General features: G+C 39.5%; 1 protein-coding gene and 1 pseudogene across 2 annotated transcripts; both read left to right on the top strand.

Annotated features, from left to right (window-relative positions):
- Positions 1 to 17,898: 17,898 nt before the first annotated feature.
- On the top strand, positions 17,899 to 23,878 carry LOC309823631 (cyclin-dependent kinase inhibitor 2A-like; the record flags this gene model as incomplete). The annotated part of the gene is made up of 3 exons (XM_082656089.1): positions 17,899 to 18,027; positions 21,282 to 21,588; positions 23,853 to 23,878. Exons 1-3 carry the CDS (start codon positions 17,902 to 17,904, stop codon positions 23,876 to 23,878), a joined length of 459 nt encoding a protein of 152 aa, XP_082512215.1. The 5' UTR covers positions 17,899 to 17,901.
- A 15,049-nt stretch (positions 23,879 to 38,927) lies between these two features.
- On the top strand, positions 38,928 to 43,482 carry LOC309824160 (LLGL scribble cell polarity complex component 2-like; annotated as a pseudogene). The gene is made up of 2 exons: positions 38,928 to 38,978; positions 41,096 to 43,482. The product of its transcript is annotated as an LLGL scribble cell polarity complex component 2-like (transcript).
- Positions 43,483 to 72,089: the final 28,607 nt, after the last annotated feature.

The following is a 72,089-nucleotide window of genomic DNA, read 5'->3' as shown; positions in this document are numbered from 1 at the left end:
TGCTGATGCTAGTGAGGAGCCAGCGCAGAGCGCAGCAACCGCATCCTAGACCAGGTAGGAAAGGCCTCGAAAATCCCGGGCGCAGTCGGCCCTTGGGTGATTTTGTTTGATGTAAGCTAATACACAGATAAATCATCTCCAGACGAGGTTGGAGGAGGTTGTTTCGGCGTGGGTGGAGGCTCCTTCCACTTTCTCTCCATACGGGTTACAGTTACTTAGAGGTGCTGTTCTCCCAGTATCTGAAGCCCGGAGCCGCCTTCACACACCTCCTTAATCCCTTGAAACTCTGGGGGAAACCGGGAGATTCTAAACCCACTTTAGAAGTCAGTCACTCCTGAATTTCCTGAGTGGGAATCAGTAAACACACACACACACACACACACACACACACACACACACAAGGTGTATTTCTAAGGCACTTTATTGCGCCCTGGAGGAAAGTATCACTAACGGTCTTAGTTTTCTGGAGGCCGCCTTTTTCCTCCCCAGTCTTCCTGCCTCGTCAACCCTCCCTCCTTCCAGTAGTGGAGGACGTTTGAGGGTGCGGGCTCGCACAGAGTTTAACTTCCCGAAATAGTAACATTGATCTTGATCGAAGGATCAGTAACTGCTAAGAGGAGCAATCACTTGCTTGTGCAGTCAGTGGAGAGTCAAACTTTCGCAGTGAGATGGAGGTTTCTTCTTTAGCGGCCTGGTATATCTAAGTACTTGGGACAATGCCCGTATGTTTAGCAGAAGGCAGAACTACAGTGGGGAGTCTAAGGATCGCACCGATCATATTTTAGTCATCTCAGGCCCCAATTAACAGGCCCCAAATGAGGCCTACTTCTTGAAAGACAGAATTCTAGGTAGTTTTGTCCTCACATAAGATAAATCTTTACATAGTCGATGTAATTTCCTATGACGAGGATAGTTGAAATATATATATATAGCTACAATATATAGAGTCCTAATTAGAACTTGGATAATGAATCCAAAAACAATTTAATGGGGCTTCATTTTTGTGACCTTCCTTGTGGCATTATTTCCCCATGAATATGTGTTTTGAAAAAGCAAAGGTCAGCAGAGGGGGAATTATTTTTTATTGTAACGTTAATAGACTTTTTGACATGTAAATGTAAAACTGTTAACACTATCAGTGTTTAATCAGGTGCCTCAATTTCTATTGGCAAAAATCTACAAACAATTTATAGGAAAAATACACATTTTCTTTTTCATATTATTATTAAAGTTCAGGGGGTTTTTTGGAATTAGTAGAAGGAGCTTGTAAAGAATTTCAAGGCATGTTGCTGGTCTTGATTTCAGTTCATTTTAAAACATTAACAGGATCCTATTTTTTAAAACGATGCTTTATCCGTACCAGCAAGCATTTAGCCACTATGATGTGTTTTTGAATATCTTAGTTTTTTAATATTATTCTCTATATAAAGTTATTTTATTTAAATTATTAAGTTGCATCCAAAACTCTATAGTAACAAAGTAGAAAAATTTAATCTATGTAAATACTGTAATTATGTGTTTTCTATTTTAGGAATACATAATATAATATTGTGATTATTTTAAGTTAGAGAAATATTCATTTTATAATATATTTATTGTATAAGTGTTAAAAATATAAAAATGATAGATTCATTGAGAATAGCCATTCATTTCTTGTTATTTAGGTATAAATCAATTTTCAGGAATGAAAGTTATTTTTAAATGCATTGACTATATGAAAAGCCCAATTTTCAGCAAATATCTGAAGACAGAACACATGACGTAGATAGAATAGAATATGTTTTGAAAATATGTGCAATTCTCCAACTTCATATATAAAATTTTACACATATACAAACATCTAGAAGTATTAATTATAAGTGACATGTAATTATATATTTCACATTAATATATATTATGTCTATGGTTATACTGATTTAAGAATATATATGGGTGGTAATTATGTTGGGACTCATACAATTCCTTGAGAGCAATAGCGCTAAAAACTAACTTGTATGAATTATTTAATACTAATGCAGACCTGTAAGGTGTTATTATTTTAACATATTTTTAGAGTTTTGCAAACATGTTCATTATGACTTTTCTTATATAACTGGAAACTGTATATAATAAAATTCCACGTTACTAGTTTCTTATCCACACGTGCCTGATGAATTACGCTAATTGGCTCGTTACTTCTACCGTGGTGTGTTTACAAACTAGTCATATTTTTCTGAAATTAAATATTTATTTGTTTACTGTTATGTGGGAACTCTTAGGGTTTTTCCCCTCCTTTAACAGCATAGTGTCCTCTCAAGGTAAGCACTATACGGTTAGCATAAACCATTATTCCCAATGTGTACATGATCCCTAGCTTGTATTATGTTCTAAATGAACAATACTTCTTTCAGACATCAAGATTTAATATTCACTTACTTCTTTGGGGACTCTTGAATTTTAAAAAGTCCATTCTCATCCTAAGGTAACAACAACACAGCCTATTGCTGTCTATATCCAACAGTAGTTTACAGGTCTGCTAATTACATGTTAGTTCATCACAAGTAACTAACACGGTAGGGTTAAGCTAAACCATTTTCCCAACATGTGAATGACACCTGATAGTAAAGTGATCTACATCATCTCAAAAATACCTTCTTAAAGGAAGGCTGAACATTTGGCCCAGTGTTTTTGCTCTTTTAAAACCTTTAGTACTTTTTGAGAAGCATGACAATCTCACTTGCCCCAGTCCATCCTAAAACACCCTAGGCCAGAGAATCCTTCTCTCTGCTACAAAATCCAACCTCATAAAGAGTTTTTATGGTGCTTTATTTCTACAGTTTAAATAATGTAAACAATGGGTATAGTTTCATTTCCTAAACATAAAATTATAATATTGAATAGCTTTAAAAAAAACTACAGTTTTCTAAATTCTGATTTTCACATACCTGATGACTAATATTGTGTCTGTTTATTGACTGAAGATTAATGCACTTTCCTAAACACCTCACTGGCAAGAACATTTTTACATTATGTATCAAGAACTTGTAAAATATCCATATACTTTTATTCAGTTTTTCTATATGTAGGCATTATTTTAAGGAAAGAAAGATTCTGACAAAGAGCAATACAAACAGATAAATAGTAGCAGGAAATTGAAAATTGCCTAAAATTCTAGCAATCACATTGTTAAATTATGTTCAATTATACCTATACTCTGGAATTATGGTCTGAAATATTTCAGCTGGAATGTAACAGACAATCATCATGTTTTTGGAGAATATTTAATAGAATGTAAAATTATTACATTATAAAGGTAGGTGATTTCCTTTTTTTAAAAAAAAAAGTAAGATTTAAAGCAATAAACAATTCTTATTCTTGCTTTTCCTCTCCGTCTCTCTCTGTTTCTCTCGTTCTTTCTCTACACATACACATACATACGCACACACACACAGCAATGTATCAGAATATCTATAGTGGCTTCCTCAGGATGGTTGGTGATCTTTATTTCTTCATTACACTTTTGTGTCTTCCAAAGTGCTATGACCATCACCAGTTTAAAAAAAAAAGTTATTTTCATACAGTACAGATGAACTAAGAGCTTACTTAGCGTTAGTTGGGGAAGGAGTGAGAAAGGGTGAGGAAAATAAGTTGTACGCGTATCCTATATAAGAAGGTGGCTTTAAGGTCTGGAGAAAGCCTGAGAGGGTTCTGACTTCAGACTTTAGGGCACGCTGTGCCTATTCACAACGTAGTTCGTTTTTAAATAAATGATAAATGCGTGGCTATACCTGTTTCCAAGGCGCCTGGGTGTTAGGCCTCTCTGGTCCCAGCACTTGCCCCTCCTCGGGATCCCCTTCTCCCAAGTCCTCCCTGGACGACTTCAGGGTGGGGCTCTCCACTTCCCAGAGCTGGGCTGGGGTCGCAGCGGGTGTCCCCAGGACCCCAGAGTAGGAAGTGAGACTCGAAGTTGCTCGGACCTCGCCTCCTTCACCTCTCAACTCCAACCACCCTCCTTGACTCATCCCTCACCCTCTCAATTCTTAGAGATGCTTCGGATGCCGGAGATTTTATTGGCCGCTGGGGTAGGACACAGGCCCACTTATCACCTAACGACGCGAACGCACCCAGCCCTTCTATTTTTAGCCTCCTCTGGGCCTCGCCCCTCACCCCAACTATTTCCGCAGGTAATATTTCATTAGAGTAACAGAGCAGAGCAGGAGTTAAACGCAGAGCAGGATGGGGGCTGCCCTGGGTGAGGAAGGGGTGGGGACAGGCGGAGTCTGAGTGGGCTTCGTGGCTTCCAGAGGGGTGCAAGGTATGACAGGGGACATCTCTGTGTCACCTCCCCCAGCGTGAAACTGACTAGGCCTTTTTTTCTGGAAGGGAGGAAGCGGGATGGGACAGGTTCACTCCGAGGCACGGAACGGAACGAGAGATGGTGAGGTGCACTTCCAAGACTAGGCGGCTATTCCATTACCTTCCAGGCTAGGTGGTGACCAGAGTATTGAAAGGCCTCGTTTTCTTTGTTTCTCTGTCTGGGGTGCAAGGTGGTATAAAGAATGGCCCGTCGTATTTTTCTAGTGATGATGTCTCTCAATAGTTTTCTTCTTATACTGAAGCTTTCCTCATGTTTGTAAACTTTCTCCTTTAGTCAAGACATTCAAATAAAATCATTTATTAGAATGAAAAAACATGAGTCAGTATTAAAATAAGGTCAACTTCTATGTCAGTAAGCCAACCGATGGAGAAAACCTTAGGAATAAATAAAGGCTTTGTTCATAGGAGAAGGAAGGTCCTTTTAAAGACTGCTCCATCTTAGAAAATGCCCACCAATCTGAGGTCTCCGCAGAGTCACCATATCCTAATTCATGGTATTTCACTGTGTGTTCAGCAATCCCATGTGTATTGACAATTGTTGAATTTACTAAATGTCAATAACATTTGTTTTTTAAAGAAAGAAGGATTGAAGAAAATCTCTGCCTGTCAGTGCAGTTTTCTATTTCATAAACCCTGGAATGATTGTTGCAGTTGGGTAGAACTACATAATCAGAAAGAAGTAATAAAGGAGAAAAAACTAAAATGTCAACTACAAGATTTAAAATTACAGTGCCTCAGAGGTCCTTTGAAAAAGAATAAGTTGATTTTTAGTTTTTATCACAAATGACTTTTTAATTCATCTTCAACTAGCTCTCAATTTTCCCTTTTACCTTCAAAAAGAAAATCTCAGAATTTATTTACATGGTTGCGAAGCCAGTAGGAGTTTTTCCTCAGGGAAAAAAAGTTTTGTAGATTGTAGAGGTTCAGAACTATATGAACAAAGACATATAATCTCTTAAACAAATTGCAACTAATAAAATTGTGCAATCAGAGTGGTGTTAATATATATGCCCTTACTTTCTTAATTTAAGCTTGAGAATAATGTGACGTCAAAGAAGTAAGGCAAAGGTTATCAGCAGCATCCTTACCTGGGCTGCTGTTTAAAATACATATTTCTGGAGCTCATCCTCAGAATATGTGATTCAGCAGATTTGCTATGTGTCCCAAGAATCTGCATTTTAAAGCATTTAAGGGGGATTCTGTTAGGAGGTGGCTCCTTGGGACAAATATGGCCAACATTGCTTTTTTAAACCTTATTTTTGCTCATTTATTTTTGAATCGAGGTTCAGCCTTTTAGATAAGATTTAAAATTTTAGAATCACACTTTGGGTGCCAGGAAGGACACTGAGAATCTGAATAAATCATTGGAGGAGCTATTTTACCAAATGAAGGATACCCTTTATTATTATTATGTGATCCTTCATCTGAATTGGAAAAAACTATCTCTTAGATGCCAGATCTCTACAATCAGAACACATTTTGGGGCGAAGAATGTAACAGAATACACTTGTGCATTAAAGCTTGTAGCACCAGCCAGAAAATTTCCACAAAAGACATCACCTTTTTGAAACACTACATACACTTACTGTTGTTTACATAGGATGGATGGTCCTCGATAGATAGATAGATAGAGTAATAAGTAATAAGGGATTTCTTTTATTTTACTTTTTCTTCCAAACCAGAAACCAGGCAGTAAACATAACAACATAAAATTATGTAAGAGAAGAAAAAGAAAACATAAAAGTATTCCACAGATTTAAATTATATTTATTTATGAGCAAGGCAAAATTGCAGTAGAACGTAGCCATAACAGAATAAAGCACTTATAGATAAAATGAGCAGTCTTTGTGTCTATAAAAGCACATTGATGAGGGAGAAATATGTAGAATAATGTAAGCTAAAGAATAATTTGCCATTATAAGTAAAACTAAAATATTATGCCTTCCAACTTATAATCATAATTTTTCTGCTTTTCAACTACATTTTTTTAATGTTACACCTGTTACTTTGCTGATGTATCGGGGGAAAGCTTACGTTTTACTTTCTTTTTTTGAGTGCCACCATTTTCTTGCTCTGAATCTCTCAGGCTGCCAGACCATCTGACTCAGCAATTGTACAACTCTTTCACCCAATTTAAAGAAACAGCAGCTATCCAAACACAATGAATCCCCCCAGTTGCAAATCTTTCCCAACCTGTAGAACTAGCAGTATATTTTAATTCTGAAATAATTGTTAAATATACATACAACATGGGACACTTTGAATTTTACTCCATTCAATTTACATGCTGAATAATTGAAACTGAATATATTTTATGTAACACAATTTTTGAAAGAAGCTTATTGAAACTTTCTTCTAAAAGCATATGGTCAAGTTTGTTTTCTCTTTTCCCTCAAAATAATTATGAGGAGCTTAACAGTAATAGAGCACGTCAACTTACATTATCTTATTTAATTGTCACATTATCCTTATGTTTTAGGGATTTTATTGTCTCATTTCATGGACTGGAGACTGAGGCTCTGATAGGTTGCATGGTCTGTCAAAAGTCATTGACTAGTAACTCGTGCCAATTTGAACTAGGCGTGCTTCTTGCCCCAAATGCCCTAACTTAGCCCTTTATAACTGCCTCTTGAGTGAATACATGTTATATATATATATATATATATATATATATATATATATATATATATACATGCACATATATATACCTATATGTGTGTATATATGTATATGGTTTCAGTTCCATCTCTTATAGTTAGTTGTTGTTTTGTAAATTGCTTAACTCCCTTGGATCTCTGTTTTACTCAGCATCAGCCACATATGTTCTAGCAAATATATATTTAATGAGGTGAATGAAAAGTTCTGAAAAATAGGGCAGTTTAATAACTGAAGTCCTAAAAGTCATTGAATCTCATAATAAAACAAGAAAATTAACTTCTTTCAGAAATTCATTTCTTGCCCAGAATAAAACTAATTCAAAACTCCCTTATAAATTAAGTATAAATTACTCACACTTCAATTTAAGAGCAGTAAATAGGAAACCTATGCACCAGCATAGGAATCACTTGAAGCACGAAGTAGAAATGTCACTTTCTTGGAATATATGATCTGTGATTAGATTCCATTTCCTTTACTTACTAGCTGTGTGGTATTAGGACTAAGTACTTAAAGCTCTCAATGCTTCCACTTTCTTATCTGTAAACCTAAGGTGGTACCCTATAGTACTCATCCATTAAGAACTAGATAAAATAGTATATGCAAAGAGATGTTTGCATATACTATCACATACATTTGATATGTATGATACATACATATCAAATGTATGTATCACATACATTTGTCAATTATTGTTAAAGTGCCTAATTAAACTAATCCTTAAAAGTACATTAGTTTACTTTTACAGTAAATGCCTTCTTAACTATAATTTAATTATTTAGAGTAGCTAGAAATTCCTCAACTCCATTTTAAAGAACATGCATATCATAATAAAAATATATTTATTCAAATCCCTGGCATATTCCAAGGTGTCAGGTAAATTTGTACAAAAAATCATTGTAAACTTGTACAGAAGCCCAATATGATGGTCTTTACAGTGTGATTCTAAACTTTTCTAGTGTTCGTAATTACTAAATAGCTATTAAACGATAGTCATGAACTTGTTTTCTAAGATAAGAAATTAAATTAGTTTTAGAAAACTGAAAAAAGTTATTAACTTGCCTTCAATTTATCAAAAAATTCAATAACCCCAAATAATAATTTCTGGAGGGAACACTGAGATAATGGGCTCTCAATTCCTTCAGAACAGTTGCTGCAGTCTGAATATCTGAATCAATAGCTTCGGCACAGAATTTTCTAAAAACTCTTTAGTGTGAAGAGTGTGCGTGTGTGTGTGTGTGTGTGTGTGTGTGTGTGTGTGTGTGTGGTGGAAGGAAAGAGGGGAAGAAGCATTAAAGTCATCCTCAAAACCTCCAAAATGTCTGCTTTGGAAGGTGGCCTGCAGCTATTATTCACATTTAGTAGGATATCAAAGAGACAAAATATGTTAAATATACTTCCTTAGGCAAAATTGACTTAGGTATATAAAATTAGTGCAGAGAAACATAAAGTATGCTCTGTTATCATTGCCTTTAAAAAATGAAGTCTGGGAGTTATCATCTTAACCATAAGAAAGAGAAATATAAAACTATACCCTCAACCCTGAGACTCAAAGGAAAACATCAGTGGGAATGTTAAATCTGTAAGTGAAAGGTGCTAAAACATGAATAGGAAGCATTTTCTGATTTATTCAGGATTGATGTATATCATCATGAAGTTGATTCCTTCCAGAGGAGTTTAATCCCATATTGGGTGAAGAATGTGACTCCAGGAAGAGTGATCCAACACAGAAAATTTTCTTATGATCTTTTACAATATCAGAGGATAGTTTGGCTTCAGAATTTTCAGAAGTCCAGGAAAGGCAAAAAAAAAAAGAAAAAAAAAAAAGATAACAGTTAGACTCTAGAGCTCCAAGAAGGCAGGCTACTCTTAAGGGATAGTTGTGGGGAGGGTGGTAACTAGGTCTCCCTTTGAAGAGGAAAGCTTCAATATAGATGTTTCCCCGAAATCAGAGTATCCTAAATCATCGTTAAACCCAGTCAATCAACCATGAACACTCAACTTCCACCAAGAGTGAAAACTGAACACAATATTACTGCTCTGTGAGTTTCACTTTCTCAAGGCAATAATAGCACATACAAGCATCAGCAGGATAGGCAGAAATGGAATACTCTATGTGTTCAAGGTTAACAATGAAGAGAGCAACACGTGTTTGAAAGGAGAAAATCTGTGCAATCAGGGAGGAAGACGAGGGAGGTTGGGAATAGAGGTTTAGAGAAGGTAAACTTTATAATTTCTCCTATAATTTTGCCTATAGCTTCCCCATTGTACTTTCTACTTGAACTGCACTCCAAGGACTGGCTGTGGGTAGCAATGAACGCAGAGGAAACATTGAACACAGTGACACACTCCATCATCACTTCCCATGATTTCATGAAAGTTTTTGTGGAAGTACTTTTATTATAACACAGCCAACTTTATTACAAAGAAGCTCTGTTTTCATGGGGTTAGAATCAAAGAAGACAGAGTTAATCACACTTTCTGGAAGGGAGTTTGCTTGTTCAAACCACAGATACCTGCCAGAATGTATAGTAATGAGAAAAAAATACCCAAGAGGAAATTGACTTTGATGGCCTAAATGAATAAGAAGATAGTAAATGTCATATCCTTAAAAAAAAAAATAAGTTCCATTTATTGAGAGCCCACTGTGTGCCTAGATTTTTCTATATCTGACATTCTTTATTCCTTATAATAACCCTATGAACTATGTTTTATTCCCCACTTTGAGAGGTGAGGAAATGGAGGATCAGAAAGTTTATGTAATTTATTCAAGTTGGCAGAACTGGTAAATGAGGGATGAGGGCTACCTGAGTATGCAGACTGAGATTTTCCCATTACCTATGCTGCATTTGTGTCTTCTCCAAGATTATTATTTAAGGCTGTGGTTGGCATCCTCACCAACCACATTTGTCGCAGTCAGTGTAAGTAGCTGTGGCCACAGAAAGAACATGAAGAGAGGACTGGGTTTAAGACCTGCAGGAAACACTTATTTGCTGGGTAACCATGGCAATGCACACCCCTCCATTTCCTTATCTATAAATCATAGGGGTAGCTTTATGAAAAACAATTTTTCAATATGTGTCACAAGACTTAGATTCTTTGAAAACCTGCAGTACTATTTGTTGTAGCAATTAGAAACACCTTAAATATATGACAACAGGAGCATCAGTAGGTAAACTGGAGCTTTTTTTCCCCAGTGGAGTATGTTGTAGCTATTAAAAGTAGTGTTTATAAAGCAATTTTGGAGAATTTGGGAAAATGCTCTAATGATGAGTGAAAGGAAAAACTCATTTCAAAATTGTATTATATCCACAAGCACTGAGCAAGGATAAAAGACAGGAAGGAAATATTTCAAAATGTTATTGTTTCCGTGTAGTATAATTTTTCATTTTCTTTATGAAGCTCATTTCTTACATTTTTTTACATATGTGAACTATAATCAGGAAAAAATCATTCAAAAATGAGAGGACTGGATTAAGTCACTTTGAGGGACTTCAAGATCCAAATTTCTATCACTATGTGTATGATTATCCAAGAATAATCACACAGAAGCACAGTAATTCCCGAAGGTGGAAATCCTGTCACCTTGGGTCCAGAATTTACAACCTGCCTGATGGCACAGTTCTCAAAGAAAAGAAAGCATTGCTGAGTTGTCCACCATGTCCTGTACAAATCAATCAGCAGGGAAACATAGTGGGGAGAGTGTGCACCTCTCAGACAGAACTGGGAACCTTGAGCTTGGACTCCATCTCCTTGTACCTTATGACTTAAGCACTCTGGGCTTCTTTTCTAATTAATGAAGAAAGGATACTACTCTGTATTCCACAGGACAGTCATGGGAAATGACATATGTAAAGCTGCTTAATGCTTATCACATAGTTGGGGTTCAATAAATGGTAGCCATTATGATTTTGCTGGCAACTTTGAATGCATTTTCTATTGTTTCTGTTTCTGTCTGTCTGTCTCTCTCCTGTAATTATATGCTTTACTTATTTTTTCCCTCAGGATGAGGCTAATTCTAATTCTCCATATCTGTGCATGTAAACAAATTATGCACATATGCACACAAATACATACTGTATCTATTGATATATATATATATATATATATATATACACATACCATATATACATAAAGAGAGAGAGAGAGAGAGAGACACACACACACACACACACACACACACACACACACACACACACAGTGCTAGTCTTTTAGTTTTTTTCAACTGGCCAAGTAGCCACAAATAGGCATAAGTAATTCAACAAAAGAAACTTCTCAACAAACAAAAACAGACATTTACAAAACAATTGAGTTAGGGAGTGATTGTTTTCATGAGCTTCAAAGGTTCCTCATTTCACAAGACTCCACTCTAGAGATATTTTTAAGAGTAAACTCCTTACATAGATTTAAAATTACATTTGTTTTGCACACAATTTAGAAAAGACATCTGCTATATAACAAGTTATCCTCAAAATGATCTTGGGAAGATGATGATAGATACTACAGATTCTATACCCAGTTAATACTTTGGAAAATAAGACTGAAAAATTAGGACTTACCTATAATTATGTATCAGGTTTATAATAAGTTAAAGGGATTTTGAGTTTTGTGCTCTTTGCCCAAATCCTGTTTGAGCAGGAAGATAAATTTTACAATAACTGAGTGAAAGTGAAAAGAGCTATCATAGAGTACCTAAAAGAGTGCCTTATTCGTAGCAGATACTCAATAATTGTGCTGTATTAAATTTAGAGAATAGTAAAAAGGTAAAGAAAATATCCTCCATCTTGAATTTTCCAAAGATCTAATCCCTGGGGGCACATTCCTGTGTCTTAACTAACCTGTGACAGAGGTCTGCTCTTTTTCTCAGAGGTCTCCCTTTTTGTTAAAGTTACCTTTTATCCTTGTGGAAAAATAAATAATTAAAGGAAAACCTTGCATTTGTTGCCATTTTTCACCCAAGAAAGTCCTTCCTTCCCATTTAAAATACCCAGATCGGACACTGAGCCCTTAGAATTCTTACCCAGGGGCACTTTGAGGGGCACTTTTCTTAGCTGAACAACTATCTCTTGAGGTACAGTTGTTATTATGCCCACTTTGTAGATGCAGATATCAAAGCCAGAATAAAGTATTACTTTCTCAAGGTAATAAAGTCGGTGGTGGAGCTAGGCCTGTGGTCTTTACTTTGGCAACTCTTTCTATATTAAAAGGGGTACATGAAATTATTCTTCCGTTGCTTTAGTCTTCAAATAATCCTCTACCGCACCCAGCATTCCACCCTAGAGCCCATCTATTCAGGCTTAACCCAGCTATGTCCAGAAGCTCCATTAACAGAGCATACCTGCTCTGATAAGCTATTTCCTAAGGAGGTCTTGTTAATTATTGGATCCTCTCCAGACCCTGAAATGCAACATCTTTTTCCTGGTAACACAGGTCTGAATTGTCAGTTGTCAGAGTGCATCCTCCTTCTCCTATACTGTTAATGTAGGCTCCCCTAAAGCGTGCATTCCAATTCCGGACCAACTTCCTCCTCCAGAGAATCAAACATGTCGATGGTTGCTACCAATTTACCCTCTTGACTAAGGACCCTTCTTTTTTTGTATACACAACTTAAAGCCAAGTGCCTGACATATAGTATGAATTCAGTTACTCTTTGTCAAATAAGGTTATGAATGATGGTTTTCAGAAAAGCAATGCTCAATGCTTATTTGTCTAATAAAATGTATTATGTTTACTTAATTAATTATATGGCTAATATATGCATATAGTACAAAATCCAAACAATACAAGTTGTAGAGTGTGACAAGAAAATCACATGCCCATCCCAGTTCCCCATTTCTTCTCCCCACAGTTAACAGACTTTTCTATATCTGTCCAGAGGTATTCTATATATATTTTATTTTTAACCTCAAACTATATTTTGAACAATTCTTTTATAACAATACTAATATTAAATATGGTAAACAGATGTATGCTTTTGTGTGTATTGCCTCACTTGATATAATAACCTCATGAGATATAAAGGTAGAGCAAGATAGAGTCCATTTTAAGGATATTGACGTTGAAGCTAAGAATAGCCTCAAAGGATTTCACAATCAAAAAGCATGTTGATAGTCAAATCAGGACTGTCACTTGGTCGCAGTTCAGAGCTGTTTATCCAATACCCTTTATTTTCCTCATAAAATGATGTTAGTTTACATATGATGTATTTGTATATTATGCATATCATACCTTGCCAATCCTGCAGTGCCTTGTAAGAACCAGAACCTAATTTCAGAATACTACCTTCTCAAATGTCTTTCTTTCTCTTTCTGGTGATGTGTTGAATTAATGTTCACATCTAGAATACTATTCTTGGATTTGTAGGGTCACAGGAGCACCATCATTGCAAGGCTTCCTTTAATTTAAAGAGTCAGGTGCCCCTCTAGTGTCACCGACCCTCAGCTGGGTTCTCCAGGCTGATGAAAAGCCTTCTAAGTCCGACTTAGCCCATCTCTCTTTCCTCATAACATATCCTAAACCTTCAGCACTCTCACTTCCTAGCCCACCATCTTATCATCACTGAAAACAAGCCAGCCTCTTTGTTCATGGAAGGAAGTGTTTCAACTTCCTCCCTGCCCTGACCTTTTCTCCCTTCTCAAATCTAGCTGAATCTCCTGCATCCAAATTTGTGATGACTCCCTGTGCCTTATATTCCTTTGCTTCCTTACTTTTTAGATGGCTCAGGTCCTCAGAAATACCCTATCTTGCCTATGTCCTCAGTTTCTCTTTTTTTTCTCTCTCCTAACTGTTCTTCCTGTCACCTGGCACTTTTCCTTTAGGGTATGTGTGTGCTCAGGCCTCTTGCACCTTCCCTCTGCCTCCCCTCACCACTCACTGCCTTGAGCTATCACAGCTAACCTGTGAAAGAGTAGCCTGCACAGAGCGTCCCCACTTCCTCGGCATCCCATTCACTCCTGGTTTTCCTCCTGACACTCTGAGCAGCACTTAGCAGACGCCTTTGCAGGCTTTTCTTCCAGAAGTTTATTTTTCCGGTTTCTCACCATGCATTCCAGTAAATTACTTTCAGTTTTCCCAAACTTCTTTGCTCTCACTTCTGCCTGGAACATCTTTCTTCTTCTTTTCCATCTTTATACTCCTACACTTTTCAAGACTAAGGTGAGCTTCCAGCATCCATGAAGACTTTGCCTAAGCCACCAGAATGAGTTTGGTTCCATTTGCATTTTCTTGTGTCATCTTCTGTTTCCCTTTGCTCTTCTACACACATTACACATTTGTGTGTACACATTACACACATTATTTAATCCCTACAACAACTCTTTGAGGCGAGTACTATTATCCCAGTTATACAAATGAAAAAACTGAGGTCCAGGTACATTAAGTTACTTTGTTATAGAGCAATTAAGTGAAAAGTCTAGATCTGAACCCAGGCATTCCAACTCAAGCCCATATGTTTAACATCTTCTACCCACCCCCTGCACTCTACCTTTAACCTGTGAGCTTGTTGAATGAACATTCATTTTTTTTAAATGAATAATCTTAAAAAACTGATCAGAATTGAGACAGGTTTTTATTTCATAGTATAGATTTTCAAAACTGCCAACACAGCACAAACCTAAATAAGGCCATGACATCCTCAGGGAAGAAGAGAAGAAAGAAAGTTTGAGGAGGGTAATGGAAATAACCTACAAACTTTAGAATTTTGGAAGCTTTTTGACATACATCGTCTTATTTTATCATTCCATGAAATATATTATGACTCCATTTTACACATGGGGAATCTGAGACTGGGATAACCAGCACCAGGATCCTGGGCTTTATATTTTATTTCTTCTGAGGGTTTTCCCCTCAGGTCTGAGCTGATATACATGAGTAAATTGGGAGTTTGGTAGTTCTTTAAAAGAAAAACTAGGAAAGCTTTCATACTATTATTAACTACTTATTTACACAAGATTTCCAGTGGAGTATGGGATCAACTTCCAGAACAAAGGGGCCATACTCAAGGATACCATAATCTTTGGGGAACTCAACTGTAAGTGCTGGAGCTAATGCATACATGTCTAAAACCTGCTCTTGAAGAAAGTCAATCTCCATGTCTGTATATAATGCATCCAAGGGATGTTTTTATATGGTTTTATCACCCATTTCCTCCAGTAACCGTCCAATATATTGTATGAGAGTTTAAAGAGTTCCTGATGTAGGAATCTATAGTTGAGTTTTAGAAGAATTTCTGAATTCCCTAAAAGTTATATGTGCCAGTGAACACACTTTTTAAATAAAATTGCATACTTTATTTTTTGAGGAGAGGATATATAGCTTTCAACAGGTTCTCCAAAGGGCCTACTCTCCCTGCCCTAAGATTAGGAACCATCATTTTAGTGATGAGAACTAATTTTGATATTAGTCCAAAAAGCCGGACATATTACAAGGGAAATCTGTTCCCTCTATCCCATCACCACAACGGCTATTTTCCCCTCCCCCATGATACAATACCTTAAGCTACATTAAAAGAATTTTATGTTCTCTACCACAGTTTGAATTTTCCACACCATTGTTGCCCTAATGATTGAGAGGCGCCTGGAGGAAAATATAAATGGCACAGTGATGGATTTTTATAATGGATTTGATACCCCATAAGTGTTTTAATTGGCATCACTTAAAACTTCATGTGTTGCCTAATCTAACAGCAACTGAAAGTACAGTCAGGTATTCTGGGTCTTCAGGAGGAGTCAAGTCTGTCATACGGAGTGAAGTAAGTCAGAAAGAGAAAAACGAATACCGTATGCTAACGCATATATATGGGATCTTAAAAAAAGGTTCTGAAGAACCTAGGGGCAGGAAAGGAATAAAGACGCAGACGTAGAGAATGGACTTGAGGACACGGGGAGGGGGAAGGGTAAGCTGGGACGAAGTAAGAGAGTGGCATGGACATATATACACTACCAAATGGAAAATAGATAGCTAGTGGGAAGCAGCCGCATAGCACAGGGAGATCAGCTCGGTGCTTTGTAACCACCTAGAGGGGCGGGATAGGGAGGGTGGGAGGGAGAAGCAAGAGGGAGGAGGTATGGGGATATATGTATATGTATAGCTGATTCACTTTGTTATAAAGCAGAAACTAACACACCATTGTAAGGCAATTATATTCCAATAAAGATGTTAAAAAAAAAAAAAGAGGAGTCAAGCAGGTACTGAAACATAACTTTTAAAATAGAGCTGGGTTATGTAGTAGACAGATGAAGCATGTGATTAAGGCATCTGCAAAGCCTGAGCAACCCAGTCTTTTAAAAAAGTATATATATGTGTGTGTGTGGTGTGTGTGTATATATATGTGTGTGTGTGTGTGTGTGTGTGTGTGTGTGTGTGTGTGTGTGTAATAACCACAGGATAAATTAGAAACTTGGATTTTCTTTTGCTTATTATCCTCTTCATTCTTTTAAACTTTTCATTAAATATGTCGGCTTTTGGAGGATGTCTATCATTGTTTCGGTGATTAAGGTCTTCTTGCCTTCCCTTTTATATAATATGGATAATTCTACCCAAAGCATTTTCTTCTTTGTGTCTCATAACAGGATTGCAAAAGAATCCTCAAAATGGATAATTTAAGAGCTAACAGGCATTAGCTTAGGATGTGTGACACTGTTCTAAATACTTATGGGTATATCAATTCATTTAAAACTCAGAACAGTCCTATGAAGTAGGGACGACTCTTATCCCCCCCACCCCGCATTTTATAACTAAGAAAATTTTAAGGTTTTTCCAGTAGGAAGGAGAGGTGTAGGGAGCGGGACAGAAGCGGCGCCAGGACAGTGTGTGAGCCTGGTCTCTGAATCAACTCTGAATGCAACTCTGCCCCTAGAGCGCTGAGCACTTTTTCTGGTCTAGGAGGAATTATTTATTAAGAACGGAGCCTATCAGCCCAGTGACTCCCTTGCCACTTTCCTATCTGCGTATAGGCAGAAATCTCCACCATCCCTGTTAAATAGACCTCATTTTCTCGGAGCCAGCCCGTATACTAGGCACTAGTACCAGGCATTGTGTAAGCCTCGGAAACGCTCTCTCCCGACATCCGTTTTCATGTGTGTGGAGGGAGGGAGGCACAGGCTGGCGGGTGAGCCCACTCTCCAAAATGAACGTTTGAGCTAGAATTTCTGGCATAGCAGAGCCAGCGCGCGATATCCAAGTGCTGAGTGTTGGAGGGGGAGTGTGTCGTCTGAAAGAAGGGAAGGCTCATGGTGGCATGGGTGATATCGATCCTCGGCTCTTACCGCGAGGACAGGCTGGCCGTTTCTTCTGATTAAAAGAGGAAGCAATACTTTGCCTAGGACACCAAACACATTGGTTCGAACTTGGCAGTTAGGAATCCCGTGCAGCTCTCTAATGCCAGGCAGGGCGTACACGCAAGGAATTTCGCTTTGGTGGAACGAACTCGCTCAGAGCTGCGCGTGCGCCTCTGCTGGGGGTGGGGGCGCAGCGCTGGGAGGAGGGCGCGGGGGACGCGGGGAGGGGGGCAGGTGGGAGGGCCCTGGGTGCCCTCCAGCCGGGGCTCCGCCGCGCTCCAGGGGCGGACCGCTTCCGGCCGGTGCCCCCAGGCGGGCGGGCGGAGGACTCGTGACTGCGGAGGCATGAAGTGGGGCCCGTTCAGCGGTGTCTCATTTGCAGCGCGTTGGGAGCAAAAGGCGCCTCCTGGAAGAACGCGTGGAGGGCGCTCTCCGGGGTGGAAAGAGTCCGCGGGAGGAGTCGAGGAGCGGAGTCTGGGGGCCGCTTCCGCGGGCCCTGGAGGAGGGAAAAGGAGGGGCGGGCTGCTCCCGGGCGGCCGGGGCGGGCCGCCTGCACTCCAAGGAGGCGGGAGAGGGAGAGTGAGGGAGCGAGGGGCGAGCGTTGGGGAGCAGCATGGAGACCTCGGCTGACTGGCTGGCCACCGCCGCCGCCCGGGGCCGGGCTGACGAGGTGCGAGCGCTGCTCGAGGCGGGGGCGCCGGCCCACGCGCCGAACCGTTACGGTCGGAGCCCGATTCAGGTAGGTCGGCAGGCCTGCCGCGGGAAGGTGGAGGCGGAGCGGGGCGGGGGGATGGCGGGCGACTTAGAAGGACGAGGTTGGCCGGTGGATCGGAACCAGGTAAGCGTTTCTTGGTAAAGGGGAGACTTCCTGGGAAGTTTTCAGACGGAGGTCGGAGTCGGAGACCTCCTCTCGGCGACGCCCAGGGGGCTCAGGAAGCCACCGGAGGACTGAAAGGCACATGGGGTTCAGATCTCTAGACTGGTATGAAGATCTAGAGGGGAGAGCCTATTTGTGTTCATATAAACCGAGGTATGTTCTTCATCAGATGCGAAATTGACGAACATTTGGGGTAAGAGTTTAAAGAAATGGAAGATTTGGTGGACCACTTAACACCGAACTCACTGAATGGGGAATGGAGCTGATCATCTTCTTTGTTGGGAGTGGGGGGAGGGATTTCAGTGGAAATCTCCTGCTGTGTATGTTGGAATAAAGGTCGATTGAAATTTTTCAGAAGTAACTACACATCGTGTTTGTTTTTTTTAACCGAGTAAGGAAAATATATGCTTGTTAGGAAATAGACATATCTGAAGAAAAACGTTAATGTAACCTTGCCTGAAATAATGCTGTCAATTTAGTTAACCACTTGGGGAGTATCTCCTATCATTTTGGGTATTTTAAACTTACCTGATATAGGTTAATTTATTTGAGAGTTTTCAATTCCTCAGAGTTTAAAAATGTCATTTCTCCCCTCCCCACTCTAGTTTTGTGTGTGTGAGGGTGTGTTGAGTTCGTTTTTCTGTTGTTTTTCGCCTTCACTAACTTCCTAAATCTGAGGCTAAAGACACATTCTTCTTGGCAGTCACTACCCTTGTTTTACGCCCAGTTTTGACAATGATTTCTGATTCTGAAAAACAAAATTTATATAAAGCAAATGCACATTGCAAAAACTCCAGCCTAACAAGACAAAGGAAAAGTAACTCCACTTGGAACTTAACAGATTTCACAAGTGAATCTTCCTTTCCTGAAACTATGCTACACAGGATAAATTTTACACACTTTTAGATACAGATATAAAAATAAAACTAAAATGCCTTCAAATTTGAGATTATTTGGGATTTGAAATATGGAGAGATTTGGGGAGAGAAAGGTTGAATGGTTGTAGAAGAGAAGCATTGAGTCCTTTTTAAAAAATGCATGCCTGAGTCATAATTAGATATCTCTAAAATTTTGCCAGCACCTTGCAGACTGGGCGTTCAGCCTTCGAGTTCTAGAAGGTGTTAGATGAGACCTTATTGTTTAAATACAAAAAGAAAGTTGGATAATTAATTTTAAATCATTTTTAAAATAGGATAAAAGCATAAACAAAAGGGGGTATGATTTTAGTTTTGAACCCTAACCAAATTTGTGTTTAATAGAAAAATACTTAGTTTATAGAAAAATTTTAATTACTAAATTAAATTTAGGTCATCAAGTTAACTTAGGCACCCTATAAATATTAGTTTGTTTGATTAAGTTTCTTTTTGCTTTGGATTGCTATTGTTTAAGTATTTAAATGTTATGTTACTGTGGCATATAATAAAACATTTAAAACCAATTTTATGACTAAGATGAAGGACTTTATTTATCCAACCCAACTAATATATTTTCACTTGCATTATATACAGGAATGGAAGTGTACAGACATGTACTAGCTCTGGCACTTGCAGTAGAGCTTCCAAAACATTATGACATCATCCTTGGGTGTGGCCCCTTTGTTTTGGAAATTAACCCATAATCTATTAGAAATCTAATAGTGTAAATAAGTAGTTAATAATATTGTGACAGTTTCACCAGTTTTTCTTTTAAAACAATTCTTTCTTCTAATGCACTGCATTAGTTTTTCTTTCTTTTTGTAGCTGTAAGTTGGTTCACTTATATTTTCTCTCTGTCTTTTTGAAAATTAAATCAGTTTCACTTTCTCCAGGACAGGAATCAACAAACATACTGTAACTTGGTATGATTCTGTTACGATTGGTTTGGACAGATTAATTTGTGTTTAATACAGAATGTAACTAAAAATAAGTAATTCCTCTTTATACAGTCACTATGGTCTAGCTAATATAACCAAATAATGGTTACCCTAAAAAGAATAGTCTACCACCACCACGCACCGTGTAACACTCAAACTGTAAGGTTGCCGTGATTGTGAACACCATTTCAAAATTCCTCTTTAGTAATGGCTTTGTATCAAAGATTATTTAGGAGCCAAATGAGGTGAGCACCCCCCTACTTAGTGAACTCTCAGAGTGTAATCTTGGAAGGTGTCTGAGTTTCCTATTTCTGCTATAACAAATTACCACAAATTTAGTATCAACATAAATTTACTATTTTATGTTCTGGAAGTCAGAAGTCTAAAATGGATCCACGGGGTTGCACTCCTGTTGGGAGTTCTAAGGAAGAATCCATTTCCTTGTCTTTTCTAACGTCTAGTGACAGTCAACTTTCCTTGGCTCTTGGCCCCTGCATCTTCTCTCTGACCTCTGCTTCCATTCTTATATCTTCTCTCTGACTGTGTCCTTTTTATAAGGAAACATGTAATTAAGTTGAGCCCACCCTGACAATACAAGTTAATCTCCCTCAAAATCCTTAATTTAACCACATCTGCAAAGTCCCCTTTGCCATATAAGGTAATATATTCACAGCTTTTGAGTGTTAGGAAGTGGACATCTTTGGGGGGCATTATTTAGTTTACCAGAAGAAGGAATTTTAGGGCTGGTTAGACAAACTTTCTCATTTTATTCTTAAAGAAATTGAAGTTTAACGTTCAGGGAAACCAAGGGTAGCTTAAAGTTTTGCAAGAATTAAGTTTTTGTCATTTTTTTTCATTTTTGCTTTTAAACAATTACCACGTTCTGGGCTTGGATATACAGCAGTGAGCCATAGAAAATCTCCGAGCCTTACATAATTTCATATCAAAATGAGGAAGAAAATAGAGGAGGTTAGGCTGTAGTAAAAGCCAGCTTGTTCCTCACCCTTTTGCTGTTGTCTGTGACTCTGGCAGTTTTCTGTGCGTGGCTGGAACCCTGCAGAACGTTGGAGAATATAACAGAATGTGTACAGGAAAATGGAATAGGTAGGAGAACTGGCTAAGCGAGCTGGTAACTGAAAGAAAGTAGTAACTAGACACCTGTGGCTTGTAAGGGCGTCTGCACGGGCTGGGGGCTCCGCAAATAGTTTCTTTAATCCTGCCCTTGTCCCCACCCCGGTCCTGACCGCTCTGCTCTCTCCGGCAGGTCATGATGATGGGCAGCGCCCGCGTGGCCGAGCTGCTGCTGCTCCACGGTGCGGACCCCAACTGCGCGGACCCCGCCACCCTCACCCGACCCGTGCACGACGCCGCCCGGGAGGGCTTCCTGGACACGTTGGTGGCGCTGCACCGAGCCGGGGCGCGGCTGGACGTGCGCGACGCCTGGGGCCGCCTGCCCGTGGACCTGGCTGAGGAGCGGGGCCACCGCGACGTCGCCCGCTACCTGCGCGCGGCTGCAGCGGGCACCGAAGGCGGGAGCCACGCCCGCGCAGACTCCGCGGAAGGTCCCGCAGGTGAGGTGGCTGATCCACGAGTTTGAACTCAGCTTCCGCAGCCCAGCGCACTCACTTTTCGGAAGAGAAAGTTGGGCCCAGGAGACTAGGGTATTTGGTCCTACCTCAGCTCACCCTGCCAACCCGTGGGACAACTCCAGTCTCCCGATCGCGCTGCCTCGTTAGGACTGCAGACGGGAAATAGCCCAAGATGGACTGTCGCACGTTAAAGCCCATCCCATAAACCGTGCCTCCCATCCCCTAAACACTTGAGAAGCAGACGGTGGAAAATTGAGCACTCCGGAGGCTAGAGGTCTAGTGGCCCCTCTTCCTGCAAATTAGCTGGCTAGCTGCATCCTTTCAACGGCCCCCAGTTTCCCCACTAGTTTAACAAGGTCGCTGAACCAACCCTGGAATTTCCAAAGCCAACTGCGCGTGGCATCACCTGGCAGAGATCTATCATTCCCGGCTCTATTGCAAAACTCTGCTAAATCCGACCTTCCGCTCTATGCGGTGGAGTTTTTCAGAGCTCCCCCAGTGGGTTCTGAGGGCGACTGGGATGGAGACCTCGCCAACTCTCGCAGTCTGCACACTGGGATTCGCTGCACTCTCTGAGAAACAGAGACTCTCTTAAGCTTTTCCCTCTCTTAAGCATTCTGTTATGATGGATATGTGGACCTCCTTCCCTTTTCCTACGACCACGAGGACTTCTTTTCCCTTGGCCCATTTCCCCCACCTCACTCCTACCTGCTTAAAGTACCAACTTTACTCTGACTTTTTTCTGAAGGGGGAATCATTTTATCTACCTATCTATCTATCTACCTACCTACCTACCTACCTATCTATCTATAGCAATATACGAAATTACGCGAAAATTTAAGGTAAACCCTGACTTCGAAGAGACTGAAATCTATCGTATTTTGGCTCAGAACTGGGGCACTAGGCTCCCTGTGTCTTAGGCGAGCCTAGGAGGACAGAGTAGAAAGGCTTGCTCTGGACCTTTGGGAGATGTCTTGAGTGCTAGGCCTTGGGTGTGAGAGGCACCCATATCTCCTTTAGCCTGCCACCCTCTCTCTCCTCCAGCTGAAGCTTCCGTATGGAATGCGGCATAGGACTAGGGGCCAATCACAGGGCTGTTGGGCGGAGCAAGAACTGGGAAGAGCTGAAGAGAAGGATTTAGATGATCGAGTTGGGCCACAGGCAAATGAATAATCAAACCTAAGATATTTAACCCAGGTACACACGATCCCTCCCTCCTTCCCTTCCTCCCTCCCTTCCTTCCTTCCTATTTTTTAAGTTCCTACTTGCGTGATCAGCCCCGTTCTAGATCAGACACAAAAGTGAATAGGACAAAATGGGAATCCTGCCCTCATAGAGCTTACATTCTGGGAAGTAGATTTTTAAGCAATATAACTGTATTTCGAAGAGTGAGTTTGTAAAACCGATGTGGTGGATAAGAGTGAAGTGTGAATAGGCGAGGAGACTATCTTAAGAGTGGTCAGAGAACCTGAGTCATGAGAAGAGATTAGCCACGGGAGGCAGAGAAACTCGAGTGCAAAAACTTACATGAAAAAGAGCGTGGCAGTTTAAGAGGACCCAAAGGCCATCTGGAGCGAGTACACAACGAGATCAAAGAGGAGGGCAGAGGCCAGATAACGTAGTAGTGACCCTGTAAGTCAAAAAAAAAAGGATGTTAGGTAAAAACATGGATTTTGTGCTAGAAACGTTAGGAAGCCATTAGCAGGTTTGGGAGATAGGGTCTGGGAAAGAAGATACGACTGGAACGAAAGGTTCTCACACTGCGGAGCGCCCCTGAGACTGAGGTGCTCTCTGGTTATGCGAGTTCGCCGAATCGCTGTGCGTCAGGTGCAAGAGATACCTGGGGACGTTCGAAGGGCAAGGCGACCCCTTCACCTCCAGTCGCCTGGCATTTTGTGTGGCAAAGAACTTGGCACTCGTTATAGACCTGCTTGGTTCTCGCAACCCCGCAGGTTGCGCGGCTGCTCTCTCCCTGCCCTCGTCGGGCGGGTCCCGAGAGCGGGAGCGTCCTGGCGAGCCCGGAGCAGCCCGGCGGGTCAAGCGGACGCGCTGCGAGATCGGGAAGGCTCGAGAGTGCGGCGGCGGCTGGGAGGGTCCAGACTCCCTAGACAGACGCTGGGCTGAGGGTTGGTGGATGTTAAGAAGCTGTGTCTGCATAGCCAGTGGGGGGCTGCGAGAGAGGAGGGAGGGGTCGCACGTCTTTGACTTCTGGTTTCTAATGTCTTTTTTCTTTCTGCCGTCTACAGACAGTCCCGCCCTAAAGAATCCTTGAAATCTAGAGACACTTCGACTACGTATTTGATCTTCAGTCGTCGAAGTTTGAATACAAGAACTACCCCCACCATATCTGTCTTCCCTGCGTAGTTCCAATTCATCAAATAACGTTTTTTAAAAATTGGAACTGCCTCCCCCTTCCTTCCCTTAAATTTTGCTATAAAATTAAAAAAAAAACAAAACCCGACACTGTTCTTGTCTTTTCATCGTGTTGGAGTTTTCGGGAGTCAGTACTCAGGCTCTGGGAACACATCTAAGCGGGCACTTCCTCTTTCGAGCCTCGCACCCGCCAGGCGCTGAGGTTATTACAGCCATTTTGTGAACTAGGAAAACGAAGCTTAAATGGATTACGTGACGCTTCTTGTGTCAAACTGCCCGCAAGGGGCGGAGCCAAGGCGCAAAAAATTTTAAAACAAATAGGGTTCTTTCCGTTCACTCAGTCAACATTTATTGAGCACCTATTATGGCACCTTACCAGGGGTATAGTTGGGGGGGCGGGGGGAACAGATGTCCCTGGACAGGGCTAGGGACATCAACTAAAAAGCACACAACACATAACTAGAAATTTTAAGGCCTATTTCATTGAATCGCCGATACAGCATTGTTTCTGAGACTCACCATCGTTTCACATACCTCTTAGAAAGAAAAACGCTGCAGGTAAGAGTGCATAGCATAGGTTGATAAGACACATTCGGATTTCAGATAATGAAATGTCAAAAGCTGGGACTTTAGATCGATGAAAAGGGGTAAAAAGTGATAAATGGAAACTCCAGGGAGACCTCAGATTGAGACTTCCCTTACTTACCTGGCTCCAGAATCCGAGCCCCCTAAGTAAGGTTTTGGGTATTTTGCACAAAGCGTCACAGCCAATAATAGGTGGCGGAGCCTGCAGAACGTGACCCACAACCACGCGCAGAGTTCTGCATCCCGCTGGGGCCTGCGTGAGCTGGTCCTCCAGGCCGGCCCAGCGCCCCGGAATTCGACAGCGGCGGGCTGTGAGGTTGTGGCTCTGACTGCCACCCAAGACAAAAGCAGCTCTGCGCTTCTTTGCCAGAGCAGGGATGTTGCAGGAACGTAGCTCCAACTTCAGCTGGGGCTGCCTCAGTCTCCGTTGCTTATTGAAGTGAAATTCACATAAGATTAACAATTTTAAAGGGTGTAATTCAATGGCATTAGTACACTCACAATGTTGTGCAACCACCGCCATTTATCTAGTTCCAAAACATTTTCATCATCCCCAAAGGCGACCCCATACCCATTAAGCATATTCATTAGATCCTCCCTGTCCCCAGACCCTGGCAACCACTAATCTATTGTCTCTATGGATTTACCTATTCTGGACACTTGATGGTAAGTGGAATCATACAATATGTTGCATTTTGTGTCTGTCTTCTTTCACTTAGCATACTTTTTTTTGAGGTCTATCCATGTTGTAGCGTGTAGCACTCCTTCTTATGGCCGAATAATATTCCATTGTTTATCTTGTCATCTGGTAATGAACGTTTGGGTTGTTTCTACCTTTTGGCTTTTGTGAATAGTGCTGTGAACGTTTGTATACCAGTATTTTTTTGAATACTTGTTTTCAATTTCGGGGGTATATACCTAGGAGTGGAATTGCTAGGTCATATAATAATATGTTAAACTTTTTGTGGAACTGCCAAACTGTTTTCCGCAGCAGCTGCACTATTAAACATTCCTACCAGCAATGTACAAGAATTGCAATATCTCCACATCCTTAATAGCACTTGTTATTTTCTGTTGTTGTTGTTGTTGTTTTTTAGAAGCCATCCTAGTGAGTATGAAGTGGTAACTCATTGTGGGTTTGATTTACATTTCCTTAATGACTACAGATGTTGAGTATCTTTTCATGTGTTTATTGGTAATTTGTATATTTTCTTAGGAGAAATGTCTCTCCAAGTCCTTTGTCCATTTAAAAACTGGGTTGCTTTTCTTTTTGCTGTTAAGTTGTATGAAATCTTTGTATATTATAGATACTAGATCCTTATCAAATATATGATTCATAAATATTTTCTTTCATTGTATCTGCTGTAATTTCACTTTACTGATAGTGTCCTTTTTATTTAAAAAATATTTATTTATTGGTCGTGCCAGGTCTTAATTGCTGCAGGGGGGCTCCTTAGTTGTAGCAGTCCCCTTAGTTGCAGCAAGGGGGCTCCTTACTTGCGGCACATGGGCTCCTTAGTTGTGTCATACAAACTCTTAGTTGAGGCATGCATGTGGGATCTAGTTCCCTGACCAGTGATCAAACCCCGGTCCCCCAGCATTGGGAGCGCAGAGTCTTATCCACTGCACCACCAGGGAAGTCCCGAGAGTGTCCTTTTATGCACAAAAGATTTTAGTTTTGATGAAGCCTAATTAATTTTGTTTTTTTTGTTTGTTGCTTATGCTTTTGGTGTCATATCCAAGACTCCATTACCAAATCCAAGGTCACAAAGATTTACCTCTATGTTTTATTTATTTTTAACTTTGTATTTTATATTGGAGTAGAGTTGATTAACAATTTTGTGTTAGTTTCAGGTGTACAGCGAAGTGATTCAGTTATACATATACATGTATCTGTTCTTTTTCAAATTCTTTTCCTGTTTAGGTTGTTACATAATATTGAGCAGAGTTCCCTTTGCTATATAGTAGGTCCTTGTTGAAGATTTACCTCTATGTTTTCTTCCATGACTTTTAGAGTTTTATAGCTCACACTTAAGTCTTTGATGCATTTCGATGTATTTTTTTGCATATGGTGTAAGGTAGGGTTCTACCTTCCCTTGCAAGTGGACCTCCAGTTGTCCTATCACCATTTGTTAATGAGACTGTTCTTTGTCAATTGAATGGGTTGGGATTCTTGTCAAAAATCGATTGAGTATAGATGTATTGGTTTATTTCTGGATTCTCAATCATATTCCACTGAGGTATATGTGTATTTTTAATGTCTGTTCCACACTGCTTTGATTACTGTAGCTTTGCAGTATGTTTTGAAATTGGGGGGTGTGAGTATTCCATTTCTGTTCTTCTTTTCAAAATAATGTTGACCTGTTTCAAGTTCGTATCTGGGTTCCCTTGCAATTCCATGTAAGTTTCAGGATCAGCTTTTTCATTTACCAAAAAAAAGGCCATTGGGATCTTCATAAGGATTGCACTGGATATGTAGATTACTTTAGGTACTTTTGCCATCTTGACACTATTAAGTCTTCTAATTCATGAACACAGGATGTCTTTCCATTCATTTAGGTCTTCTTTAATTCAACAATGTTTTGTAGTTTTCAGTGTACATGTATTGCACCTATTTGGTTAAATTTATTTCTAAGTATTTTATTCTTTTTGATGCTACTGAAAATTGAATTTTCTCAGATTCCTATCTGGATTGTTCATTGCTAGTGTTTAGAAATACAATTAATTTTCATGTGTTGATCTTTTATCCTGAAGTTTCACTGAATTTGTTTATTAGCCCTAATAGTTTTTTGTGGATTCCTTATGATTTTCTATATAAGATCATGTCAGCTGCAAAGAGGGGTAGTTTTACTTGTTTCTTTCTAATTTGGATGCCTCTTGTTTCTTTTTTTCTTAATATTTATTTATTTATGTATTTAGGCTGCACCAGGTCCCAGTTGTGGCACATGGGCTCCTTAGTTGTGGCATGTGGGATCTAGTTCCCTGACCAGGGATCAAACCCAGGCCCCCTGCATTGGGAGTGCAGAGTCTTACCCACTGGACCACCAGGGTGCCTCATTTCTTTTTTCTTGCCTTATTTCTCAAGTTAGAACTTTCAGGACAATGCTTCTTATACAATTTTGAATAGAAGAAGCAAAAGCAGGCATTCTTTTTGTTGTTGTTGTTCCTGATCTTAGGGGGAAATCTTTCAGTCTTTCACTATTGATGTTAGTTGTAGTTTTTTTTTATTTTCATAAATGCCCTTAATCAGATTGAGGAAGTTCTCTTTATTTCTAGTTTGTTGAATGTTTTTATCCTGAAAAAGTGTTGGATTTTGTCAAATTATTCTTCTGCATCAGTTGAGATGGTTACGTTTTTCCTTCATTCTATTAATACTGTATATTACATTGATTGATTTTTGTATGTTGAATCCCTCCTGAGATAAATATCATTTAGTCATGGTGTGTAATTCTTTTAACATTTTGCTGGATTTGGTTTGCAAGGATTTTATTGAGGATTTTTTGCATCTATATTCATAGGGGATATTGGTCTGAAATTTTCTTTTCTTGTGATGTCTCTGGTTTTGGCATCAGGTAATGCTGGCCCCATCAAATGAGTTAAGAAGTGTTCACTGCTTTTCTATTCTTAGAAGAGTTTGAAAAGGATTAGTGTTAATTGTTCCTTAAAAGTTTGATGCAATTCACTAGTGAAGCCATCTTATCTGGTCCTGGACTTTTCTTTGTCAGAAGGGTTTTTTGTTTGTTTGTTTTGTTTTTTAAACTACTGATTCAATCTCTTGTTTTAAGGCTGTTCAGATTTCCTATTTTTTTTTCTTGAATCAGTTTTGGTGGTCTGTATGTTTCTAGGAATTTGCCCATTTTATCTAGGTTACCTAACTTGTTAGTGTACACTGTTCAGAGTTTTCTCTCATAATCCTTTTTATTCCCTTAAATTCGCTAGTAATGTTCCCATTATGCTGTGTTTAAGTCATCTTTTTCTTGATTGAGGATTCACTTGGATGCTACAAACGCTCAGCTATTTCCCAGAGTTCCCACAAAGTCAATTCTGACACTTACCTTTTTGGGGTTTCTGTGTAGGGATGGGCCCGTGCAGCTTCCTATTCTGCCATTTCCATTGACGTCCCTTCTAATTTTTGTTTTGTTTTGCTTTCGAGCAGAATGGCAAAATGCCTCTGATGTGCCAAGTTCCTTCCTCCATACATCCTCTGTGACTGGGACGCAAGTCTTCCATGCCCCGCCTTCCCACTTTCTGGGTTACCTGTCCCCTACTACTTCTCTGAAGCCCCCTCTAACAGTCAGCTACTCCCCTCCAAATTTTCTCCACCTCCCCCCTTTCTCTTTTTTGCACTGTTAAGAGCTGGCTCTTCTTTCCTCAACTTTATTAGACGCACGCGCGCACGCACGCACGCACGCACGCACACCCTGCTCTTCTCCTTTGGAGATTCCTCACACGCAGTCAGCAGGCTGGAGCGCCTCAGGGGAAGCACGGACGCTCACTTGTAAGCCCCAAGGGCCTCCGGCCAACCAGAGCTCCGCTCGAACCTGCGCTCGCAGAGCAGAGCGTGCATGTGCGCCTCTCCAGAGCACGGAAAGCGCCGGCCCGGCCGGCCGCTTGCGCCGCCGGAGCGACGTGGAAGTGAAACGCGCGGGGCTGGGCCGGGGCCCCCGGAGAGCGGGCCGAGAAACTCGGCGGCTTTCTCTGGTTTAAAAAACAAAGAAAGAAAGAAAAGAGAGAGCGAGGAGGGTGAGAGAAAGGGAGCGAGGAAGAGGAAAGAGGGAGGGGTTCTATGCTAGACGGCTGGGGCCCTGAGGCCGGACGGGAGGCTGCGGGACCGCAGCTCGGCTCGGAGGTCGGAGGCCGGGGCTTTCCCGTAATAACGGACGAAACTTCGGAGCCAATCAGCCGTGGAGGAAAGAAAAAAAGGTACTGCCGGACTGAGGCATTTTTCTAGCTTCAGTGGGGAGCGCGCCGGGTGCAGCGACCTGGGAGCCCGAGGCCCCAGAGAGTAAACCTGGATTCGGCCGCGTCTCCTAGGTGCCCGCGTAGGCCGGGCGGCCGGCGGGAAAGGAAGCACCTCCTCCCAGAACTCACGTACCGGATTTAAGCAATAACGTTCGCGCAATAAGCAAACATACATATTTTAAAGTGAATATTATTATTCCATTTGTTTTCTATTTGAACTTTTCTTTGAGTGAACTGGCTTACAATAATTTAGTCTGTTTTCTGAAATCTCAATAGTCTTTTTCTTTAAATAGCTGACTAAATCATCGGGTGTTGCCCCAGTTCTGTCTGTAGACGGCTTGCTCTTAGAGAATTGTTTCTCTTGAGGGATCGCAGCCAAGGAGCAAGTCTGCATTTACGTTTTCTGCCTGTGGACTGCTACCTGAAATTATTTAAGTTATCTCCTCTGTTTATTAATATCTTTAAGGTATTTATGAGCAAACAGAATAATCATTCCCTAACCTCTGTCTCCATTCAGGTGGATAATGGAGCTCCTCCCAACCCTGTTTGCACTCCAGTTTACTAGAAAAAGATATGTGAGAGCTGAGGGGGAAGAATGTGAGGAGTTCTTTCTCTGTAAGTAATCTTATTCATTAATTGACTCAAGAGATAATTATTGAGCACCTCTTGTATGCCAGGCACTGTGCCAGGCAGTAGGAGTACTCACCATCTCTAAGGAAAGATAAAAACAAAACAGAAAGTACTGGTACTGTTCATGAATCTACCAATGTTCTGTTCTAGTTACCTTCTGAGAAAATCTTTCCCCTCATACAAAGACAAATTTCTTAATGGACTGAAATCACATCTGTTTTCCAACCAAGCCAAATAGCTTTGATTTGGTAAAGATTGCCAGAAAGATTTTCGTAGTGAATAAGAGGACAAATCAACATGTTAGCTCTACCCAGAAAAAGCTAGTGATAGTATTTTTTCTTTATTGGAGGTGAGGAGAGAGAGAGAAATAGTGCTCCCTACTATAAATCATATAATGAAGTGATTTTTGTTGTTGTTGTTGTTAATAACTCAGGTGAGAAAACTGTTGTCACAGATGAAATTTGAAGTTAGCAAACCAGGAAGTACCTCTCAGGATCCTTCTACCTGCTAACCTCTAAGTTACTATTAGTTGCTATATAATTTTAAAGCTATTTTAATATGTAAAATTTTTTTTTTATCAGTTGCCATATTTTCGAGCTTTGTATAGGAATAGTAAGAAAAAATAGATTTGGCCTTAGAAATCAAGGAGTCTATCTTTGTAGTTGGGGAACTGGGGAAACTAGTTTGCACAAAGCTAAATAATAATGAAATAAAGTGTTTTCCTAAGGAAAACACTTGAGATTGATGAAAGGGGGGGGGAGAAAGAAATGGGGACAGTGTGTTTCTTTTTTGCCAGGAAAAGTACCTCAGGTAAATAGTTCTCAGGAGGAGGCAGTAGCTACACCACAGAACCAAAGGTGGAAATTTCTGGAAAGTGCCCTCAGAAAGTGACCTAGGATTGTGAGGGGTCGATCAGTTTGAAAGGAGTGATATCTTTTAAATAGAAGAGCAGAATTAATAATTTCCATGCCGAGTCCTACATGAAGTAGATCAATCACGTATAAAGTAAAAGAGAGGGGAATAGTTTTCACAGTTTCAGTTGAAAAGTAGTACAGTTGCAGGAAATGGGGGGTTGATGGAACTGCAACTTGCCCCTGGGCAAGGTTGAAGAAACTACCTTTGGGTGTCAAATGCAAATGAAATAGATTTTTTCTTTTCTTTTTTCTGTCTTTTCCCTCTTGTATAAGAAAATGTTACCAAGTGTTGGAGGTGGGGTACGAATAAACATTACTTGGGGAGAGTGAAATTATATAACATCTACAGAGGAAAATTATCAATATCCATGAAAAATTTTAAGGGACATCTATTTTATTCAGCAGTTGCTCCTCTAGAAATTATTCTGCAGATACATCTGCACATGTGCAAAGTGGCCCATGTATAACAATAGCCACTGTAGCTTTGTAATAACAAGATATGAGACAATTTCAGTGGCCATAAATGAGGAGGGATTAATTAAATTATGAGGTTTCTCTAAAATTAATCATGTACAGCTATGGTCCAGAATGTAGCAGATCTAGCAAATATGTAATGATTTCCAAGATACACTGTTGAGTGAAATAAGAGAGGTACCGGATAATGTATGTAAAATGCTTCAAATTAAACTTTAGAAATATTTGTATGTGTGCTTGTATGTACATAGAATATTTCTGGAAAGACACACAAAAAGTTGTTGACTATTGTCTCAAGGGAGGGAAGTAGATGTACTGAATACAATTTACTGCCAGTTTTAAAAGCAAATGTATGAACTATCTAATACTAGTAAAACAAATAACTAATAAAGCAAGTCAAGTACTAGTAGAAGGAAGTTGTTTCTTGAACTGACCACATTCTGTTTTGTAAGAATTCTGCAACTGTCAAAATTGCATTTACAGGAAGAGAAAAAAGAAAACTCCAGGGTAAGTCATTCAGTTAGTCCCTTATCTAAGCCTTAATTTCCTCATTTGTAAAATGGGTATGAGGGTGACTACTTTGCAGGCTTGTTGTCTGGATTAAACATAAAGAATATAAATTATTATACATGCTAGCACGTGCACGCATGCACACACTTCTGGCTCAGGCTTCCAGTTTCCCCAAAGCAGTTCCCAAAGGAAGACCAAACGGGGCTTGAAGCAGGAAGAATTTAGGTATAACCAGGGCATTTTCTCACCAGCACGGGATTTAGCATTAGCAATAAGTCCCATCCCTTTGGATTTCATTCACTAAACAAACATTACATATCAAGTACTGTGCAGGCTGCTTGGATACCGTGATGAGCAAGACAAAACTGTGCTTTAAAAAATATTATGCAGTTTATACATGAATGTGTCTGCATTCAAATGTTATAGAACAGAATTAATGTTTCCCTTTGCTGCTACTCTTTTCCCCAGAGGTAATTGCTGATATCCTCATAAAGTTGGGGGAAATACTTTATGACTTTGTTTGGTGCATGTTGTTTCCCCCCTTAAAATAGCATCACACAGTACATGCTATTCTATAACTGTCTAAAATATCAATATGTCTTGGAGATTTTTGCAAAGAATCAGAAAGATTCTCCCTCATTCTTTTAAACTGCTGTAGGTAACCTATTGTATGGATAAATGTATGATTTAATCATTCCCCTAATGATGGGGAATGATTATTTAGAATAGATTAGAATAGAATGGAATGATTATTCTATTTTTTACTAGTATAAAATGGGCTATTAATACTTGGTTATATATGTTACAAATGTTTTCTGCCAGCTTGTTGCTTGTATTATTACTTTATATATCGTATTATTTAGCTTACAGAATTTTAAAACTTTGATGGAAGCAAATGTATCATTTTTTTAAAAAGATGTCTTAACAACTTTGTTGTCTTAAGGCCTTTTACACACCCAAGATTATGAACACATTCTCCTACATTTTCTGTTAATGTTTGACATCGACATATTTTGTTCATCTGGACTTTCACTGTGTGTAAAGTTGTGGTAGGCAGTATAATGCCCTTACACCCAAGATGTCCATGTCCCAATTCCTGGAAACTGTGACTATATTAAATTCAAAATGGAATGGAAAAATGGAATGAAGGTTTCAGATGGAATTAAGGTTGGTAATCAACAGACCTTGAGATGATGGTATATTAGTTTCCTATTGTTGCTACAAGTTCTGTTGCTTAAAACAACACACATTTATTCTCTTACAGTTCTGGATGTCAGAAAGCCAACATCAGTTTTTACTGGGCTAAAGTCAAAATGTTTTCAGGGCTGATTTTTTTCTGGAGTCTCTGAATGGAAAGTCCCTTTTCTTGTTTTTTTCATCTTCTAGTGGCCACTTGTATTCCTTGGTTTGGGGCCCCTTTATCTTTGAAGCACATCTCTCTAATCTCTGCTTCTGTCATATCTCCTTCACCTCTCTTTCATGAAATCTCCCTCAATCTCCCTATTATAAGAACACTTGCAAGTATATTTAGAGTTCATCCAGATAATCTAGGATAATCTCCCCATTTCAAAATCCTTAATTTAATTACATATGCAAAAGTCCCTTTTTCCATATATGGTAGCAATCATAGGTTCCAGGAACTCAGGCTTGGATATCTTTGGAGGACATTATTCACTCTGCCATGTGTAGAGAGATTATCCTAGATTATCCAGATGGTCCCAATGTAATTATAATTTATATAAATTGAAGAGAGAGGCATAACAAAGAACCAGAGAGCTAGCAGTGTGAGAAAGACTTAGTCCGATGGTGATGGCTCTGAAGATGAAAAAAGAGGGCAATAAGCCAAGGAATGTGGAAGGCCTCTAGAGAGTGGAAAAGGCAAGAAACAAATTATCCTACAGAGCCTCAGAAAGGAACACAGTCCTGTCAACACATTGATTTTAACCCATTTCAGAGTTTAATTTTAATAACACTTAGCATGAGATTTATCCTCTTAGTAGTTTTTTAAGTGTACAATACAGTATTGTTGACTATAGGATAGATACAGTGTTGTAGCGCAGATCTCTAGAACTTATTCATCTTGCTTAACTGAAACTTTATGCCTGTTGATTAATAATTCACACATCCCCTCTCTCTGGCTCCTGGAAACCACCATTACACATTTTGATTCTATGAACTGGACTATTTTAGATACCTTGTATAAGTGAAATCATGCAATATTTGCCTTTCTGTGACTGGTTTATTTTACTTAGGATAATATCTTCAAGGTTCATCCATGTTGTCACATATTGCAGAGTTTCCTTCTTTTTAAAGGCTAAATAATAATCCATTGTATGTGTATACCACTATGACTTTATTCATCTGTTGATAGACATTCATGCTTTTTCACGTCTTGGCTATTGTGACTGGTGCTGTAATGGAGTGTAATGAACATGGGAGATTTCTTTGAGATCCTAGTTTCAATTCTTTTGGATAAATACCTAGAACTGGAATTGCTTGGTCATATGGTAGTTCTATTTTTATTTTTATTTTTTGGCTACACTGCACAGCATGCGGGATCTTAGTTCCTCGACCAGGGATCAAACCCATGCCCCCTGCATTGGAAGTGCAGATTCTTAACCACCAGACCACCGGGGAAGTCCCAGTAGTTCTGTTTTTAATCTTTTGAGGAACCTCTATACTGTTAACCATAGTGGCTACACTATTTTTCTTTCCCACCAACAGTGCACAAGGGTTCCAATTTCTCCACATCCTAACCAACACTTGTGGTCTTTTCCCTTTTTTTTTTTTTTTAAATAATAACCATCTTTACAGGAGTGAGGTGATATTTCATTGTGGCTTTGATTTGATTTGTATTTCCCTGATGGTTATAGACTGTGGAGCATTTTTTTTTTTAAGAAGATGTTGGGGGTAGGAGTTTATTAATTAATTTATTTAGTTTTGCTGTGTTGGGTCTTCGTTTCTGTGCGAGGACTTTCTCTAGTTGTGGCAAGCGGGGGCCACTCTTCATCGTGGTGCGCGGGCCTTTCACTGTCGCGGCCTCTCTTGTTGTGGAGCACAGGCTCCAGACGCGCAGGCTCAGTAGTTGTGGCTCACGGGCCTAGTTGCTCCGTGGCATGTGGGATCCTCCCAGACCAGGGCTCGAACCCGTGTCCCCTGCATTAGCAGGCAGATTCTCAACCACTGCGCCACCAGTGAAGCCCTGAAGCATTTTTTCATATACCTGATAGCCATTTATATGTCTGCTTTGGAGAGATGCCTATTCAAGTCCTTAGTTCACTTTAAAATCAGGTTTTGGTTTTTGGCTGTTGAGTTGTAGGACTTCCTTACATATTTTGGATATTAACCCCTTATAAGTTATATAGTTTTCAACTATTTTCTCTGAGTCCATAAATTGCCTTTTCACTCTGTTGTTTCTGTTGCTATAAAGGAGCTTTTTAGTTTGATGTAGTCCCAGTTGACTGTTTTGCTTTTGTTGCCTGGGCTGTTGTTGTCATATACAAAAAAATCATATTCAAGACCAATAAAGCTTTTCCCCAACATTTTCTTCTAGGAGATTTACACTTTCAGAATTCTTCTTTAAATGTTAATCCATTTTGAGTTGATTTCTGTGTATGGTATAAGATAAGGGTATTATTTCATTCTTTAGCATATAGATATTCAGTTTTCCCAACACCATTTGTTGAAGAGATTATCCTTTCCCCATTGTGTATTCTTTGCACTTTTGTCAAAGATCAGTTGACCATGTATGCATATGTTTATTTCTGGGCTCTCTAGTCTGTTCCATTGGTCCAAATCTCTGTCTTTATGCCAGTACAGTACTGTTTTGACTATTGTAGCTCTGTAATATATTTTGAAATCAGGAAGTGGAGTGCCTCCAGTTTTGCAAGATTGCTTTATCTATTCAGGTTCTTTGGTGTTTCCATATGAGTTTTAGGATTGCTTTTTCTACTTCTGTGAAAAATGCTGTTGGAATTTTGATAGGGGTTACATAGAATCTGTAGATCACTTTGGGTAGTATGGACATTTTAACAATATTAATTCTTCAATCCATGAATATGGATATCTTTCCATTTGTTTGTGTCTTTATCAATGTCTTATAGTTTTCAGTGCATGGGTCTTTCCCATCCTTGTTTAAATTTATTCCTAAATATGCTGTTGTTTTTTATGCTATTATGAATGAGATTGTTTCTTTAATTTTCTTTTCAGATAGTTCAGTGTTAGTATATAGAAATACAACTGATCTTTGTATCCTGCAAATTTACTGAATTTATTAGTTCTAACAGTTTCTTGGTGTAGTCTTTTTTCTATATATAAGATATTGTCATTTGCAAACATGGAAAGTTTTACTTCTTTCTTTCCAATTTGGATGCCTTTTATTTCTTTTTCTTACCTAAATGTTCTAGCTATAATTTCTAGTACTGTGTTAAATAGAAGTAGCAAGAGCAGTTATCCTTGTCTGTTACTAATATTAAAGGAAAAGCTTTCAATTTTTTACCATTTAGTGTGAGGTTAGCTGTGGGCTTGTCATATATGGCTTTTATTATGTTGAGGTAATTTCCTTATATTCCTAGTTTTTTGAAAGTTTTTATCATAAAAGGATATTTGAATTTTGTCAAGTGCTTTTTGTTCATCTATTGAGATGATTGTGTAATTTTTATTCTATATTCTGGTATTGTGGTGTATCACATTTATTGATTTGTATATGTTGAACCAACATCTTTGCATCCCAGGGATAAATCCCACTTGGTCATGATCTACAGTCCTTTTAAAAAAAGCTGTTGAATTTGGTTTGCTAGTATTTTGTTTTTTGGTTTTTTTTGCATTTGTATTCATCTGGGATATTGGCCTGTAGTTTTCTTTTCTTGTAGTGTCTTTTTCTGGCTTTGGTATCAGGATAATGCTGACTTCATAAATGAATTTGGAAGTGTATACTTCTCTTCAAGTTTTTGGAAGAGCTTGAGACAGATTGGCATTAATTCTTTTAAAGTGTTTGGTAGAATTCATTAGTGAAGCCATCTGGTCCTGCGCTTTTCTTCCTTGGGAGATTTTTGATTATTGATTCAACCTTCATACAAGTTATAGGTCTGTTGAGACTTTTTTTTTTTTTGGCTGTGCCATGCAGGCTGTGGGATCTCAGTTCCCTGACCAGGGACTGATCCCAGGCCACAGCAGTGAAAGCCCAGAATCCTAACCACTAGGCCACCAGGGAACTCCCTAGACTTTGTTTTTCTTTATGATTAGGTCTTGGTAGGTTGTATGTTTCTAGGAATTTATCCATTATTTCTAGATTATCCAGTTCGTTGGTGTATAATTGTTCATACTGGTCACTTATGATCTTTTTAATTTCTGTGGCATCGTTTTTAATGTCTTCTCTTTCATTTTATTTTGTCACCTCTTTTTTTCTTAGTCTTTCTAAGAGTTTGTCAATTTTATTTATCTTTTCAAAATATCAGCTCTTAGTTTCATTGGTTTTTTTCACTTGATTTTCTATTTCACTTACTTATGTTCTGATCTTTCTTATTCCCATCTTTTTTATAACTGTAGGCTTAATTTATTCTTTTTCTAGCTTCTTGGAGTGTAAAGTTAGGTTGTTTGAGATTTTTTTTCTTTTTTAATGAAGCATTTATGACAATAAACTTCCCTCTTAGTACTGCTTTTGTTGAATCTCATATGTTTTGATATGTTGTGTTTTTGTTTATCTCAAGGTATTTTCAAATTTCCTTTTAAATCCAATTGTTGTTCAAGATTATTGTTGTTTAATTTCCACATTTGTTAATTTTTCCAGTTTTTTGTCTACTATTGACTGCTAGTTTCATTCCATTGTGGTCAGAAAAGATATTTGGTATAATTCCAATCTTCTTAAATTTGTTAAGACTTGTTTTGTAACCTAAATGTGAGCTATCCTGGAGAATGTTCCATGTGCACTTGAGAAGAATGTGTTCTGCTGCTGTTGGGTGGAATGTTCTATACAGTAAGTCCCCTACATACAAACGAGTTCTGTTCTGAGAGCACATTCGTAAGTGCAATTTGTTTGTAAGTCCAACAAAGTTAGCCTAGGCACCCAACTAATACAATCAGCTATATAGTACTGTACTGTAATAGGTTTATAATACTTTTCACACATATAATGCATAAACAAAAAGTTATGAAGACATTTTTAATCTTACAGTACAGTACCTTGAAAAGTACAGTGTACAGTACAACAGCTGGCATACAGGGGCTGGCGTTGAGTGAACAGGCAAGAAGAGTTACTGACTGGAGGAGGGAGAGGAGGTGGGAGATGGTAGAGCTGAAGAATCAACAACAATAGGAGACAGAGGGCAAGCTGCAGTTTTCACTCACACCTGACGATGGCACAGGTTCTTGTTCCTTGCTGGAATTAATTCTGTCTACCCTCTTGAAAAAATGAACCAGTGATGTCTGGGTGGTAGCTCTTTTTTTCTCATCATAGATGACATGGTAGCACTGGATTGCATTCTGAATGGCTGCTGCAACCTTCGTGTACTGTTCTATGTTCCGGTCCTATGCCTCAAAAACTAACAGTGCCTCCTCAAATAAAGAAAATCCCCTTGCCGTTTCCTGCATCGTGAATCTCTTCGGTTCTTCAGTTACTTCTTCTTTCTCTTGTCTCTCTTCGTCCTTTCTCTGGGCCTCTAGTTCCATCAGGTCTTCATTAGTAATCTCCTCATGTTGCACAGCAAGGAGTTCAATAAAGTCGTCCTCTTGCAGATCTAGCTGAAATAAAGATACTATACTACTGTACTCTGTACAGTACTGTACCGTAAAGTACACAGAAGCACAACTACTTGTAGAGGATGCGTGCACGTGACAATGTACGCCAGACAAGTGAACTAATTTACGTGATTGGACATGCGAACACACGTTCCCATCTTCGAAAGTTCACAACTCGAAGGTTTGTATGTAAGGGACTTACTCTGTATGTCTGTTAGGTCCATTTAGTCTATAGTTTTGTTCAAGTCCTCTGTTTCCTTTTTGATCTTCTGTCTGGATGTTCTATCCATTACTGAGAGTGGAGTCTCTTACCATTATTGTCTTGTCTTATATTGTTTATTTCTCCCTTCAAACTATCAATGTTTGCTTTATATATTTAGGTGCTCTGATGTGTGTAATATATATAATTCTTATATCTTGTTGGTAGATTGGCACTTTTATCAGTATAACGTCCTTCTGTTTCTTATGACAATTTTTAACTTATAATCTATTTTGTGTGATATAAGTATAGCCAACCCTGCTCTATTTTGGTTACTATTTCCGTGGAATATCTTTTTCCATCCCTTCACTTTCAACCTGTGTGTCCTTTTTATTTTTTATTTTATTTTATTTTATTTTATTTATTTATTTTTGGCTGTGTTGGATCTTCGTTTCTGTGCGAGGGCTTTCTTCAGTTGCGGCAAGAGGGGGCCACTCTTCATTGCAGTGCGCGAGCCTCTCACTATCGCGGCCTCTCTTGTTGCGGAGCACAGGCTCCAGACGCGCAGGCTCAGTAGTTGTGGCCCACGGGCCTAGTTGCTCTGCAGCATGTGGGATCTTCCCGGACCAGGGCTCGAACCCGTGTCCCCTGCATTGGCAGGCAGATTCTCAACCACTGCGCCACCAGGGCAGCCCATGTGTGTCCTTTTTAGACAGCATATAGTTGAGTCTTGTTTTTTTAATTCTTTCAGCCACTCTTTGTCTTTTGACTAAAGAGTTTAATATTTTTTCATTTAATGTTAATTACTGACAGAAAAAGATTTACTGTTACCATTGAGTTCATTGTCTTGTTAGGTTTTTTGTTTTTGTTTTGTTTTTTTTGTTTGTTTGCTTTTTCCTCTGAAAGATCCTTTTGTGAATCATGGTGGAATTACCTATACCAGATATTTTAAAGATGTAGAACTTTATAATTGTGAGGTGATTTCAGTGAACAAGAAAAGCTTTCCAAAGTGAACTTAGCCAAAATTGTATTTAATCTTCCTTAAATATAGACACATTTTAGTTATTGGGGAGAAAGTCTGTTGAAATATAACAGGAAGTATTCGGATCCCTCTCTACTCCTCCTCCACCCTGTCCCCTATAGCTTCACATAGCCCAGAATCCATTTACTTTTGTTCCAATAGCCATTATACTTTATATTCTTTTAAAGTGGAAGCTTTGAAGTTGTAGTAAATGTATTGTATCATACTACTCAGTTTGTTCAATTCACTAAGCATTCATAGAGTATTAGGCATCCCTCTAGGTTAGGTACCAGAGAGCAGTAGCTTTCAAACATTTTATACCATGAAAAAAACACCCATTTTATACTGTGACTCACAGTAACAAGTATCAGTATGGTTAACATTGTAACCCACCATGTCATTTGTGTGCACCTATACTCATAACTGAAACAAGTGTCATAAAATAACAGTTATTGGTATTATGGGAGATATACTTTGATATTTTCTAGTCTCTTCTTTTTCTTTTTAAAAAACTTTTTATTGAAGTATAGTTGATTTACAATGTTGTGTTAATTTCTGCTATACAGCATTGTGACTCAATTATACATATATATTTTTTTCATATTTTTTTCCATTTGGTTTAATCACAGGATATTGAATATAGTTCCCTGTGCTGTACAGTAGGACCTTGTTGTTTATCCATCCTTTATATAATAGTTTGCATCTGCTAATCCCAAACTCCCAATACTTCCCTCCCACATCCCCCCTCCCTCTTGGCAACCACAAGTTTGTTCTCTATGTCTGTGAGTCTCTTTCTGTTCCATAGATATGTTCATTTGTGTCCTGTTTTAGATTCCACATATAAGTGATATAATATGGTATTTGTCTTTTTCTGACTTACTTCACTTAGTATGATAATCTCTAGGTCTATTCATGTTGCTGCAGATGGCATTATTTCATTCTTTTTAATGGTTGAGTAATATTCCATTGTGTGTATATATACATATATACACACATATCACGTCTTCTTTATCCATTCATCTGTCGATGGACATTTAGGTTGTTTCCATGTCTTGGCTATTGTAAATAGTGCTGCTATGAACATAGTTTCCAGAGGAGGCCCTCCACCGGTGGGTGTTTGAGGTGGTGGAGGCTCTGCAGGAGCATCCTTGGCACCCCAGCCAGATCCTGATTCGCTACATCTGGGAGCTCATCGTCATCTGGGACCTGCAGGGCAGCCGCGTGCTCTGTCATTTCCTCAGCAGCCAGCAACAGGAGAATATCTGCTGGCAGTGGGATGGTCATCTGATAGCTGCCATTCTGACAGCAGCTACTGCCAGTGGCCCATGTCCGGTGATACCCAGCAGCCAGAGCCCCTGCACAGCTGTGTGCCTTTTGGTCCTTTTCCTTGCAAAGCTATTACCAACATCTTCTGGCTGACCACCAAGCAGGGGTTGCCCTTCACCATCTTCAAGGGTGGCATGCTGTGGGCTGGCTATGGGGACTGCCACTGCATCTCGGTGGTCCACAACAGCCAGCAGACAGCCTCTGACTTCCTCTCCCGAGTCGTCGACTTTACTCTTCTCGTTGAGATGGACTGTGCGGCTGCCTTTGATGACCCCTACACTCAGGTGGTGTTGGCTGAAGAGGAGCTGGTGGTGACTGACCTGCAGACGGCCGGTTGGCTGCAGATTTAGCCTCCCTACCTGGTCTCCCTGAACTGCTCTGCCATCACCTGCTCCCACCAAGTCTCCAACATCCTCCTGAAGCTGTGGGAGCACATCATCACTGCTGGCAGCTGGCAGAACACACACCTCTCCACCGTGGAGTGGCCCATAACTCACGGGGCATGAGGACAGCATGGTGAGGTTCTGGGATGCCTGTGACATGTGCTTGCTGCTGCTCTACAAACTCAGCACTGTACAGGTGTTCCTCACCAACACAGACCCCAGTGAGAACCACACTGCCCAGGGCGAGGATGAGTGGTCCCTGCTCTGTAAGGTAGGCTCCGTCGACCCCCACAGTGACGATCCTCAGCTGGGCATCCAGAAGGTTTTCCTCTGCAAATACAGTGGCTACCTGGTTGTGGCCACCACGGCAGGGCAGGTGAGGGTGCTGGAGCTAAATGATGAGGAGGTGGAGCACTCCATGGAACAGGTGGAGGCTGACCTGCTGCAGGACCAGGAAGGCTACCGCTGGAAGGGGCAGGAACGCCTGTGTGCCTGCCCGGGGCCTGTGCGCTTTGAGCCTGGCTTTCAGCCCTTCGTATTGGTGCAGTGCCAGCCCCTGGTTGTGGTCATCTTCTTGGCCCTGCACTCCCAGTGGCACTTCGTGGCCTTCGGCACCAGCCACGGCTTCAGCCTCTTAGACCACCGGCAGTAGCAGCAGGTCTTTGTCAAGTGCACACACCTCAGTGATCAGCTAGCCTTGGAGGGCCCACTGTCCCATGTGAAGTCCCTAAAGACGTCTCTGTGCCAGTCCTTCCACTGGACACTTTGCAGCCGGGTGTCCAAAAGTAGCAGTGGCCCGCTGGCCCTCCAGGAGATGTGCAGGAGGGGAGCACCAGGCAGAGCAGACCCACATGCAGAACATGGAGCTGGCGCCTGTGCAGTGCAAGATGGAGGCCCACTCGGCAGCAGACACCTTCACGGGCTTAGTCCGGACCCTCTACTTCACTGACATCTACCTGAGGGACAACTCTCGCCTCTGCCTCTTGCTGTGGCTGGCACCAATGGTAGTACCGTCTTTGCCTTTGCCTTGTGCGTGACACCCGAGGAGCACAGAATGGATGAGCCGGTGTGAGCGGAGCAGGCCAAGGAGATCCAGCTGATGCCTGGTGGGCATCCTGGTGCTGGACGGACACAGTGTGCCCCTTCTCAAGTCCCTGGAAGTGGCCCATGACCTGTCAAAGAGCCTGGACGTTCAGGGAAGCCACCAGCTGTTCGCTGGGTCAGAAGAACAGTTCAAGGTGTTTCGCGCTGCCCAAGGTCAGTGCCAGGCTGAAGCTGAAGCTAACCACCCTAGAGGGCTTGCGGGTGCAGTGAGTCACTGTGGCCTGCTTCCGCAGCTGTCGAGCTGAGGACTATAGGGAACATCACCTGGCTGTCATCACCAACGTGGGTGATGTCCAGGTGGTCTCACTGCCCCTGCTCAAGCCCCAGGTTCATTATAGCTACTTCTGCTAAGTGGATGTCAGCAGCATTGCTTTCTGCATCTTGACCAAATATGGCCAAGGTTTCTACCTGATCTCACCCTCCAAATTTGAGCACTCCTCTCTCTCCACCAAGTGGCTGGTTGAGCCCCAGTGTCTGGTGGATTCAGCAGAAGCAAAGAACTACAGCTGCCCCCGCAATGGATTGGGCCCTGAGAAGGCCTTGGGTGGAGCCAGGAACTCAGCCAAGGTGATGGAGAGGAGAGGAGGTTGGCCTGAGATGGAGCATGCTCTGCTTAGTGATGAGAGGGTCCTGAAGGAGATCCAGAGCACGCTGGAGTGAGACCAAGGGCACTGTGGCAATTGGCCATTCTTAGCGAGTGGGTTACAGCCTCAGCAATGGGGAGGATGCTCCTGAGTTGCTGTCACTCTATCTCCTTCTGCAGTGGAGTGAGTGGTAGGGGCATCCAGGCTGCATGATAAGCACACACTACTGAGGCCTCTTCCTTGGGGTACCACCCCACCTAGAGAGGCCCATGGACTGGGCCATGCAGGGGGTAGGGGGACCCCCATTTTCCACCCTGCTGCTGCTCCTGGCCTCGGGAGAGGAGACACCCCAGGTCCTTGGGGCTATCCCTTCCTGGGCCTTGACTATCTTGGTCCTTTTGTCAATGTTGCACAGTTTTTAAACCCCCACTCCCCCCTTTTTGTTAGTCTTTTAATTATTTTGCCTGCCTTTTCCTCTCTTGATGTCTTCCTTTGTGTTTTGTTGTTTTTTTGTATAGCTGTGCTTTGATTCCTCTCTTTCTTCTGTGTAGTTTCTGTAGGTCCTTCCTTCCTTCCTTCCTTCCTTCCTTCATTGGGTCTTCTTTGCTGTGTGTGGGCTTTCTCTAGTTGTGGCGAGCAGTGGCTGCTCTTCATTGTGGTGCATGGGCTTCTCATTGAGGTGGCTTCTCCTGTTGCAGAACATGGGGTCTAGGCGTGTGGGCTTCAGTAGTTGTGGCTCGCAGGCTGTAGAGGACAGGCTCAGTAGTTGAGGCGCAGGGGCTTAGTTGCTCTGTGGCGTGTGGGATTTTCTCAGACCAGGGCTCGAACCCGTGTCCCCTATATTGGCATGAGGATTTTTAACCCCTGTGCCACCAGGGAAGTCTGTATTTTTCTTTTTTATTGTGGTAAAATATACATAATGTGATATCTACCATCCTAACCATTTTTAAGTACAGTTCAGTGGTGTTAAATACATTCACATAACTTTTTCATCTTGTAAAACTGAAACTCTATAACCATTAAACAATGACTCCCCATTCTCCTCTCCCCTCAACCCCTGGCAAGCACCTTTCTACTTTCTGTCTGTATAATATTGACTGCTCTAAGTACCTCATATAAATGGAATCATACAGTATTTATCTTTTTGTGACTGGCTTATTTCACTTGGCATAATGTCCTGAAGGTTCACCCATATTATAGTATATTGCAGAATTTCCTTCAAGACTGAATAATGTTCCATTGTATGTATATATGACATTTTGCTTATTCATCTATCCATGGACACGTGGGTTGCTTTCACATTTTAGCTATTGTGAATAATGGTGCTATGAACATGGGTGTACAGATACCTCTTTGAGACCCTACTTTCCATTCTTTTGGGTATATACTCAGAAGTGAAATTGTTGGATCATATGGTATTTCTATTTTTAATTTTTTTAGGAACTGCCATGCAATTTTCCACAGCCACTGTGCCAATTTACATTCTTTTTTTTTTTTTTTTTTTTTTTGCGGTACGCGGGCCTCTCACCGTTGTGGCCTCTCCCGTTGCGGAGCACAGGCCCCGGACGCGCAGCCTCAGCAGCCATGGCTCACGGGCCCAGCCGCTCCGTGGCATGTGGGATCCTCCCGGACCGGGGCATGAACCCGTGTCCCCCGCATCGGCAGGTGGACTCTCAACCACTGCACCACCAGGGAAGTCCCCCAATTTACATTCTTATCGGTAGTGCATAAGGGTTCCAATTTTTCCACATCCTCACTGACACTTGTTTTCTGTTTTTTGACAGTAGCAATCCTAATGGGTGTAAGGCTGTAGGTATTTTTTTACATGGTTACGTTGAGGCTTACATACAATATCTTAGAACTGTAACAGTCTGTTTTCAGACTGATAACAACTTAAGTTCAACCACCTACAAAACCTCTACATTTTAAGTCCCCCACACACTTTATATCATTGTTGTCACATTTTACATCTGTTCATATTTGTATCTTTTTTTTTTTTTTTTTTACGGTACGCGGGCCTCTCACTGCTGTGGCCTCTCCCGTTGCGGAGCACAGGCTCCGGATGCGCAGGCTCAGCGGCCATGGCTCACGGGCTTAGCTGCTCCGCGGCATGTGGGATCTTCGCGGACTGGGGCATGAACTCGTGTCCCCTGCATCGGCAGGCAGATTCATAACCACTGCGCCACCAGGGAAGCCCCCCATATTTGTATCTTTTAACATATTTTAAAATTATAGTTTTTTTTTCTTTAACTTTTATACTAGAATTAAAAGTGACTTACTCATCATGATTAAAATATTACAGTATTCAGTATTTGTCTACATGTTTACCTTTTTTTTTTAAACATCTTTATTGGGGTATAATTGCTTTACAATGGTGTGTTAGTTTCTGCTTTATAACAAAGTGAATCAGTTATACATATACATATGTTCCCATATGTCTTCCCTCTTGCGTCTCCCTCCCTCCCACCCTCCCTATCCCACCCCTCCAGGCTGTCACAAAGCACCGAGCCAATATCCCTGTGCCATGCTGCTGCTTCCCACTAGCTATCTACCTTACGTTTGGTAGTGTATATATGTCCATGACTCTCTCTCGCCCTGTCACAGCTCACCCTTCCCCCTCCCCATATCCTCAAGTCCGTTCTCCAGTAGGTCTGCGTCTTTATTCCCGTCTTACCCCTAGGTTCTTCATGACATTTTTTTTCCTTAAATTCCATATATATGTATTAGCATACGGTATTTGTCTTTTTCTTTCTGACTTACTTCACTCTGTATGACAGACTCTAGGTCTATCCACCTCATTACAAATAGCTCAATTTCGTTTCTTTTTATGGCTGAGTAATATTCCATTGTATATATGTGCCACATCTTCTTTATCCATTCATCCGATGATGGGCACTTAGGTTGTTTCCATCTCCGGGCTATTGTAAATAGAGCTGCAATGAACATTTTGGTATATGACTCTTTTTGAATTTTGGTTTTCTCAGGGTATATGCCCAGTAGTGGGATTGCTGGGTCATATGGTAGTTCTGTTTGTAGTTTTTTAAGGAACCTCCATACTGTTCTCCATAGTGGCTGAACCAATTCACATTCCCACCAGCAGTGCAAGAGTGTTCCCTTTTTTCCACACCCTCTCCAGTATTTATTGTTTCTAGATTTTTTGATGATGGCCATTCTGACTGGTGTGAGATGAAATCTCATTGTAGTTTTGATTTGCATTTCTCTAATAATTAATGATGTTGAGCATTCTTTCATGTGTTTGTTGGCAGTCTGTATATCTTCTTTGGAGAAATGTCTATTTAGGTCTTCTGCCCATTTTTGGATTGGGTTGTTTGTTTTTTTGTTATTGAGCTACATGAGCTGCTTGTAAATTTTGGAGATTAATCCTTTGTCAGTTGCTTCATTTGCAAATATTTTCTCCCATTCTGAGGGTTGTCTTTTGGTCTTGTTTATGGTTTCCTTTGCTGTGCAAAAGCTTTGAAGTTTCATTAGGTCCCATTTGTTTATTTTTGTTTTTATTTCCATTACTCTAGGAGGTGGGTCAGAAAGAATCTTGCTGTGATTTATGTCATAGAGTGTTCTGCCTATGGTTTCCTCTAAGAGTTTGATAGTTTCTGGCCTTACATTTAGGTCTTTAATCCATTTTGAGCTTATTTTTGTGTATGGTGTTAGGGAGTGATCTAATCTCATACTTTTACATGTACCTGTCCAGTTTTCCCAGCACCACTTATTGAAGAGGCTGTCCTTTCTCCACTGTACATTCCTGCCACCTTTATCAAAGATAAGGTGTCCATATGTGCGTGGGTTTATCTCTGGGCTTTCTATCCTGTTCCATTGATCTATCTTTGTGTTTTTGTGCCAGTACCATACTGTCTTGATTACTGTAGCTTTGTAGTATACATGTTTACCTTTAAACAACAAATTTCATATTACTAGCCAAAGGCACCATCTTGACTCTCCTCCAGGTGGCTAGATTCTGTTGGACCTGCCAGAGCTCCAACAAGAGCAAGAGAGAAGCCAGTCCTTTAACGAGCCCCATCAGAAAAGCTGGGGAGGGTGAAATAGGTAAAGGGGATTAACTGAATGGTGATGGAGGGAAACTAAATTTTTGGTAGTAAGCATGCTGTAGTGTATACAGAATTAGAAATATGTTGTACACATGAAACTTATATAATGTTATAAATCAACGTTACCTCAACGAAATAAATTTTAAAATATATCAGTCCATCAATTATAGAAAACGTAATAGAGCAATGCAAGTTGTTAATAATAGGGGGAACTGTGTGTGTGTGGCAGGAAATAGGAGGAAGCATATGAGAACTTGGTAATTTTAACTTTTTTTTCATGAACTTAAAACAGTTCTAAAAAATAGTCTATAATTTAAAAAATATTTTAAATTATGATCATCTACTACTTTTGTAATCAGCAAAGAATCAGCAAGAAAAGAATACATATTGTTTTTTTGAAGGAGTCAGTATTATGTGTGTTTGGAATTTAGGAATGTGTAAATAGGGAGCTCTGGGAGACCACCTTTAGTCATGTACATAGGGAACTAAGAAATGCCAGTTTCTGAAGAGAGAGACTACATCATTTATGTTTAGTAATCAAAGGTGAATGGCCATGTGGCTCAGAGAAAGAGAGAGAGCCTGAGAGAATGGCTGCTTTTGTTCTGATGGCTTTCTTTTTCCTAGTTTTTGTATCCTTTTAATTAACTTCACTTTTTGCCTAATCTCTAAAACATCACCCTGCCCCTGAAAATGTCTTTTTTTGAGAATCTTCCCAAAGGGACAAGAAAGCCAGCTTAGTCATCCCCAGCATCTGTAAAATGGAGGCATGAGTTTTATATACTCAGTCATTGTAATAAAACTCCACCATCACTTAAATAGCTGCGGGATCTGCTCCCGCTGAAGTTGATCTATAGTAAAAATGAGGAAGAGTGCCCTGTCTTTAAGGCAACTACAATCTGGTAGGGGAGACAAGGCATGAATTCTTGAGAAGTCTATGCAGGCAACAAGTCACCATCTATAACCAACTGACAGCTGTGTACTACATGCTGAGTAACTGACATAGACGACAGTGCTACATACTTCGAGGAAGGAAATAGCACTGTTTTGAGTCATGGTGACAGTACTGAATATGAGGGAGAGCTGTAATCACTAAAACTAAATTTATGAGTAAATGATTCTACGCAGCAAACTACACAGAAACATCCACTGCATTTGTCGATTATTGTTTTAATTAATTCTTAGTGAGAAACTGAAACCAACATCAATCTGTCTACAAGTAACTTAGGTATTTTAACATATTCACTAAGTTCTTGTTCTTTTTTTTTTAATTGTGAAGCCTAACATACATACAGCAAAATGCATAAAATATAAACATTCAGTGTCACAAATAACTACAGAGTAAACACCTGTATTCCAACCAACTAGGTCAAGAAATAGGCTATTTTAAGTTCCACAAGTCTCCAGAATGTCTTTTCTTGATCACAAGCTCTCCCTTTTCCCTAAATGTAACCTCTGTATTGACCTTTGTAATAGTTACTTCCTTGTTTTTCTTTATAGTTTTCCACCTATATATTCATCCCTAAAAATGTTGTTTTATTTCTCCTATTTTTATCTTTATATATATATATATATATATATATATATATATATAGAATCATGCTATATGTATTTTTTGTTTTTTCTTTTGCCCAACATTATGGTTTTTTTGAGATGCATCATGCTGTTTTCACTCTTCAATAGTGTTCCATTGTATGGATATACTAAAATTTATCCTTGCAGAGTCAAGATAGACTAATAGGAGGATGTGGAATTCGCGTCTCCGCACAACTAGGGCACCTGCCAGGCACCAGTGGGGGACCACGGACGCCAAGGGGATGGGAGGAACCCCCAGTTACCGGCTTGCGGGATCTTGGTTTGCAGGCTGGAGGTTGGGCCCGAGCTCCTGTGGTGGGAACTCCGAGTCCAAACTGCTGGACTAACAGAGAACCTCAGACACCAGGGAATATTAATAAGAGTGAGGCATCCCGGAGCTTCTCATCTCAGTACCAAGACCCGACTCTATCCAACTGCCTGCAAACTCCAGTGCTGGACGTCTCAGGCCAAACAACCAGTAAGACAGGAATACAGCACCACCAATCAAAAAAAAAAAAAAACAAAAGAAATGACAAAAAAATGTGTTACAGGTAAAAACCTACAAGATCAAATAAATGAAGACAAAATGGGCAACCTACCTGAAAAAGAATTCAGAGTAATGATAGTAAAGATGATACAAAATCTCGGAAACAGAATGGAGAAAATACAAGAAACATTTAACAAGGATCTAGAAGAACTACAGAGCAAATAAACAGTGATGACCAACACAGTTACTGAAGTTAAAAATACTCCAGAAGGAATCAATAGCAGAATAACTGAGGCAGAAGAACAGGTAAGTGACCTGGAAGATAAAATAGTGGAAATAACTACCACAGAGCAGAATAAAGAAAATGAATGAAAAGAATTGAGGACAGTCTCAGACACATCTGGGACAACGTTTAATGCACCAATGTTCGAATTATAGGGGTTCCAGAAGGAGAGAAAAAGAAAGGGTCTGGGAAAATATTTGAAGAGATTATAGTCGAAAACTTCCCTAATATAGGAAAGGAAATAGTCAAGTCCAGGAAGCACAGAGAGTACCATACAGGGTAAACCCAAAGAGAAACACATCAAGACACATATTAATCAAATTAATAAAAATTAAATACAAAGAAAAATATTAAAAACAGCACGGGAAAAGCAACAAATAACATGCAAGGGAATCCCCATAAGGTTAACAGGTGATCTTTTAGCAGAAACTCTGCAAGCCAGAAGGGAGTGACAGGACATATATAAAGTGATGAAAGGGAAAAACTTACAACCAAGATTACCAAGCAAGGATCTCATTCAGATTCGATGGAGAAAATAAAACCTTTACAGATAAGCAAAAGTTAAGAGAATTCAGCACCACCAAAACAGCTTTTCAACAAATGCTAAAGGAACTTCTCTAGGCAGGAAACACAAGAGAAGGAAGAGACCTACAGAAACCCAAAACAATTAAGAAAATGGTAATAGGAACATACATATCAGTAATTACCTTAAATGTAAATGAATTAAATGCTCCAACCAAAAGACATAGACGGACCAAATGGATACAAAAACAAGACCCGTATATATGCTGTCTACAAGAGACCCACTTCAGACCTAGGGACACATACAGACTGAAAGTGAGGGGATGGAAAAAGATATTCCATGCAAATGAAAATCAAAAGAAAGCTGGAGTAGCAATTCTCATATCAGACAAAATAGACTTTAAAATAAAGACTATTACAAGAGACAAAGAAGAACACTACCTAATGATCAAGGGATCTATCCAAGAAGAAGATATAACAGTTATAAATATTTATGCACCCAACATAGGAGCACCTCAATACATAAGGCAAATGCTAACAGCCATAAAAGGGGAAATTGACAGTAACACAATCATAGTAGGGGACTTTAACACACCACTTTCACCAATGGACAGATCGTCCGAAATGAAAGTAAATAAGGAAACACAAGCTTTAAATGATACATTAAACAAGATGGACTTAATTGATATTTATAGGACATTCCATCCAAAAACAACAGAATACACTTTCTTCTCAAGTGCTCATGGAACATTCTCCAGGATAGACCATATCTTGGGTCACAAATCAAGCCTTGGTAAATTTAAGAAAATTGAATCATATCAAGTATGTTTTCCGACCACAGCGCTATGAGACTAGATATCAGTTACAGGAAAAAAACTGTAAAAAATACAAACACATGGAGGCTAAACAATACACTACTAAATAACCAAGAGATCACTGAAGAAATCAAAGAGGAAATTTAAAAATACCTAGAAACAAATGGCAATGAAAACACAATGACCCAAATCCTATGGGATGCAGCAAAAGCAGTTCTAAGAGGGAAGATTATAGCAATACAATCCTACCTCAAGAAACAAGAATAATCTCAAATAAACAACCTAACCTTACACCTAAAGCAGTTAGAGAAAGAAGAATTAAAAAAACTCCAAACTTAAAAGAAGGAAAGAAATCATAAAGATCAGATCAGAAATAAATGAAAAAGAAATGAAGAAAACAATAGCAAAGATCAATAAAACTAAAAGCTGGTTCTTTGAGAAGATAAACAAAATTGATAAAACATTAGCCAGACTCATCAAGAAAAAAAGGAGAAGACTGAAATCAACAGAATTAGAAATGAAAAAGGAGAAGTAACAACTGACACTGCAGAAATACAAAGGATCATGAGACATTACTACAAGCAACCATATGCCAATAAAATGGACAACCTGGAAGAAATGGACAAATTCTTAGAAATGCACAGCCTTCCAAGACTGAACAAGGAAGAAATAGAAAATATAAACAGACTGATCACAAGCACTGAAATTGAAACTGTGATTAAAAACCTTACAACAACAACAACAACAAAAAAAACCTTCCAACAAACAAAAGCCCAGGACCAGATGGCTTCACAGGCAAATTCTATCAAACATTTAGAGAAGAGCTAACACCTATCCTTCTCAAACTCTTCCAAAATATAGCAGAGGGAGGAACACTCCCAAACTCATTCTACGAGGCCATCATCACCCTGATACCAAAACCAGACAAAAATGTCACAGAGAAAGAAAACTACTGATGAACATAAATGCAAAAATCCTCAACAAAATACTAGCAAACAGAATCCAACAGCACATTAAAAGGGTCATACACCCTGATCAAGTGGGGTTTATCCCACGAATGCAAGGATTCTTCAATGTACGCAAATCAATCAATGTGATAAACCATATTAACAAATTGAAGGAGAAAAAACATATGATAAGCTCAATAGATGCAGAAAAAGCTTTTGACAAAATTCAATGCCCATTTATGATAAAAACTCTCCAGAAGGTAGGCATAGAGGGAACCTACCTCAACATAATAAAGGCCATATATGACACACCCATAGCCAACATTGTTCTCAGTGGTGAAAAACAGAAACCATTTCCTCTAAGATCAGGAACAAGACAAGGTTTCCCACTCTCACCACTATTATTCAACATAGTTTTGGAAGTTTTAGCCACAGCAATCAGAGAATAAAAAGAAATAAAAGGAATCCAAAAAGGAAAAGAAGAAGTAAAGCTGTCAGTGTTTGCAGATGACATGATACTATACATAGAGAAACCTAAAGATGCTACCAGAAAACTACTAGAGCTAGTTAATGAATGTGGTAAAGTAGCAGGATACAAAATTAATGCACAGAAATCTCTTGCATTCCTATACACTAATGATGAAACATCTGAAAGAGAAATTAAGGAAACACTCCCATTTACCATTGCAACAAAATGAATAAAATACCTAGGAATAAACCTACCTAAGGAGACAGAAGACCTGTTTGCAGAAAACTATAAGACACTGGTGAAAGAAATTAAAGATGATACAAACAGATAGAGAGATATACCCTGTTCTTGAATTGGAAGAATCAACATTGTGAAAATGACGATACTACCCAAGGCAATCTACAGATTCAGTGCAATCCCTATCAAACTACCAATGGCATTTTTCACACAACTAGAAGAAAAAATTGTACAATTTGTATGGAGACACAAAAGACCCTGAATTGCCAAAGCAATCTTCAGAAAGAAGAACTGAGCTGGAGAAATCAGGCTCCCGGACTTCAGACTATACTACAAAAGCTACAAAACAGTATGGTACTGGCACAGAAACAGAAATATAGATCAATGGAACAGGATAGAAAGCCCAGAGGTAAACCCATATACCTATGGTCAACTAATCTGTGACAAAGGAGGCAAGGATATACACTGGAGAAAAGAGACTCTCTTCAATAAATGGTGCTGGGAAAACTGGACAGCTACATGTAAAAGAATGAAATTAGAACACTCCCTATCACCGTACACAAAAATAAACTCAAAATGGATTAAAGACCTAAATGTAAGGCCAGCACTATAAAACTCTTAGAGGAAAACATAGATAGAACACTCTATGACATAAATCACAGCACAATCCTTTTTGACCCACTTTGTAGAGAAACGGAAATAAAAACAAAAATAAACAAATGGGACCTAATGAAACTTAAAAACTTTTGCACTGCAAATGAAACCATAAACAAGACAAAAAGACAACCTTCAGAATGAGAGAAGATATTTGCAAACAAAGCAACTGACAAAGGATTAATCTCCAAAATATACAAGCAGCTCATGCAGCTCAATATCAAACAACACAATGCAAAAATGGGCGGAAGAGCTAAATAGACATTTCTCCAAAGAAGATATACAGATTGCCAACAAACACGTGAAAAGATGAATGCAAATGAAAACTACAGTGAGGTGTCACCTCACACTCGTCAGAATGGCCATCATCAAAAAAATCTACAAACAGTAAATGCTGGAGAGGGTGTGGAGAAAAGGGAACACTCTTGCACTGTTGGTGGGAATGTAAATTGATACAGCTACTATGGAGAACAGTATGGAGGTTCCTTAAAAAATAAAAATAGAACTACCATATGATCCAGCAATCCCACTACTGGGTGTATACCCTGAGAAAACCACAATTCAAAAAGAGTCATGTACCACAATGTTCATTGCAGTACTCTTTACAATAGCCAGGACATGGAAGCAACCTAAGTGTCCTTCGACAGATGAATGGATAAAGAAGATGTGGAACATATATACAATGGAATATTACTCAGCCATAAGAAGAAATGAAATGGAGTTATTTGTAGTGAGTTGGATGGACCTAGAGTCTGTCATACAGAGTGAAGTAAGTCAGAAAGAGAAAAACAAATACCATATGGTAACACATATATATGGATTCTAAAAATCAAAAAAAGGTTCTGATGAACCTAGGAGCAGGACAGGAATAAAGACGCAGACATAGAAAATGGACTTGAGGACACGGGGAAGGGGAGGTGTAAGCTGGGACAAAGTGAGAGAGTACCATTGACATATATATAGTACCAAATGTAAAATAGCTAGTGGGAAGCAGCTGCATAGCACAGGGAGATCAGCTCGGTGCTTTGTGACCACCTAGAGGGGTGGGATAAGGAGGGTGGGAGGGAGATGCAATAGGGAGAGGATATGGGGATATACGTATGCATATAGCTGATTCACTTTGTTATACAGCAGAAACTAACACAACATTGTAAAGCAATTATATTCCAATAAAGATGTTAAAAAATAAATATTTAAACAAAAATTTATCCTTTTGTTGATGTGCATTTGAGGTTTTCTTCAGTTTTGGACTTTATACCCATTGTTGCTAGAAGACATTCTTGTAAACATATCCTGGAACACGAGTACCCAAGTTTATAATATCTGAAGTCTTTGTGATTCTCTTTCTGTGTCTCTAGTTTCTGACTATTACATAGAATCTTTCTTTATCTCTGTACTTACTTATCTTTGTAAACTGATTATACTCCTTGAAAATCATTTGTAAAAATAATTTGAGTTCTGGTATTAAGGTGCTTGCCTCCAAGGAAGGCTATATTTATTTTTCCAGGCAACATTGGACAGTTTAATACAGAACTAATTTAAACCAAATTTCTGGCTTCAGTTCCATGGCCATTTCAGGCAATGTGACCCTAGGTTGCAAATCTCTGGATAGGCCAGTTTACTTCTAGTTCCTCTGTACCTTGAAACCTTGTAACCTCTTGAGTACTCTAAACTGGAGAAACATGGAGAAAGTCTCGTGTTAGACACTGAAACTTGAGGAGGTCTTGCCTTTTATTTCTAGTCCCCTAATTTTGCAGGGGCATTAAGACAACCATGAATTTTCTCTGATCAGCAAGTGTCCTCAGGACAAAACAAGCTTTTGTGGTTGCTTATCTCTCGGGTTCCTACTTTCCCATTAGTCTTTGTCCGGTAATTCCCTACTAGCTTTTTAGCTCTCCAATGCGTTTTAAATGGTTTTAAATCTTTTAATTCAGACTCCTTAGCTGCTTTCTTGTAGGAGCATTACTTCAAGTTACCCAGCTCACACTCTCTGGAAACAAAAGTTCCCGGCTAAGTCATTATGAGGTAATTCTAGAACCTGCTACAGAGAATAGGGTAAAACTGGATTTGGCTTTCTGCAATCTTGGCATGTAGTACACAACTTTACTAGCCAATGTTCTTGCCTTTTATTAGATTCCGGTCTTATTCTGCCCATATTGGTCTGCAGACATACCCCAAATCCTTCTAGCTGGAAAAGCATTGTCTTGACCTCTAACAGCATGTTCTGTATTTCTTTCTCTTAGAGTTGCCATTGCATCTTAATTCTCCTCATTCTTTTCTAAAAAGCCAGACTTTAGACGGGACCAGAGACCAAAACCTTGCTACACAAATGTCTGTGTCTTTAACCATCTTTTTCTTGGTTTTTAATCAGTTAAATATTAGTGTTTTCTGGCTCTCTAACATATCTATGATCATCCTTCACTTTAATAACAGAAAATTTTGACTATTTCTATATGAAGACAGTGCCTGGTGAGGCAATTTCTCATTCTTTAGTTTGCATACAGACATCTTTGCTTTCTCTCAGTTCTCTTAAAACTTAAAAACGTCCAGTTGTTCTTGAAAAATTCTAGAGATCAATATGGTCTGTTACCAGTTACTTTACAGTTTTTCATTGTGTAGTAGAAACATATAGGGCTGGGGAGGAAAACTACAGAGGTAAAGTGCCATGTTCACCATATCGTAAAAAGAGTACATACTATCAGCATGACTTATCACTGTTGATGATGACCCTGAACACCTTGCTGAGGTAGTGCTTGTCAGGTATTTTTCCACCACTCTTTTATTTCCCCTTTCCACACTGTGCTTTTCGGAAAAGAGTCACCATGCACGGCCCACACTTAAAGAGTGGGGAGTCATGCTTCATCCCCTTTAGGGTGGAAAAGCTGCATACATTATTTGGAATTCTTCTGTATGGAAAATTGTCTCTTCTCCCCCATTTATTTGTTTATTCAGATTAGTATAAACTCATGGGTATTTATTTTAGAGCCTGGATTATAATCCAATGTTACTTTATTTTATTGCTCAAATGGTTTCATATTTGACCATTGGGAGCTTTTTTCAGTTGGCTGTTTCAGTTTAAGTCCCTTTGACATAACTCCATCTTTTGGGTTTGCTGGTGTCAGCATATCTTTACATTTTGACACTACAAGATACTCCAGGCTCATCTTGCATATTTCCTGCTCTAGTTCCAGAACTAGCATTTTTTCCCAAAGAGCAATGGTTCCTTTTATTGGAGAATGGTATTATAAACCAAGAATTGGATACAGATGTGCTCATTGTTCCTGGGGTATTGTTGCTTCTAGACCTTCTCAGCTGACAGTGCAAGGAAATATATGTGTATATTAATCCATGTATATGTACATATCTATAAGTCTTTTTGTATGTAATCATTTGTATCTACATTAAGCTTAATGCAATTTCATATTAATGTCTCCAAATGTAACCTGTTATCACAAACAGCATTCTAGCTTCCTTCCCTTACTTACCTGTAAACTCCCACTCCAACAGTGAGAAATCTGCCTTGCACCATCCCTAATTTACTGTAATTTACTTAATTGTTCAAATGCAGTAATCTGTATAGAGTATTAGAGTTGTTAGCCTTAATGTCTGTGGAAAACAAGAGTCTGGCCCTTATGGACAGTTTCTTTTGCCTTTTGTCTTATAGACTCCACTCATTTCTGGAAGTTAATTAGGTCAGCAGTTCCCCCATTCCCTACGGTAAAGTAATTTCATATATTTGTAAATCAGTTATTTTGTCACATTCTGCACTTTTTCCTGGAATTTCCTGATCTCCTAAATGATCTTTTTAAACTGCATACATTAAGGTTCACTCTTTGTATCGTAAAATTCTGTTGTTTTAAAAAATGCAGTGTCATGCATACACAATTACAGTATCATACAGAATAATTTTACTGCTCGAAAAAAATCCCCTGTGCTTCACCTATTCCACCCTTCTATCCTTTTCCTGAATCCCTGGCAGACACTGATCTTCTTACCATCACTATAGTTTTTCTTTTTCCAGGATGTCATATGCTTGGAATCACACACTATGTAGGATTTTCAAAGTAACTTACTTCACTTAGCAACTTACATTTAAGATTCATGCATGTCTTTTTGAGGCTTGATAGCTCACTTCTTTTTTTTTTTAATCACTGAGTGATATTCTATTGTCTGGATGTACCACAGTTTCTTTTTCTTTCTTTTTTTTTTTTTTTTTGCGGTATGCGGGCCTCTCACTGTTGTGGCCTCTCCCATTGTGGAGCACAGGCTCCGGACGCGCAGGCTCAGCAGCCATGGCTCCCGGGCCTAGCCACTCCGCAGCATGTGGGATCTTCCCGGACTGGGGCACGAACCCGCATCCCCTGCATCGGCAGGCGGACTCTCAACCACTGCGCCACCAGGGAAGCCCCACAGTTTCTTTATTCACCTATTGTAGGACATCTTGGTTGCTTCCAGTTTTGCTGAATATGAATAAATCTGCTATAAATATTTGTATGTTTTCAGATCAGTTGAGTAAATACTTAGGAGAATGATTACTGGATTGTATGGTAATACTATGTTTAGCTTTATAAGAAGAATTGCCCAGCTGTCTTCCAAAGTGGTTGTACCATTTTGCAGTCCCACCAGCGTGAATAAGTCCTGTTCTCCACATCCTTGCTAGCAGTTGGTATTCTCAGATGTTTTGGGTTTTGTTTTGTTTTTTGGTATATTAGCCATTCTGATATGTAGTAACATCTCACTGTTGTTTTAATTTTCAATTCTTATTGATAAATTATGTTGAGAATCTTTCCATATGTTTATTTGCCATACGTATATATCCTTTAGAGAGGTGTCTCTTCAGAACTTTTGCACATTTTTTATTGGGCTGTTTTCTTATTGCGAAGTTTTAAGAGTCCTTTGTGTATTTTGGATACCAGTCTTTCATTGTTATGTGTTTTGCATATATTTTTGCCTGGTTTGTAGCTTGTGTTTTTATTCTCTTACCAGTGTCTTTTGCAGAGCAGAAGCTTTTAATTTCAGTGAAGTCCAGGCCTTATTTTTCTTTTCATGGATCAAGCTTTTGAGGTTCTATGTAAAAAACCCAAGGTCAACTAGGTTTTCTCCTGTATTTTAGAAATTTTATAGTTTTGTATTTTACATTTGGGTCTATGGTAAACTTTGAATTAATTTTTGTGGAAGGTGTTAAGTCTTTGTCTAGGTTTATTTTTTTGCATGTGGATGTCCAACTGTCCCCGCGACATGTGTTGAAGAGACTGTCCTTTTTCCATTGAATTGCCTCTGGAGCTAATATTTTAAAAATAGGCACAGGTATCCATTCTGGTGAGGATGGATTTTGGGTCTATAAATATAGGAATATAGAAAGATTCTCAAGACTTATTAAGAGAGGAAAAAGGAAATTGCATAATAGTACATAATATTCCATTAATCTTTAAACATACATACAACAAAATTATACATTGTATATGTGTTTGTAAACTTATAGAGAAGGATCTAAAAGGCTATACATCAAACTTTCAACAGTGTTTCTTCCAGGGAGAAGTGATTTGAAATGGCAATAAAGAAGGACTTTAGGCAAAGAAGTATTTCTAAAAATCTTAAGGAATATTCTATAATGATAAAAATGCCATTTTAAAATATTAAAATATAGACTCAAAATATATAAAATAAAAAATGCCAGAACTTATAAAGTATATAGATAATTTATAATCATATTTGGAAATTTTAACATAGCTCTCTTAGTAACTAATAGAGAAAGCAGACAAAACTTAGTGAGAACATAAAAGATTTGAATATCATGATTAACAGACTTTATAGGCACAAGGTATTCTGTGATATACATTCTTTCAAGTCCATATGGAACACTTACCAAAATAGATCTTATATTGAATCATGTAAGTCTCAACAAATTTCAAATAATTTAAATCATATGGTATGTTTCCTGATCACAGTGGAATTAAGCTAAGGACATTTACAGTAAGATAACTAGAAAAATCATCATTTGGTATTTAAGTTGTCTATTTTGAAACAATCTTTGGGTCAAAAGAGAAATCATAACAAAAATTTTATTTTTTAAGATTTTTTGATGTGGACCGTTTTTAAAGTCTTTATTGAATTTGTTACAGTATTGCTTCTGTTTTATGTTTTTTTGGTTTTTGGCCATGAAGCACATAGCCAAAAAACTACCTGCTCCCCAACCAGGAATCGAACCCACATCCCCTGCATTGGAAGGCAAAGTCTTAACCACTGGACCACCAGGGAAGTCTGACAACAGAAATTTTAAAATATTTTTGTTTGAATGATAATGTACATATAACATATCAAAACCTGTGGTTTGCAATTAAAGCAGTGCTTCAAGGATAATTTTTCCCCAGTTTTATTGAGATACAGTTGACATACAGCACTATATAAGTTAAAGTATACAGGATAGTGATTTGACTTACATATATCATTAAATGATTACCACAGTAAGTTTAGTTATCATCAGCATCTCATTAAATACAACAAAAAAAGAGAAAAAGAAAAAACTTAGAGGAAAAAGAAAAAACTCTTAGAGGATAATTTTTTTTAGCTTTAAATGTAAATATTAGAAAAGAAGAGCTTCCCTGGTGTTGCAGTGGTTGGGAATCCTCCTGCCAATGCAGGGGACACAGGTTTAAGCCCTGGTCCGGGAAGATCCCACATGCCGCGGAGCAACTGGGCCTGCATGCTGCAGCTGCCGAGCCCACATGTCACAACTACTGAGACCCACACACCTAGAGCCTGTGCTCCACAACAAGAGAAGCCACCACGGTGAGAGGCCCATGCACCACAACTGAAGACTAGCCCCCGCTCGCTGCAACTAGAGAAAGCCTGTGCGCAGCAACAAGGACCCAACGCAGCCAAAAATAAGTAAATAAATAAATAAATGTATAAAAAAAAAAAAGAAAAGAAGGCAGACTGAAAATCACTGATCTAAACATTGTCTCAAATGGCTAGAAAAAGAGCAGTAAACTAATTGTAAAGAAACTAGAAGGAAGGAAAAAATGAAGAGGAGATATCAGAAACAAATCAAATAGCCAAAAGAGAAAAAAATCAACATAAAAAGTTAAATCTTGAAAAAAATTAATAAAATTGATACCCCACCCCCAGCTCCGCAGCAAGACTGATAAGTGTCTTGTACATTTGCACACAACTAGGAAATCAAAGAGTTAGGTGCAGGACAGCCTCAGGTGCTAAGAAGAATAAATTGCATGAAAGGGCTAGCACCATGTATGGCACAAAACAAGTGTTTAGAAAAATTTTCTTGAGTTTGAAACATGCCTGTATTAGTTTCCTGAGTCTTCCATAAAAATTACTACAAACTGAGTGGCTTGAAACAATAAAAATATATTCTCCCACAGTTCTGGAGGCCAGAAGTCCAAAATCAAGGTTTTGGCAGGATTGGTTCCTCCTGGAGTCTCTGAGGGAGAATCTCTTCCATGGCCTGTCTCCTGGTTCTAGTGGTCGTCAGAAATCCTTGGTATTCCTTGGCCTGTAGCTGAATCACTCCAGTCTCTGACTGAATATTCACATGGCCTTTTCCTCTGGGTCTCTCTGTGTTGTCAAATCTTCCTCTCCTTTCTCTTATAAGGACGTTGGTTATTGGATTTAGTGCCTCCCTAAAGCCAGCATAATCTCATGCTGAGATCCTTAATTTAATTACATCTGCAACACCCTATTTCCAAATAAATAGGGGGTAGGGCTTGGACATACCTTTGGGGAAGATGCTATTCAATTTACTATACTGTCTAATTCTTCTAGACTCTAGAGAAGAAAAGAGGCATACAGGACCAGAAAGAGATTTTTTCAGAGACTAAACCCAAAGACGAAAACTCTTACAAGATCAGTTTAAGACATCCAGGATCTCTGGGGAATAAAACTGGGGCTCTGACTGGGTATGCATTTTTAGAGTAAGCCCAAAGAGAAGGATTTCCCCTCCTCCATAAACTAGAGTGAAAACACTAGGAATGATCTCTTAATAGGACCAGGTAGATTAAGGAAGATAAATTGGCACACAGGTTTAACTTATACTGGGGAAGAGGAGAAAAGTAGAACGGAGTGGAGCTGCTTTCCTTATGCAGAGTGGAGACTGCCTTCTTTATGCACCTTCCTGTGGTGCATTCAGATGCAGTCACAGGACACAATCTTGGCTCAGATTGTGGAAAACTAGGAAAATAGACATTTTTCTGTTTTCAAATCACTTTAATAAACAAGATTTCCACAAATTGTTGCAACCCCTTATAAGGCATTGCTATTCCAACTTTAAAATCAGGAAATAGAGAATCTGAGAGATCATACAATTCGCTGAGAGCATGAGAATCCTCCAGGCCTTCAATAGTGGTATTGAGATTTACTGCACAAGCTTCCTCAACTAAGAGTTATTACGATACCCATCTTGTAAATGAGGAAGGTGAGGCTTAGAGAGGTGCTGTACCTGGCCCAACCCCATACGTCTAGTGAATGGTAGAGCTAGTATTTGATCCCAGTTCTGTCCAGGAGACCATGGACTATGACCCTTGAGCCTGATATTGCTCTAGACTGGGAGGTCTTTTGGCCTTTCTCAAAAAGGCATTTGAGAGTAAAGCCATCTTGCTTCTTATTCCTGTTTTCATCAGTCAGAGACCTCAGTGTAAGTAAGTACTCCTGACCAATTTCCTCTACCTGCCCTTCATGCTCATAATTGTCTATAGTCCCTTGTCCTTAATCCAAACCTCTCCCACCTCCCAGACTTTCCACTGTGTTCCCTCATATTCCTACTCCATAATCCACTAATGCCCTGTAGCCTCAATTTCTTCTTAGGTTCTGCCTCCTTCTTAGTATAAATTCAGTCCAACTCTCCCTTGAGGACACGGAATTTCCTGAAAGTCTCTGAAATGAAAATTTTTATTCTCATTAGCAACCCATCTGAAGTCAGGAGGTGAATTTGAGACCCTTTTTGCTTCCCACTGTAACTTCCCCAGCTGTTAACGGATTGAATTTTATACCTGCAAAATACATATGTTAAAGTCCTAGCCTCAAAATGTGACCTTGTTTGGAAATAGGGTCATTGCAGATATAATCAATTAAGATGAGGATTAAGGTGAATCCCTAATTTAATAGGACTGGCGTCCTTAGAAAAAGGGGGAATTTAGGCACAGATATGTACACAGGGCGAATGCCATATGAAGATGAAGCAGAAAATCTACAAGCCAAGGAGCACCAAAGATTGCCAGCAAGCTGCCAGAATCTGGGAGAGAGGAATGGAACAGATTCTCCCTCACCACTCTCAGAAGGAACCAATTTTACTAACACCTTGACTTCTACCTTTTAGAACTGTGAGACAATAAATTTCTGTTGTTTAAGCCACCTAGTTTGTGATACTTTGTTATAGCAGCGCTAGCAAAGTAATACACCAGCTCTTCGGTAAAAATCCTGTTTCACTCTAAGGCTCAGACTGTTCAACCCAACTCATCCTTCAGATCTCAGTTTAATGGTTATTTCTTCCAGGATACTTCCTTGATTTAGATTCTTTGGTATACACTCTCACAAAATAATTTTCCTTCTTTTTGGCACACTTATTTATGTCAGTTTGCAATTGCACAGATGTTAGTGTTGTTTGATTGATATTTGGCTTTACCTCTAGCTCCTAAACTCCATGACCCCAGCAAAAGTTTCCGTTGTGCTCACCATCATATCCCCAGGAGGTGCTTAGCAAATATTTGTTGAATGAATTAAAGCATTCCATTGTTTCAGAAGTTAATTTCTTTTTGAAATACAAATAACCTTTGGCAAATATAATCCACCAAGCCTTATCAGTTAACTGATACTTAATATGTACATGAAGGTTAAGTCCAAGAGGGCTCTGAGTTTTGTGTTATCAGATAATTGCTTCCTAAATGGCACTTGGCTTCTTTTTGAGTCCTATTTCTTGCTCTTGTCTACTTTGACAACTATTTCACTGACTTTTTTTTTCTGGCTTCTTTGAATTTTTTATTGACAATCCCATGGTCTCCAGAACCTTCTTTATCATCTTTTAGCATCAGTTGCCTCAGATGCTTTTGGGGGATTTCTTGGCAGCTATTGTGACATTTTAATTTGTTGTAGCCATTACATGGCATCTTGGCCGTACTCCTAAATTTGGCCATGTTTGTCTTCTCGTCAAGATTTTAGAACATTGAAGAGGTAGATGGTCTACTGTTATTTTTAGCCCCAGATGTAGGAAACTCGATCTTTTTCAAATGGTAGTAACAAATAGCTAGTGCTGTCTTGAAATTAGCCAAGGATGCACCAGTATACAACTTGGGGCAGACAATGCCTTGGTGATAAGTGTGAATACAAGAGAATGACAACCCATGAGGTGTTTCTTGAATTTTTTTAAATAGGTGTCTCTTCCCAATTGGAACTGGGATGGCAGATGTTGTTCAGGTGTTTCAGAAATGATGGTGGATTAAAATACTAGACAAAATCAGAGGGGAAAATATCAGAATTCAGCTGCATAACTGGTACATTCTAAAATTTTAGTACCTATTCTACTTTTGGGGTTCAAAAATCAAATATTACTACATGGTATTGTGGTATAATAAGAAATATATTTGGTCTTTGCTGGCCCCACCTCCTTCTTGGCAGGAGCTGCTAAAACCCTAGGAATCTCCTGAGAGATAAGAGCGTTTTTTATATGCTAATGAGATGACTCCTGACTGGGTCTCCTACATAGCTTCAGATTAGGGGCTAGAAAAGATCAAGCCAGAATAAGAGGGTTTGATTTTTCTGTCCCCCATCCCCACCTCAGAGGAGGAGAGGGGAGCTGTAGATTGAGTTCCGTCACCAATGGCCAATAATTTAATCAATCATGTCTGTGCAGTAAAATGTGCATACAAACTCCTAATCAGTGGGGTTTAGAGAACTCAGTTGGTGAACATGTTGAGGTCCTGTGAGGTGGTAGAGAGGGCATGGAAGCTTTATGCAGCACCTCAACAAATACTCCTCATTCACCACCACCACCTGCCAGTACTTTTCCCTATGCACCTCTTCCATTTGCCTATTCCTGAGTTGTATCCTTTATAATATACCAGCAAACATATTTGTCAGTTGTGTAGCCCAGTGCCAAATTGATATACAAAATGTGGTATCATTCAGCCCTAAAAAGTAACAAAGTACTGATACATGCTACAATGTGGCTGAACCTTGAAACTGTTATGCCAAGCAGAAGAAATCAGACACAGAAGGCCACATATTGTGTGATTCTTTTTATATGAAATGTTCAGAATAGGCAATTCCATAGAGACAGGAAGTAAATTAGTGGTTTCGGCTAGGGGAAGGGTGAAATGAGGAACAGCTTCTAAGTATGGGGATTATTTTGTGGGTGATAAAAATAATCTGGAGTTGGATTGTGATAATGGTATCACAGCTCTGAATATACTATAAACTACTGAATTGTACACTTTATTAGTGTGAACTTTATGGTATGTGAATTGTAATACAATAAAGCTGTTACTAAAAACAAAGAAAAAAACCACAAAGACACCACTGTCCCTCAAAAAAAATACCAAAACTTTTCAGTGACTTTCATGCCTATATATGTCTCTTTACCTCATCTACTGCTACTCTTCCACTGGATCGTTTTGCTTTAGCCACACCAGCCTCCTGGCCATTCTTCAAACATGCCAGGCCCTCCCCAACTTTGGGTCTTAGAACTGTCCTTTCTACCTGGACTCCTCTTCCCCCAAAACTCATTCTCTCATCATCACGTGTCATTTTCTTATGCTGACTATTCTATTTAATGTTGCTTACAACCTGCATACTCCTCTGCTGATCCTTCTTACCTGCACTAGTTTTTCTTTTTCCCTAATACCTCCACTTTGCCTAAAACCTTATGGATTTGATCCTGGTTATGCCACTGTTAACTGTGTGAGACTTGGGCAAGTAACCTAACATTCTTGAGCCTTAGTTTCCTCATCTACATAATGGGGAATTTAATAGTATCTGCCTCACAGATGTGTTGTGAGAATCAAAATATTTAATATTTGTTAAATGAATAGCATACTGTCTGGCACATGGAAAGTGTAGAATGAATGTTAGCTATTGTTATGCTTATCACATAGTATTTTTATGCTTGTCATAGATCCTTTTCCCCCTTGTAAGGGGGAAGGTGACTGATCAGTTACTCACAAATATAGAAGAAGCCATTTATATTGCCAATGTTGAGGAATAATGGGGATGTCCAAAGTTCAGAGAGAGTGCAAGAGAATGAAAATAATCCACAGTAGAATTAACTTTATGTTATAATGGAGTACTCTATGATGGTTTGCTATTAAGTATAAAACTTGGGAATTCTCAGGTTTGTTTTAAGAGGACAACGTGGAAAATTCTTGTGATGAAGGAAATGTTGTGTTTTGACTGTATTAATGTTAATATCCTGGCTATGATATTGTACTATAGTTTTACAAGATGTTACTTTTGGGGAAAACTGGATGGCGGCTTCCCACTATCTGTCTGTATTATTTCCTAGAATTGAATGTGAATCTGTAAGTCTCTCAAAATAAAAATTTTAATTGAAAAATAATAAAATAGGGTATACTTGGAATATTCTAAAAAGCTGATAAATGTTTTCTTTGGGTGATGAGAGTAAAGGAAATACAAATATTTTTTCTTGTGACTTGTGTATATTTTAAAAATTTTCTGCGACACACAGGAATTACTTTTGTAGTAAAAAAAAAAAAATTATCATTTATGAGAAAGAATAGCCCTGAAAATCTAATCAAACCATTTGAAATACATTGATAGCTTTATTTTATTACATACAAACTATTAAGCATTAAGAATATTATGTGACAGCCTTTACAGGTCAGTGCATTAGAACTTCATGTAAATTAAACACTGCTGACCACCATTGTGTCTCTCTTGTCTAAATAGCCAAAATCTAGGTTAGTTGACCCCAACATCTGGCATTGTACTTAGATATCACATGCTGTTTCTTCAATAAGCTTTTTCCACTTGACCATTAACCCAGGCACATTCCTTCATAGAATCACATAGCCTTAATTAGTGGAAAATACCTGTGATTTAACATTTGTTTCAATTGCTGGGTTCAGTTTTCAGTTGCCAGGCTATTCTTCTGATTTACAGAATTACTGCCAAGCAGTCTTTGACAGGAAAAGAGATGACTCAACTTCTTTTTTCTTCTCAAAAAGAATTCACTTTTTAAATCATAGGGCATAGTTCAGTGTATATTCTGGTAATTCTTTCCACTGATTTATGACTTCTGTTGCTGATGATTACAAATCTGCTAGTATACTGATGAGTGTTCTTTTGTAGGTAATCTTATATCTTTAGTTGTTTTTTTTTTTTTTTTTTTTGCGGTACGCGGGCCTCTCACTGTTGTGGCCTCTCCCGTTATGGAGCACAGGCTCCGGACGCGCAGGCTCAGCGGCCATGGCTCACGGGCCTAGCCGCTCCGCGGCATGTGGGATCTTCCCGGACCGGGACACGAACCCGTGTCCCCTGCATAGGCAGGCGGACTCTCAACCACTGCGCCACCAGGGAAGTCCTTATCTTTAGTTGTTTTTAAGAATTTTCTGCATTTTCAACAGTATTTGTCTAGGTATGAATTTAATTTCTCCATCTTGGAACTTATTTTGTTTCCTGAATCTAAATATTTATATTTATCTGTAATTTTGGTAATAAACATTTCAGTCTTTGTATTTTTCTCAAACATTGCCTGTCAGTCCTCTAGTCTCTCATTTTGTCTGTTCTTTCCACCTGGCACTTCTGTTAGATTTTATGTTAGTCTTCCTTTACTCTATGTCTCTTTTTTTTTTTTTTTTTTTTTTTGGTGTTACGCGGGCCTCTCACTGTTGTGGCCTCTTCCATTGCGGAGCACAGGCTCCGGACACACAGGCTCAGCGGCCATAGCTCACGGGCCTACCTGCTCCGCAGCATGTGGGATCTTCCCGGACCGGGGCACAAACCCGTGTTCCCTGCATTGGCAGGCGGACTCTCAACCACTGCGCCACCAGGGAAGCCCTACTCTATGTCTCTTAACATCTCTTGCATATTCATTCTCTTGCTCTCTCTTGTTCTTTTGCTCTCTGTCTCTTTCTCTCTCTCATTTTGGGTAATTTCTTCAGGTCTATTACACAGTTGACCAACTCTCTCTCTTCAGTTGTGTTCATCTGCTGTTTAACTCTTCCAATGAGTTTTATTTTTAATGACTATATTTTTATATCTTTCATTTCTATAATTATACTTTGTTTTCTAAAGTATATTTAAAAACACTTCTTTATTTTTAAATTATCATACAGCAAAATTGATTTTTTGTGGGTGCACAGTGCCATGAATTCAAACACCTATACAGATTCATGTATCCACAACCACAATCAGGATACAGAACAGTTCCATCACTCCAAAAAACTCCCTTTGTAGTTACACCCTCGCCTTACCTCTAACCCATGGCAACCCACTGATCTGTTTTCCATCACCACAGTCTTTTATTTTCTGCCCAATCACTGTTGGTTATACAACTCCTTTTGGTATTCAAAGTCCCTTATGCTATTAGACCTACATAATTAGTTTCTTTACAATATAGCTCCAGAAAAAATTTCTCTCTATATATATGTTAGCATATTTTCCATTATGCTCAAAATTACTTGTGTAATAGGATTTATGTAATTAAGTACTCCATTATCTCACGTTCTTAGGAATATAATCTGGCTCTCTCTTTATCTTTGCTGACATTTCTTTATTGAAGATTGTTCCCTTTTGAGTTTTGTATTTTGGAAAATGAGTTCATTTTAAGTGGGGCTTTATCCATAAAAATCCTATGTAGCCTGGGTTTTAGGTGAATCCTTCCAAAGCATTTTGCTTCTGTTTCTTTTTATTTATTTATTTTATTTAAAAAATTTTTTTGGCCATGCTGCGTGGCCTGTGGGATCCTAGTTCCCCAAACAGGGATCAAACCCGTGCCCCCTGCAGTGGAAGTGTGGGAGTCCCAACTACTGGGCCGCCAGGGAATTCCCAACTTCTGTCTGTTTCTATCAGGCCTCACAAAAATATTACCTGTCTGTAATTTGTTAATTTCTTGACTTGGAGTACCCAGACCATGCAACTAAAATAAATACCAAACCAACCTGAAGGCAGACTTTCTCACAAGATGTTTCTCCTGACCCAAAGCCACTTATGGCAGCAAATGGCACAATCTTATGCATTCTCATGTCCCCCTGCAATATTTTCTAGGACCTTCTGGCCATTGGTTTATAGCTCTTTAAGAGATCCAATTCTGTGTGGGAATTTTGATTCCGATGTCTTGCTTTCTTGGTCTCAAAGTCTTATCTCCGTCAGTGAGTGGCTATTACAACCCAAATCTTGATTCCTGATATCAGAAGCTCCACTTACCATCCCATTACTGCTTTTTTTTCTGTTCCCTCTTGTTTTGGGGCCCTTGGAAATTCACTTTATTGACATCTTGCCTATACACTTAACAGTGCTATATTTGTCAGCATTTCTAACTTTCTGTGGTAAAAGATTTTCACATCTTTTACTCTTCCATATTCTTGGAAGAGAGAGAGAGAGAAGGGGAGAGAGAGAGAGAGAGAGAGAGAGTGTGTGTGTGTGTTGTAATTAGGAATACTAACAGAAATTGGGGGAAAAATATCACCAGCCTAAACCAATACCTTTTTTTGAAGGTATGTTGACTTTAATTTATTGGCTTCTATTAACTAAGAAATAATAAGTAGATTAAAATCTCGTAATGTTAGCTCTAAGCAGTTTTCCATTTTTCACGGTAAAATGACAACCTCTGAATAGTTAACCCCAGTGTTGTTCTAAATGGGTTGAGAAAATTATATGTTGAAAATCTGGTATTAAAATAAATCCTTATTAATCAGCAGTATCAACCAAAACAATCTCATGCATTATCAGATAACTCTCTTTCTGCCCTGAAGTTTTTTCTCTGCTTCAATCTGGCTATGATGTTTAATGTATATTTTTTTCTTTTTAGTGAGTCAGGATTGTTTGTTCATGATGTTCAACAGTTACCGAGGCCTGTCTGTATTGCTGGTAAAAATGACTCACATACAGCGCTTGGGTTTGTTAAGCAAGAGTAGTAGAGAAGCGGTTTTGATGAAGGTATGGAGAGAAGCCCAGACTGCCCCTGGGACAGACAGCATCTCTGTGAGCAGCTGAAAAGGGCTTTCTTCTCCCAGCAACTCGGATTCATATTTTCCATCTCTTCCCTTTCCAGGAGCATTTCCTTCTAATTCCACATATTATGTTATCAGTAGAGGACATTTTAGATACTGGTTAAGCATTGGACTTGGAGATTTCTGAGGGGTAGTCTTAGGTTACATGTTTCAGGCTAATTTGTCCACATAATCCAAGGATCATCATCCCGCAGCAAGCCTAAGCATGCCTCATCCATCCTCACTGGCAGCCATACTCTAAATAATACACTGTCCCTGTATCCACCTTTTGAAATAGCCTGCAATTGAAGTCATCTAGCAAAGCAGGCTCCACTCAGTGCCACAGAGAGAAGCAGGCAATTATGGAATCTTCCTTCTCATTTGCAGTCACCACTCAGGAAGAAGACAACAGAGCTCACTTTGTCTTTTGAGATGGTTGTGCATGTAGTTGAATTAATCTTCTCCCCAGTAGCTTTTTTATTATTTCAGTTTTCAATTCTTCATATGCACCTCTGTCACTTTTGAAATTTATCTTTTGGTGGGAATTTCAGTTTCTATTCAGATAGTGGCTAATTTCATTTTAAAGTAAACAAATGTTTATTACATGTTGATATTTCTGCTCTTAACCTAATCATTTGCTTTTTTAACTGATGGATTCAGTTTTATTAAGACCCCTTTGAGATAATAAGAAGGATTTGCTAATCTAGCCACTCCTTCGGGCATTCCCGGTTCTACTCTTGGTTCAAGTTAAATTGATCCAATAAAACTACATACATGGATGTATTAAGAACCTCTACTGAAAACAGTAAATAAATGCAGGATTATAATACATCATTGGATTGAGAAGAGTTAGGTCAGTAAGTCAATATGGAACAAGGAACAAGTTGCTATCTTAGTTAAGCCCCTCCCAGGATGGACTTCATTTATTATAGAGCAAACTCAGAAGACAGTTATGGTTATTGTCAGGAAATTTATCATCTGTTTTGGCTGCCCAGCAGCAGAACCACTTTTTATGTTTGTGGAATTCCTAACCCCCAAATTATTTGGTTCATATGGTAGGGTATACTATAGGAGCTAAAAGTGTCAGGTACTTACTTTCCCTTCCTCTTTTGCAGCTGGGGCACAGACATGTGACCTCGGCTCTACCAGTCAGATGCTGCCAGATGCACTGCACAGCTGCACTAGTAGCTGGAAGTGGCAGTATCCAGTGCACTGAAGGGAGCAATTTTATCTCCACATCAATTCTGAAACATGCTTCCACGTATTTTTTGTTTTGTGGTTTGGTTTTGAGCCTGTATATAAGTCCCTTATAGTAGATTCTGTGAGCTATCCCACTATCTGTTTAGTGACTTAGCTGGAGATGGCATCTGTTTCTTGCATGTAAGAATCCAGACTGACAGTGATTTCTTATTCACTTTACTTAGGGATTTATTGTGAACTTAACATGTTGCCTCATTTCTAGTAATGAGCACTGTAACACTTGTCATACTTTTGTTTTTATTATTCCTGGCAGCTAGAAATCTCAGAATCAAATTTGGAACTTGACTATAGTACAGAGATTAACTCAACTATTACAGTTAGTACAATTGACTCATTTTCCTTTGCTTCCAACCCACCCTCCACAGTTTTTCAAATTAATTCAGTTTGTATTGTGGTGTCATTGGTTGTAAACAGCCTACCAGAAAACTCCACAGGTCTTTTCAGGCCCACGTGGGTTCCCCCAATTCTCATTTCTTCCTGGTGGCAGGCCTCTATGTCCTGGTCTTCTTTCCTTCCCCTTGTAGCTGTAATAACGCTTCTTTTTCCCCTTCACACAACTGGCAAAGGAGGATGATGTAGTCTCTCCAGCCCCTCACTCTCTTCTCCCTGACTCCTAATAAAAGCTCATTTAAGGATTTCATAGTTAATAACAATAGAAAAAATTATAGCAAAATATGAACATCCAAGATTCTAAAATCTGGCAATTTTTTGTGATATATGATTCTTTCTGAGATGGTTAGTAAAAGTGCTATTAGGACTCTGCCTCCCTTTTAATTTTCAAGCTTCACTAAATGCCCTCCTACTCTATTAAACTTAAAATTGTTTTGTTATGAAATCGTGCAAAAAGTTTTTAAAGCTCAACTCTGTCCATTTTTTTTTTTAATTTTTTGCGGTATGCGGGCCTCCTACTGTTGTGACCTTTCCTGTTGCGGAGCACAGGCTCCGGATGCGCAGGCTCAGCGGCCATGGCTCACGGGCCCAGCCGCTCTGTGGCATGTGGGATCCTCCCCGACTGGGGCATGAACCCGTGTCCCCTGCATCGGCAGGTGGACTCTCAACCACTGTGCCACCAGGGAAGCCCTGAATTTATTTTTGTGTATGGTGTGAGGGAACATTCTAATCTCATTATTTTGCAATTGGCTGTCCAGTTTCCCCAACATCACTTGTTGAAGAGACTGTCTTTTCTCCATTATATATTCTT

This window comes from Grampus griseus (genome assembly GCF_964374135.1).
Source record: "Grampus griseus genome assembly, chromosome: 6".
In the NCBI taxonomy this organism is placed as follows: domain Eukaryota; kingdom Metazoa; phylum Chordata; class Mammalia; order Artiodactyla; family Delphinidae; genus Grampus; species Grampus griseus.
This window is presented reverse-complemented; position numbering and strand designations above follow the sequence as displayed.